This window comes from Gossypium raimondii, chromosome 13 (genome assembly GCF_025698545.1).
Source record: "Gossypium raimondii isolate GPD5lz chromosome 13, ASM2569854v1, whole genome shotgun sequence".
NCBI lineage: Eukaryota > Viridiplantae > Streptophyta > Magnoliopsida > Malvales > Malvaceae > Gossypium > Gossypium raimondii.
In genome coordinates, this window is record NC_068577.1 from 34,207,141 (window position 1) to 34,279,229 (window position 72,089).

A 72,089-nucleotide genomic window follows, 5' to 3' on the forward strand; every position below is an offset into this window, starting at 1 on the left:
GGTGTAATGAGGGTGCTAATCCTTCCTCATACGTAACCGACTCCCAGACCCGTTTTTCTAAAATTCGTAGACCAAAGTCGTTTTTAGGTGATCCAATCACACCTTAATAAAAAGATTGGTGGCGACTCCCAATTTTCATTTTTTAAGTCGACAACCTAAAAATTTTGTTTTTTTTCAAAAAATCGGTTTCGACAACAACTTTATAAATACAAAGTGTATAAAAGTTTATTAGTTTTTTACACAAAATGTGTAATATCTAGAAACATTACACATTTTATCATACAATTATTGTTATGCTAATATTGCTATAAATGATATTATGTCATTTTAATTAAAGAAAACACACGTTTTCAAGATATTACACATGTTAATTAATTATTACCTTCCTTTTTAAAATAAGACTTACAACAATATTTTCAAATCGTTTGTTCAAATATAGATTTAAAAAAAATCAGTTTTAAGAAAAGATATAGAAAAGTATTGGGTCTATTATTCCAGCACGTTTGTGTCTGCTTTGCGAGCACGCTTAGGTCATTTTTTTTTAGTTTTCTTATTTCTTTTTTCTTCTTTCTCCTTTTGGCAACGATTATTGTTCTAGTTGGTGGAGCGGATTAATGTTTATTTGATCTACAACTATGGAGAATGAGTTGGCAAATCTATAATTGGATGATGTTAAAGATGAGGTTTTACTGGTTCAGAGATATCCTGGATCTCAAGTGGTGAAGAATAATTTTATTTTGGTAGGGTGTTTTCTGACGGCTAGTATAGTCAATTTCCCAGCTATGAAGAGTACCATGGCAAATCTCTGGCATCTTATTAGAGGAGTTCAGATCTCGGATTTGGGCAATAAACAATTTAGTTTTAAATTCTTCCACAAGATGGATTTGGATCGGGTTTTAAATAGGGGTGTCGTAGACATTTAACAATCATCTCCTGGTATTTCATTGATTGGGGAATAAGGAAGATCCGACAAAGGTATTACTCTTTGTTAATTTTTGGGTTCAAGTTCATAAGTTTTTTCTCAGAGACTGTTGCGCGACAACTGGGGGACTTTTTGGGGAAGTTTTTGGAATATGATTCTAAAAGTCTTAGTTGAGGTGTGTGTAACTTTCTCCATATTAGGGTTCAATTGGATGTTAAGAGGCCTTTGAAGCGAAAGAAGAAGATCATGTTTGCATTAAGAAACTATACCTATGTTAGTTTTAAATATGATAGATTAACAATGTTTTGCTTTTACTATGGTCGCATCGGGCATTATGATTCTTTCTGTCAAATTAGGATGTCAAAATGAGAGGAGTCCGTTAAGTTGGGATGAAATGGGATTTATCCCTTCTTGTGCAGTTTAGAAGAGCTGTTGCTATGCATAGTGTGTGGTTCATAGAAGATAACGATGGGGGAGGGTTTGGAAGTAATAGTCAACAACCGAATTTGGGGAGTGGCACTCAAGAAAGGGTTTGGCGAGATTTAGGGGTGCGATTGGATCTTATGTTAGGCCTTAATTTGGAAGGGGGTAACAGTTCTCGGGGCAGGTGGGAGGTCTTATACATATGGAGCATAATGCGGAGGAGTTGCTGATTGTGAGTGGCGACGGGAAAAAAAGGCCTTGAAAGGAGGTTGGATCTCATAATTTTTTTGGGCTGGAAGATTCGATAGTGGTTAGGGAGGAAAAACCAGTAGGGAGAGCCCATTTTATATCGACGGCTGCCAAGAGGCAAGCCGACCGGGCACAATGAAAATCTTATGTTGGAATGTATGTGGTTTGGAGAGTCCACGGGCAGTTAGAAGAGTTCGACATCTACTGAAGTTGTATAATCCCCAGTTAATCTTCTTTATGGAGACTAAATTGAATAATAGAATAATGGAGAATGTTTAAAGGCGATGTGGTTTTTTGAATAGATTTGAAGTTTTTGCTGATGGATCGATAGGAGGTTTGAGTTTAGCTTGGAAAGATAATACTACTGTCACCCTAAGAAGTTATTCAATTCACCATATTGATGTTGACAGTCAAGAATCTGAAAGTACCTTACAATGGTGTTTCACTGGGTTTTATAAGGCTCTTTATGCTCGAGGAATAGAGGATACTTGGAGATTATTAAATTCGTAAAGGAATTCATAAGATCCTCCGTGGATGGTTTGTGGGGATTTTAACAAAATCATGTATTCCTTTGAGAATGTAGGAGGAATTCCTTGAGATGAGTGGAGGATGGAAATGTTCCGAGGGGTTTTAGAAGACTATCACTTAATGGATGTGGGATATTCAGGAACATGGTACACGTGGGAGAGGGGAAGTATTCCAGAAACAAATATAAGGGAGATGTTGGACAAGGGAGTGGTAAATAAAGGAATGCTAAATTTGCTCCCAAATTTGGTGGTGCAACATTTACCTTATTCGTACTCAAATCACTGCCCCATCCTTGTTCAGATGGATCGAGAAGCTTGTCATCAGAGATCCAAGCAATTTCGATTTGAGGCATGGTGGGTAATGGAGGAGTCCTCTAAGGGAGAGGTTAGGAAATTATGGGATAGTAGTGAAGGCGACCTTTTTGTCAAGTTAGAGCAGGTTAGGGATGGTTTGCGCAAATGGGCTAAAACGATTAAGGGGGAAAGGGAGGATCTTCATAGGGAGTTGACTAGTAAGTTGGGAGATTTGTTGGAAAAGGAGAAGGATGACGTCACTCTTGAGGAGCTAATTGACACGAAAATTAAATTTTTAATTGAATTTAATAGAAAATTTTAACGGTGTTAACAATTCAATCTAAATTTTTAATTGTTATTTATATTCACATTTGATTTTTAATATATACACATAAATCTTAATTATGGAAATCATAATTTTATTAACATTATTAACTACACAAAATTCTATTTAATTCTTATACCACATTTACTTAATAAATAAAAACTTCATTACAGATTTAATTACAACTATTTTCTTTTAAAATTCCTTTCTTACGACCTTTATAAGAGGTCACCATTACCATCTGGATTACAACTATTTTCTTTCTCATAGTAATCATATGTATTACAATTATTTCAATATTAACAACTTTATAAACACAAAGTGTATAAAAGTTTATTAGTTTTTTATACAAAATGTATAATACCTAGAAATATTACACATTTTATTATACAATTATTGTTATGCTAACATTGTTGTAAATGGTATTATGTCATTTTAATTAAAGAAAACACATATTTTTAGATATTGCCCATGTTAATTAATTATTAGTTTTCTTTTTAAAGTAAGACTTATAACAATATTTTGAAACAAATATTTAAAGTTGAGATTGAATATATGAAACATTGACATCATAAGTGCATTAGTTTAAGTTGTAAATTTTCTATCATTTTGATGAATATCAACAATTAATTCAAGTTTATTTTAAATTTTAAATTTTTTAATTTTTATTTATCATAATAAAATTATCTTAATTCTAAAATTAAAATTTATATTATTTATGTTACTTTCTCAAGTATTACTAAAATGTTAGAATGATAAATATAAAATTTTAAAATTGATACATATAATGTAACCCATGGGATAAAAACTAATAATCTCTTCCAAATGTTAATGGGCACATTACTTATAGGTAATAATGATTTTTTTATACATCTACGTAATAGTGATGTTATGATCATGATCTAACTATTCAATGTTAATGATGAAATATCATGAATTTGGCCAATTTTAGTATGAACAAATCACATGGAAAGTAAGATGAAAATGGGATGAAAATGACTATTCAATGTTATGGTATTTTGGATGATGCATTAGTTGTTATGTTAGCATGCATATGTGGTATTATAATGGTTGATATTTTGGCATGTTGGTACCTAAAGGTTGGGAGTTGGAATGGTATATAAAATGCATGCTATGAAATGTTGTTTTGATATGCTTGAATGTGATCATTGAGGTATAGAAATTGATAGTGAACATTGAGTTAATAAATGGCTAGTTTGGTGTGTTTGGATGTGTTGACATATGGTCAAGTTTTCTAAGGTAGTGATGATAGGTGTTGAATAGTCAAATTGGTATTTTTGAGTATGATATTGGTATGTGAACATTGTGGTAAATGTTGGCGTAAAATTAGATATAAAGGTTAGTTGATTTGTGGTTAAACTTAACAAATGTATAGTCATGTTTGATTGTTGTGATTGAGATGCCTTTTGGGAATATTGGTTGTATGATCAAATACTATGATGATCTAGCTTGAATATACATGTGTTAGGTGCATTTTGAATGCTTGAATATATGTGCAAATGACTTGTAAGGGTGTGCTTGTATTGGGTGAAATAAATGGCTTGAATTTGGCCTATTTCTTGTCCACACAGCCTAAGATAAGGGCATGTGTCTCAACCGTGTGTGACACACAGTCACGCGACATGGCTGTGTGTCCCCTATAGGTTTTTAAAGTTTCATTTCGAGAGTTACATGGCCTGGCACACGGGTATGTGACTTGGCCGTGTGACCCAAGTCAGAGAGTTACACGGGCACAGACATGGGCTGGGACACTGCCATGTGTCCCTACTTTGAATGCCCACACGGCCTGAGACACGGGTGTGTGTCTTAGCCGTGTGAGTCACAAGGCCGTGTAACCCCTATAGTATGAATTTTTCTATCTTTTTCCATAAAGTTCTAAATGTTTTCGATTTAGTCTCGAATCATTTCTAAAGTGTTTTTAAGGCCTCGAGGGCTTGAAAAAGGGATGTTATGCATGCGTTTGAATGGAATATAATGTGTTTTATAAATGGTTGTAATCGGATGTTTTAAGTTAAAAGTTTCCAGTAATGCTCCGTAACGTTATTCCAGTGACAGATACGGGTTAGGGGTGTTACATTAAGCCTAATTAATTAACTAATCCTAGTATATATTAGATTATAGTGGAAAAATTAAAGCCATCATCATCCTTTCTCATTTATGTTGTCCAAGTTGAAGAAAGAAAAGAAAAAACCTATTTCATTTATTCAACTTTCAACCATTCAATTTTCTAAGGTAATTAAGCTAATTAATCTTTGAAAATTTTCTAAATTATGAATCATGGGAGCTTGATCTAGCCCATGTGTTCATTCTTTCAATTAGTTTTTGTTTAGCAAGTTGCCATTAAAGCATAATTGATGAAATTAAGCTTGAAATTTAAGAGATTGTCAGATAGTGAACTTGAATTATATTAAGGATTAAGTTAGAAATTAAATTAAGCTTTTAGATAACTTTGTGATATTAGGGACTAAACTGAATAAATTTAAAATTTCAAGAAATTATTCGTAAATGAAAATTATAAGGCCCCTAATGAAATAATGTGAAATCGTATTTTGATCTGATGTTAGATATAGAAGAATGTGAGCATTTCAGTTATAAAGACTAAAATGAATAAAATGCAAAATATGTTGGTTGTGTATTTTAATGTGATTCGGATGTGAACTAACATTGTTTTATAATTAAATTATCGAATTTAGCTAAAGACGATGTCGGGCCATCTCAAGAGAAGGGAAAGATGAGAGACAAAAAATCAGTTTGTACTTTTATGATTCGAGTTTAATATATATACACATATACATACATGGATGTTAAGAATTGGTTTATACGTGGTAAATGTTCTATTTGTCTCATGAGTCGATTTATATGAAGTAAGATGAAATGTTATGAAACATAACATAGTCGAGCATAAAATGAAATTGTGATATATAATATGTGATATGAAAATGGTATGAAACTTTGATATGTGAATATGTAAATGATGTATAATTGGAACATTGGTTACCCTATTAACTGTTCAAACAAAGTTGGATATAGTCGACAAGTCATAGGATTATATTTGCATATGAGTTTATAGTTCGGTTTTACCTATAAGGTGCAAAGTACATATTTACTTCAAACGTCTGATGAGGTGCGGAACACATTTTACTTCGGCTATACCGATGAAGTGTGGAGCACAATTAATACTTCGGACATTTTAATGAGGTACTATGTGTCGTATTAGTGTGATGGTTGGATGATTCATGTATCCCTCTTGCGTTTGTGTCTGTGTATCCATATTAATATAAAATGTGGAAAATGTCAGCATGTGAAAGATCACGCGAACCAGTTTATATGAGCCTTGAGGGCCAGTATGGAAACGAAATGAATCAATAGATTTGAAAAAGAAATGAGATAATGAAATGAATAATTGGCATATTATGACATGGAAACAAATGTAACTTATTGTTAGAAAGTATGATATGGTATGTTCATATGAAATTGTCAAATGAATTAATGTATAAACTTGGTATATGAGACATGAATTGTTTAAACTAGTTCATTAAGCCATTAGATTAAAAACTAATTAGATTAATTAAATTACTAATTATTAAAAGAAAACATCATCTTCCTTCATCTTTTCCACCATCCACCAAAGAAGAAGAAAATCATTTCTTCCTTTTATTCTATGATTGTCGAACCTAGCTAAAGGAAAATGGATGAGTTTATCATCAAATTTTGGTTAAATTTTAGTTAAAATATAATAAATGTTAAGGACTCGCTACTTAAATTATTAAATTAGTGAGTTTAATATGAATTTCTATTAATGAAAACTTGAAGAAGTTGAAAGTTTAATATTCAATTCATGCATGTTAATAGTGGTTAAGGTTATTGTTATTTATGATGAAATTTTAGTGAAAAGTACGGAACTAGGCTAGAATTAAGCATAGTTAAATAGTTAAATTTTGTGTAATTAAGGACTTATTTGTAAAGAATAAAAATTTTAGGGTTGAAAATGAATAATGGTTGTAGGAGGTCTATGTACTATAATTATTAAGTCGTATTTAAATTCAATCGAGTAAATTGTGAGAAATTAGTGTTTCAAATATTAGGGTATACAAAGACTAAATTGACTAAAATGCATTCATGTTTATAATGTATTGATTTGCATTTGAATTGTGTGATTAATGGGTTTCATATATTCAAATTTATTGTAGGTAGCTAAAGACGACGCTGACATGTCGAAAGTAAAGGGAAAGGCAAAACAACTGACAAATAGCTAATCTGGTTTGTGCTCTTATAATTAGAGTTTGTTAAATAATTAAATATATATGCTTGAAATTTCAAATGATCAGAAATAGTAATATATCGATATGGTTATATTTGAAAGGTACATATATATACGTTTTTGTAATTGTGGTCATTGGTATGTGATTTGTATATGTTTATGCTGACTTAACATTAAATGATGATTAATTATGAAACTTGTCCTATTAACGTAGTCGGATAGAGTCACAAGTATAGTTGACATGTCATAGGGTCCATATTGATAGGTGGGAGATTAAGTGCTATGTGCGTACATATTGTGATAGTTCTCTAATACCCAATGGGTCGAGAACGTATCACCAGCTCAAATACCCTTGGGGTACAAGTGTATTTTGGTGTGGTTGGTGGGATTGATGCTTTTATGTCTGATTAGCACTTCGGTGCATATTTGGTGTGTTGGTGGATTGATTCGTGTATTTGTTCTTGTATCCATTTTGAAAACAATTTTCTTACACAGTGAAAAACTAAAATTTTAAAAATCAACCCAATTAGTGATATTTATAGCAATAAACCTTGAACCAAAATCATACTTGTGTTTTTTGGATAAGCGGATCCTTGCCATTTTCTAACTTTCAACCAAACAATCTTCTATGTTATTCTCATACCACGAACTGCTTCGAGTGTGGGCTCAAACCAATTGAATCAAAACACAAAACTAGAAAAAGTTTTCTTTTATATTTGGGGTGAAAACAAAAATTCTCTCTTTAATAGAAATCGATAGAATTGTTATTTTAGAAAAATATATTTAATAGTTGAGAATAAATTCTCTCTATTTTTCGGTAGAGTAACAATCTCTCCAAGTTCTGTAAATAACTCTATCAGTGCCATCTATTTATAGGGAAAGAAGGTAAAACCCTTATTGAATTGTAGAGGTTCATTTCAAATAAAAAAAACAACTTCTTAGTTCAACTAGGAGAGGGAGAAGGGCTAATAGGGTGTGATTCCCCTCATATGTATTATGATGAGGATTCGAGTATCTCATTGTATTGGGCATAATTAATAGAGTGTGCTTCCCCTTATATGTATTATGATGGGGATTCGGGCCTTTCATTGTATTGAGCACAATTATATGTGTTTTCTGGACTTTTAACTCAACACTTTATAATTTAATCCAACCCAATACATATTTTTATATTTTCCAAAATAAACATTAATTTTCCAATTAAATAAATTTCACATCCCAATTTTACCTCTGATAAAATTATGACGGTTTTACCCTTGGTAAAATTTCCAAGAAAATATATTCAATATTTTACAACTAAACTTGTTCACTGTGACTAAATGGTTTATTTTCATTTTTGGGCTTGAAAATTGCTCAAAAACATAAATTTATTCTTCCAATCATTTTAAGTAATCCATATATATTTATTTACAAATGAATCCTTTCTCGTTTCTCATTTTTTTTAGAAACCCATGTTCATTTCCAAATGATTTCATTTCTCTATTTCGGAGAAAATTATAATAATTTCTAAATGTTTTCCATTTCTCTGTTTCTATTCATTCTGTTCATTCTGATTCAAACACACAATTCATTTATGGTTCCAACGAGCTAACGGAGGGACCGATTTGATATATCTAATTAGGTCTCAAATGATTTATAATTAAGTTTCGATTTTTTGCCTATTAATTATAAACTCATTTAGTCCCGAAGTCATTACGTTATAGTATCGTGACAGAGTTATCCCTAACGACATACCATTATGAAAGCATCTACTTAGTGCTCATCAATGACTTTTTCATAAATGTGTTACCCTCATAGGATATCTTTAATCTATTTGGGATAATATTCGCCCTTCTAATATGATCCTATTTTATCTCATGATAATCATTACATCTTCCTTCATAAAAAGTCAATTACTATCAAATTGTAATCAAGTCATTCATCACAAAGACGAATGACCCGTGACCACATTTATTTTTCATCAATCATGTAATGCCAATGAAAGAATATCATTTACCCATGTCTCAAGCTATAAATTCCCCTGTTGTGAATGACGCTACGTACTGTAGAAGTCGTGCACCTAACGCTCCAGCTTTCGGTTCATTATCTATTCGAGCTCAGACTTTTACTTACATAAAAATGTACGAGTCATGCATAAATAGTTTGTCATTGACTTAAGATTTAGGTATGTCACACTATGAATGTCACAAGTGAATAAATCTATAAATGGATTCAGGATCTATTTTTCATAGGTCTAGTCCGATGTACTGTTAGTCCAGTCAGTCATATCTAAGTCTCTATCTTCTGGGAGTCATCCGCTCTGATACTCAAGACAAAGCATCTCCCCAATTGGACTTGATAGACGAAATATTAGTCTTTCAATTTGTTTCCTCATTTCCAATTAGACTAAGGATATGTTTAGGTTCGTTTACTAATATAAGTTGTCTTTCTGTATTATGATCTAACCATATAATACCACTTAATATTTGTTAAACATTAGACAATCAGTGAGCAACATTTTCTTCCATTTTGCTTTGCATGCAAATACTATGTGAGGACAATATATAAAGTATTAATGTAATTCATGAATAATTATTAACCAATTTGTTCGAAAAAAATTACAAGTATACTTAGACAAAATACTACATTTAGGGCACCAAATCCAACAAATACGATATATGATTTTTATATGTTAAGTTAGATCTGAATACCTAAGGGTCCATCGAAATTATATCGATAAAATAGAATAAACCATTTATGTGAATAAGATAGAAGGAAAAATAATCTATTGGTATATACATATCTTTGATATTATTGTGAAATGGTTAATTAGATAGCTTGAATTATCATGTTACTTATGTTTATTTAGTTTTGTTATTATAATTGAATTGTAATTATGTTAGCACCACTGAGTAACCATTACTTAACATACAAATTTGTTTTTTTTTTTTTTGTGTGTGTGTGTAGATCCCAAATAAAGCTAAAAAATTCGCGGTCAAGCATCCAACTCTCAAGCTCAGCTCGAAAGCTATTACAGTCATATTTTGTATGTATTTATATGTTTTGAGATCATATGGCATGTACCTAGGTTGGTTACCTCGTAGCCTAAGTTAGTTTTGGCTCTTTTGGCAAGTGACCTATAATGTTATCTTGGTTTAATTTTATCTTTTGATTACTAGTTAATTATGCTTGTTTATGTGAGTTTGAATGTGCAAATTGGTTGGTTTAGTAATGATATATTGAAGGTTATAATTTGGTAAGGTTTGAATATGTTTAGATAGGTTAATTGGATGAATATGTTTTGTGATACGTTTTAGGTATTGATGTCCATGATACCAACTAAAAATTTGACTAAGGCAAGTGCACCTATCAATTAATAGTATAGATACGATGAGCAAAGATATCCTTCCCACGAAGACTAAAAGTACTAGTAATTACTGTCTTTCTATTATTTAACGAACAAATTTAAGTGATTGATTAAAATTAAAATTAACTAAATTAATTAACTACGAATGCAACAAAGAACAAATCAGGAAAATAATCGAGTAAGCAACCAAAAAGCGAAAACTCAGGAAAGAATTCACCTAGACTTCATCTATAACTATCAATCTAAATTACGCAATTTCTTCACTTAGTATCTTGATTCGTAGAAATCCCTAAATTATGTTAATATCTCTCTTCAAGAATAAGAGTAATTGACTCTAGATTGATTAATTGGTATTTCTTTCTAATTAAAACCCTAATTATCTCATTAACTCATTTATGGATTTCCCTATTAGGTTTGACTCTAATCCAGTAGATTTATGTCGTCCTATTTCTAGGATTGCATGTAACTCCACTCAATTACACTAGATCTACTTTTAAACAAGGTCTATTCCTCCTCTGATTTAAGCACATCAAACATGGATCAATAATTTAAAAATATCAAACCAATAATTAAACACGCATAATTGAGAAAAATATCTAAGTCTTTAATGCGTAAAATAAAAATCAAACAACAAAATTCATCATAGGGTTCATCTTCTTAAGTATTTAGAAAATTAGTTCATACTTGAAACTAAAAACAGCTCAGAGACATTAAAACCACAAGAAACAAATAAACTCATAATAGTCTCCAAAGAAATCAAAGGGGAATCTTCAATGTTGACGAAAATCTGCTTCAGGATCAGCTTCAATGGTGTTTTTCGAGTTGTTTTCTTGAATATTCTATGACGGCTCCCTCTTATCTTCTTATTTTTGCCATATATAGGTCTTAGAATGCCCGAGAAACCTAAAAATCATGTTTTCCCGTAATTTAAGGTCCAAATTTACGAAATTGACACGGCCTACCACATGGTCGTGTGGCTTACATAGCCGTGTGTCCAAGCCGTGTGGAATGGTCCAGCCCGTGTGGCTCTTGTAACTCGCTTTGATTTTTCGATTTTCACTTGTTTTTTTCTCCTTTTGCTCCCAAGTGCTCTTTTAAGTACAAAAACATGAATTTAAAGGACTAGGAGCATAAAATTCACCACTAACATTGAATAATCACCCAAAAACGCATTAAGAATGAGACTAAAACATGTTACTTTTAGCTCCTATCAGGTATGTTTAGGTTCATTTAATTAAGGCATTGGACACTTAAAAGTGTAAGATTTTGACCATTTGGTCACCAAGTCTCAAGTCTGAAAGAATATGTGATAGGAGGTTGCGTGCGGACCAAGATCGAGTTGCCAAGTCACGAGAAACTCCTACGAAAACTTTAAACGAACAGATCTGAAAATCAAACAAAGAATAAGATTAAAACGAATCAGATCTGAAATTAAAAATCCCCAAATGAGCAAAGAATCAAATTGAGAATAGAAATAAGTATTAATAAGGATTCTTAAAACCCTAAAGGAGATTACGATTCTGCCCAATTGAACACCAAGATAGTTTTCCCCAAATTTCGACAATCTGATTTCACCCAAAAAGAGTATGGAAGAACCCTAGAAATTGGGGATTTTTTTAATGATTCCTTAAGATAGAAAAAGGCTGAAAAATAATAAAAGCAGAAAATAAATTAGATAAAGATTCAAAGACAGTAGAAATAAAGAAAGAATTAATAGCAAGAAATTAAAAGATAAGTCCTAAGAAGCCTTGAAATCCCGAAAGATCTCACAACTCCCTTCAAACGGCTTTAATCTCCCCTCCAAAGACTATTAATGGCAAGAAGAAGGTTGAAGATGGCTCCCACAATCAAAAAGATTGTTAAAACAACTTCTAAAGAAAACTCAAGAGAAAATTCTTGGAGAACTCAAAGAGAATTTTCACTCAAATCAAATCTGAAATTTTCAATGTAATTGTAATGTAATGTAGGGTGGCTGGCCAAGCCATATAAATAGGCCTTTCAAATGTTTTCCTAATCTAATTAGAAAACTAAAACTAAAACTAAAAAAAACTCCTAATTATTTTAATATGGAAATTCGGCCAAGGGTCTTTTATTTGGGACTCTTGGACTGAATATAAAAATTTAAACTAAGTAAAATAAATAAATAAATAAATAAATAAAATAAAACTTTACAACTTGGGCCACTTTGACAATTTGGCCTGATTTTCAACTAAGTATGGGTGGATTTCTTGATTGGGCTTGGAATCTTCTTATTAGGTCTTGCCCTCAAGAATTTGGGCTTGTGATCCATCTCCTACCGAAATTGAATCGTTGATGCTCGTAACAGAGATCCAATGCGCTTTGGCTGCAAGATTTGGTTTCTTGGACCAAGATTCCCAATATTTGAAATCTTGATTTTCCCTTTCTTTTGTGTACGCATCTAAGGCCTTGCTAACAAACTCCTGGATGGTCCGATTTAGTTTGGAACGCATTTGTCGGGCCTTTGATCTCGTATCATTTCCCCCTTCCTCAAAAAGATTCGACCTCGAATCTGAAAAATCAAATGGGGACAAGTCAGCCACATTAAAAGTAGAACTTACATTGTACTCACCAGGTAGATCAATTTTATAGGCATTATCGTTGATCCTCTCGAGTACTTGGAAAGGCCCATCGCCCCTTGGGTCCAACTTGGTCTTTCTTCTTGCAGGAAATCGTTCTTTCCTCATATGGACCCAAACCCAATCTCTGAGTTCTAGGACAACCCGTTTGCGCCCTTTGTTTGCTTTGTTGGTGTTGGCATCATTTGTTTTGGCTATTCGTTGCCTAGCCTACTCATGTAAGGATTTTACCAACTCAGCGTTCTGTTCACCATCTAAATTAACAATGTGTTCAAGTGGTAATGGCGCAAGATCAAGTACTGTTAGTGGGTTAAAACCATAAACAAGTTCAAATGGAGAATAACCAGTTGTAGAATGAATAGATCTATTATATGCAAATTCAACAAACGGTAGGCATTCTTCCCAATTTCTAATGTTCTTTCCCACAACAGATCGTAATAAAGTCCCTAAGATCCGATTAACTACTTGGTTTGGCCATCGGTTTGGGGTGACATGTAGTGGAATAAAGTAATTTAGTACCAAGGTTATCCCACAATACCTTCCAAAAGTGGCTAAGAAATTTGACATCTCATCGAAACAATTGTTTTAGGGATGCCATGAAGTCTTACCACCTCTTTAAAGAATAAGTCGCCACATGTGTAGCATCATCATTTTGTGACAAGAAATAAAATGTGCCATCTTTGAGAACACATCAACAACAACAAATATACTATCTCTTCCTTTCTTATTTCGAGGCAAACCTAGAATAAAGTCCATGGATAAATCTACCCAAGGTGAAGTAGGAATCGGTAAAGGAGTGTAAAGGCCATGAGGCATTGCCTTAGATTTTGCTTGTTTGCATGTAATGCACTTGGAACATACCTTTTCGACATCCTTTTCATATGTGGCCAATGGAAGTGTTCTTGCAAGATATCCAGTGTTTTGGCCACTCCAAAATGTCCCATTAAACCCCACTATGGGCCTCATGAATCAATAAGTCTCTCATGGAACACTTTGGTATGCATAACTTTGTTCATACGAAAAAGAAAGCCATCTACAAGATAAAATTTATCGAAAGCGGTATGTCCACAATTCTTATAGATATGGTAGAAATCAACATCATCATCATATAGTTCCTTAATATGTTCGAACCCTAAGACTTTAGCATTCAATGTAGTTATTAAAGTATATCGTCTAGACAAAGCATCTGCAACTACATTATCTTTACATTTTATATTGTATCACATAAGGGAATGTTTTAATGAATTCTACCCATCGAGCATGTCTTTTACTCAACTTACCTTGTCCCTTTAACCATTTAAGAGATTCGTGATCGTGTGTATGACAAACTCATTAGGCGACAAATAATGTTGCCATACTTGAAGTGCACGAACTAATGCTAATAGTTCTTTGTCATAAGTCGAGTAGTTTAACATGCACCATTCAATTTCTCACTAAAATAAGCAATAGGTTGCTTATCTTGCATTAAAACAGCCAATTCCAATTCTGAAGCATCACACTCAAGTTCAAAAGTTTTAGCAAAATCGTAATTTAAGCAAAGGAGCGAACATAACTTAGCTTTTAGAGTTTGAAAGGCCTTTTCTTGGGTTTCACCCCATTTGAAACCCACGATTTCTTTATAACCTCTGTCAATGGGGCAACAATAGTAGAAATCTTTCACAAATCGTCTATAAAAACTAGCTAAACCATGGAAAGATCTCACCTCGATTCTGGATTTAGAGTCGGCCACTCCTTAATTGCCTTGACTTTGTCCTCGTCGACATGAATACCTTGAGCACTAACTATGAAACCTAAGAATATTAGTTTATCACAACAGAATGTGCATTTATCAAGGTTGGCAAATAATTTTTCGATTCATGAGAATATCCAAAACGGTCCTAACATGGAAAACATGATCATCTAATGACTTGGAGTAAATTAAAATATCATCAAAGTAAACTACTACAAATTTACCCAAGTGAAGCCTTAAAACATGATTCATTAATCTCATAAATGTACTAGGTTCATTAGTAAGGCTGAAAGGCATAACTAGCCATTCATACAATCCAAATTTTGTTTTAAAAGTTGTTTTCCATTCATCCCCTTCCCTCATTCGAATTTGATGATAACCGCTTTTTAAATCAATTTTTCTAAATATTATTGAACCATGTAATTCAGCAAGCATATCATCAAGTCTAGGGATTGGGTGTCGATACTTTACCGTTATCTTGTTGATTGGGCGACAATCAACACACATACGAAACGTACCATCTTTCTTTGGCACTAATAAGACAGGAACAACACAAGGACTTAGGCTCTCACGAATGTACCCTTTGTCTAGTAATTCCTCAACTTGCCTTTGCAATTCCTTTGTCTCCTCAGGATTGCATCTATAGGCTGGTCGATTTGGGATTGAAGCTCCGGTACTAAGTCAATTTGATGTTCTATCCTCGTAAAGGTGGTAAACCTTTAGGGCTTCACTAAAACATCCTCATAATCTGCAAAGAGATTGAAACACACTAGGCAAATTTTCGTTAATGTTAGATAAAGATAAATAATTTTGCCTAAACCTCACAAGGATACAAGGTCATTTATTAAGTAGGGCTCTCTTCACATCTTTTTTGTTGCCAAAAGATTTTTTTCGCTCATTTTACCACTAGAGGATTCACTCACCTTTGGGCTTTTTAAATTTTGACTTTTTCCACTACTATTAGCCTCTTTTCTCTCTGTCTTTTGTACTTTCTCTTTCTCCCTTACCCCCTCACAAAATTTTATCATCCTCAATTGATCTTTATATACATCAGTAGGATTTAAAGGAGCAAAAGTGAATTTCTTACCTTTAAATACAAGGGAGTATCGATTAAGTTTACCCTGGTGTGTAACATCGCGATCAAATTGCCAAGGTCGTCCAAGGAGCAAATGTGCCGTATGCATTGGGACTACATCACACCATACTTCATCCTCATAATTGCCGAGTTTAAAAGTGACCAAGGATTGTTTCGTAACTTTAACTTCGGAACATTCATTAAGCCACTGAAGGTGATATGGCTTAGGGTGTTTGGTGCAAGGCAACTTTAAAAAATCAACCAAATAGCTACTCACCACATTTGAGCAACTACCACTATCAATAATGAGTGAACATAAGTTACCTTTAATAAAACACCGAGAATGGAAAATATTGGCCCTTTGGCTATCATCATCTTTCATCTGAATGTTAAGGGTTCGACGAACTACAAGGCATTGAAAATCAGCAAAGTCCCCTTCTCTAGGTGGTTCAACCAACTCTTCGCCATTATCACTGTCATCAACAAGTTCTGGCATATTTGGATCTGTTTTATCAGAGTCGGAAGTATACTCACCATTATCTTTTAGAAGAAGGAATCTCGTGTTAGGGCATTCCCTACTATAATGACCACGACCTTTGCACTTAAAACATTCAACCTCACAGTCCTCTTCACACTCGAATCACCTAAATTGAAATTTGGTTAGAAGGTGTTTGCGTTTTAGCAGAGCCCTTTTTCCAATCATCGCTTGTTATTCAAAGAAGACTTATTAGTAACAAAAGGTGGTTTTGAACTCTTAAAATCAGAATTGGAATTGTTACCTCGGTAATATTGTGAAGTAGAGAATGACCCAAACCTTTGTTCCTTTAATTGTTGCTCGATCTCAATGGCTTTGTAAACTGCTTCTTCCAAATCAATATAAGTTTGTAGCCTCAATGTATTAGCTATCGGCCTGTTCAAACCATCAATGAATCGAACCATAGTTGTTTCTTCATCCTCCTCTACGTTAGCTCTCTGAATGAGCATCTCCATCTCTTTAAAATATTCATCCACCGTCCTACTACCTTGGATAAGTCTTCTCAGCTTTGTTTTAATTTCTCTATAGTAGTGAAGTGGAATAAACCTTTTACGCATAATTTGTTTCAACTCATCTCATGTCAAAATCTCACCTTCATAATTCCGATGGCGGTTTACCCCAAGTTGAGTCCACCAACTTAATGCATAATCAGAAAATTCCAGTGTTGCTAATGCTACCTTTTCATCATCCGGACATTTATAATACCGAAACATAAGTTCAATCATAGATTCCCATTCACAATAAGCGTCAGGATCATTCTTACCACGAAATTGGGGAATTGTGAATTTCGGTTTTGCCAGAGAAGGTTGCCCACGATCAAGAAAATCATCATCCATTCTAGTGACACGTCGAGGGCCGCGCCTCTGGGTTGGTTATCCCTATCTTCTTTGATTGGATCTCGATATTGAGGTTCTTGATTCAATCATACCTCATTGATGGTAACAGTCAAAGCTCGAAGAGCAGCAGCCTTTTCATCCAACTGTTGTTGGAATTTTTTAAATATGTCACCATTATTATCACCTGTAGACATTTTTTTTAAAACACGCAAAACACTCAACACTCAAAATAAAAGTTATCAAACCTCACCGTTAATCACTCAAAAGGAAAATTTAAATTTTCAATGAGCTAGAATTCAGTCTTGTGAGTCCTTTAGGAGAGTTTATCTCAATCAATTAGATAGTGGCTGAACCGATCTACCAAAGAATCCTAATTTGCACTAGGATGCCAAAAGCGACGAGACACCGGTTGATTCGTGTTGCACCGAGGAAGAAGTTGTGCACGTGTAAATCCTACTAACACAAGAAACAAGAAGGTGTTAGATAACGAACGGAAGAATAAAAGCAAACAAATGAAAACCTACGACTAAGAATCAATAAAATTGCTGAAAAGCAGAAAACCCGAAAAAGCTGAGAGTAACTTGACAACTTCGTTCGAGGTGTTCCCAATCTCTAAAAATCACGAAATTAAATCTGGAATGTCCTTAGATATTGAATTTTTGATCTAGAAATTTTGGCCACCAAATTCAACCCGCTGAATCTTTTTTTAAAATTTTTATTGAATTTCATCTTTTTTTATTTTTTGACTTTTTTGACTGATTTTTTTGCGGGAATAATTTTTTTATATTCAATCACAGTGCCACAAATATTTATGTAAAATTTCAGATCAATCGGACAATTTTTACCCACTCAAATGATTTTTTTTGAACAATTTTTCTGGGTAAAACTACTGTTTTTGCTTTAAAAAATAGAGATCAGTTTAGAAATCAACCAAGAACACCCAAAACGCCCAAAATCTGATACCAAATGATAGGAGGTTGCGCGCAGACCAAGATCGAGTTGCCAAGTCACGAGAAACTCCTACGAAAACTTTAAACGAATAGATCTGAAAATCAAACAAAGAATAAGATTAAAACGAATCAGATCTGAAATTAAAAATCCCCAAATGAGCAAAGAATCAAATTGAGAATAGAAATAAGTATTAATAAGGATTCTTGAAACCCTAAAGGAGATTGCGATTCTGCCCAATTGAACACCAAGATAGTTTTCCCCAAATTTCGACAATATGATTTTACCCAAAAAGAGTATGGAAGAACCCTAGAAATTGGGGATTTTTTTTGGGCTGATTCCTTAAGATAGAAAAAGACTAAAAACACAATAAAAACAGAAAATAAATTAGATAAAGATTCAGCACAGGCAGAAATAAAGAAAGAATTGACAGCAAGAAATTAAAAGATAAGTCCTAAGAAGCCTTGAAATCCCGAAAGATCTCACAACTCCCTTCAAACGGCTTTAATCTCCCCTCCAAAGAATATCAATGGCAAGAAGAAGGTTGAAGATGGCTCCCACAATCAAAAATATTGTTAAAACAACTTCTAAAGAAAACTCAAGAGAAAATTCTTGGAGAACTCAAAGAGAATTTTCACTCAAATCAAATCTGAAATTTTCAATGTAATTGTAATGTAATGTACGGTGGCTGGCCAAGCCATATAATAGGCCTTTCAAATGTTTTCCTAATCTAATTAGAAAACTAAAACTAAAACTAAAAAAAACTCCTAATTATTTTAATATGGAAATTCGGCCAAGGGTCTTTTATTTGGGACTCTTGGACTGAATATAAAAATTTAAACTAAGTAAAATAAATAAATAAATAAATAAATAAAACTTTACAACTTGGGCCACTTTGATAATTTGGTATGATTTTCAACTAAGTATGGGTGGATTTCTTGATTGGGCTTGGAATCTTCTTATTGGGTCTTGCCCTCAAGAATTTGGGCTTGTGATCCATTTCCTACCGAAATTGAATCGTTGATGCTTGTAACGGAGATCCAATGCGCTTTGGCTGCAAGATTTGGTTTCTTGGACCAAGATTCCCAATATTTGAAATCTTGATTTTCCCTTTCTTTTGTGTACGCATCTAAGACATTGCTAACAAACTCCTGGATGGTCCAATTTAGTTTGGAACGCATTTGTCGGGCCTTTGATCTCGTATCAATATGTCTCAAGACTGTTAGAACAAATTTCACTTAAATTTTGCATTCAAGAGCCTGTAGTCTTAAGACATACTTGATAGTCTCGAGACAATTGTATCTTAGTCTCGAGACAGAAGAGCATCGAAGCTAAATAGATTTTGCCCTGCTCCAAGCCTCGAGACAGGTTCTGCTTGTCTCGAGACATTCAAACATCAAAAAAAAAAAGAAAAACAAGGGAGGATGGTCTATAGATCTAGTCTTGAGACATAAAGGACCGTGGTTCGAGACATATCATGTAGTGTCTAGAGACATGTTGACTTCGAAGCTAAAAATCACAAATTAATTTATGACTTGTCTTGAGATATGGATACCTTTGTCTTGAGACATAAATTTGAAATTTGACATTTGAATTTGGGTTTGAGTCCTAACTCTGAAATTAACTTGTCTAACCCCGTAAATTGATGAATTTGAAAACCTCGAGTGAATAAATGCATGCATATGAATTATTTTGATGATTGAATTGAATGTATTTGCATTATAGTAGTTTTAGTTGCTTTGGCAACATAATGTGACTTATGCATTAGGATCCGAAAATCGGGATAGGTACGATGTGTTACAACCCTGATCCGTTGGCATCCACCATTGGATCGTTGAAAGCCCGAAATATGTTGTTCTATTCAACCCCTTCTCTACTTTCACCGCTTAGATTGTTGAACGGGGCTCCAATGTCGAAATAAAGACCGGGACTGTCGCAGGTTTAGGTTTGAGGCTTTTTTATTTTTTATTTGCTCTTTTCGATTTATGGTTTGAAGGCTGTCGGTGTGTAGAGTGAGGCTATGATTGGTTTAGGTCAATATTTAGTTCGAGTAACGGGTAAGGTTTATTGTGATGAAGGAAAGGGTGGTTAAGGGTGGTGGAATTGAGGGTTTGGATGAGGTGGTAAAAAATGGTGGAATGAATTAAGGTAGTAGGGTAGTGTGGCGGAGGCGGTATGCATGAATGGAGGTGAGAATTAGAAGAGAGCTGAGAGGGGGTTGGTTGAGGAGTTGATGACGGTCGGTTGATGACATTTTGGTTTCAGGTGATGGTTGAGTGATTAAAATTAAATTAAATTAAAAATTTGGGAACTAAAATGATACTTTTTTTATGAATAATAATGATATGGATTTTACTTTAATTACATGGAAAATTAAAATTAAAATTTAAAAAAAAAATATCGCATCAGATTTTCATTTAAAATTTTAATATGAGTGACAGAATGATTGACTATGTAATTTAGATGCCTAAATTACATTTTTTAGGACCTAAAATATAATTAAATAATAAATATGCAATTAAAATGTAGAGCAGATAGTGAAAATATAATGAGGTAAAAACATAGTGGAAAAGCATGTTTTGAAAGCCTTACACAACACATTCTAAGATCTAACTTTAAGCTATTAAAATCAATCACAATCGGAAAACAATCATTCTAATAATTATGCTAAGTAGAATAAACCAACATTTTTCTAGATTCATAATTACAGTAGTAAGATCGCGTGATGAAGCTGTTGAAAAGGCTACTTGATCATAGATTGCATTGGGGGCCACAAGATCAAACGGTCTACAAATCCTAAGCTGACACGTAATCCTCTCAACAATCACATGTGGGGCGGTGCAGTGTGGATAGCGACATGGAAACCTTGGCCTTACTTTCCACTCATTTCCCCCTTTTTCTACCTGATGGGTAGGTGTGGACCAAATTAAGGGCATTTGGAAAAGAAAAAAAAAAGTATTTGGTAGTTAGATGAGGCATAATTAAATTCAAATCGTATTTTAAGATAAAAAAAAATTCAAATATTTAAAAAGATGAATTCTTTATTGTTTAATTCAATAAATATTATTCATTTATTTTAGTTGGCAACAAAGGGTGACCAATTTGGACAACAATCACCACTAACAACTTCAAAGCCCCTTGTTTAGTATTATCAAGGTTGTTTCTAAGACCACATTATCATAATTCATCATTTTAAGAAGATAGCAATCAAGTTACACAAACCCATGATTCAGTAGAAATCAATCATACGTATTCAATTAACTAGTTTTAGCTATGAAAACCATCTTTGTTAGTAATAATTCAACCAGAACGTCGACATGACAGCACAGGAAACCCATGAAATCGCCTTTGTCTACAGCCCAATAACAAGGTCATGATCCCCAGGGGAAACACACTTTTTCCCTACTACCCACTATGCAAGTCAAATCTCCCAATTTGACAGTGCCAAAGGGACGATCAAATTCAGGCAATGCAACCAAATTCCTATCCTTCATTTCTCACCATGCATGTAGTAAACCTGAATTAAATTTTCCTTCTAGCTAAGGTCAAGATAAGTAGAAGCCACACTGGTAAATTGTCGGCTCATATGCTCCTTTGACAGGAAGATTTAATCAAGTTGACAGAAAACAATTTCTGTATATACGCAGAATTAAACCATTGTATCAATCATCATCATATCATGGTAGCTGTGCCTGTTTAAGAGCATTCAACCCGAATCAGATATGATCATATGAGAAACTTAGAAAGCATTTGATATACTCATGTCCAACATATTCTCTTATCACATTCACGTTTCAAATAATTGGAAGATGGAGCCAAGTCGGATGCTAAGTTCCCTCAAGTGCTAGGATGGCATTTCTCCTCAGAATACTCTTGCAGCCTACAGATGAATAAAGATATTTATGTTCTCCTAAATTTGGATTAATCACGATGACATAAAGATATCATTCAAGTTGAGACTAACATAATAATCTATTCCAAACAATTCCACAATTTCAACTTGTTACTGGATGATTGTTGTGCTTTCTTAGAATGCAAGTTATCCAATATATATATTTGTTATGATACTACCGCAACGATTGTTATAATTGAAATTTTTAATTTTTAAGGAATTTAATATGATACCAAAGTTTGGAATACAAAAATTTATATGTACTTTTTTTTTTACAATGTAACATTATTTTGTGAATTACTTTCTCACAAACAACGAAAACAATTCTCTAGATAATTTGCGGAAATTACTTTCCCATATAGATCAAAACTAAAAAAAAAAAGATACATAAGGCAAAATTACTATTATTTTGATTTACAATATTAATTTCCTCACATTTAAAAAATAAGGTTGCTTTTAAGTCTCAAATGATGTACTATCTATGCAAAAATCAAATGAAATTTGTTAATACACAGTATCAACAGAGATGGAGGAGGAAAAGGGGCAGTGTCAAAGAAAGCCAGCTCACCCACTCTAGGGTTGAATGTCAAAAAAGTAAGACTTAGGCAGAGGTGGTTAGGGGTGTGCAAAATTCGAGTAAAACCGAAAAAATTCGGTTAACCGACCGAATTCGGTTAATCGGTCGGTTAATCGAATTTTTTCGGTCGGGGGTCGGTTAATTATTTTTTGATTTTTCGGTTAAAGGTTAATTCGGTTCGAAACCGGTCGGTTAACCGAAAAAATTAATAAATAAAATTATAATATATAAATAGGCCCACTATTCACCTAAACCCAATCTAAACCCAAGTATTCAACCCAACCCAATTACCCAACCCAACCCAATCATAAAACTAAATTACAAATAATTTAATAAATAAAAATAAAATTTTAAAACTAAGACTAAAACTAAAGTCTAAAAGTCTAAAAATAATTTAATTATGTAGTGATTCAATTTGGTTAATTTGGTTAATTCGGGTAATTCGGTTAATTCGGGTAATTCGGTTAATTCGGTTAATTTTTAACCAAAAATAAAAAAACATATAATTTTCGGTTAATTCAGTTAACCGACCGAATTAACCGAAAAAATTTCGGTTCGGTTAATTTTTTGAAAAAATTGATTACATTAGCAGTTAAAGATTTTGAAAGGTCGGTTAATTCGGTTAATGTTATTTCGGGTCGATTAACCGAATGAACACCCCTGGTAGAAGGCTTAGTGTATTAGGATTTTTGAGTGAAAAGTAGTCCCCCTATTGTACATGTTGCTCCTTGGGGTATTTATAGGTAAGTGAGGGTTGTTAGTTGTTACCCAATTATGCTACTAAGTGGGTCATGAGCGGCCCAATGAAGGGTCCAATCGAGTCCAATGTGAGGTAGAGATATTACAATAATCCCCCAATCGAGAGGTAAGTTATAAAGTGATCATAAAGTGACCATGCCTCAAAACCATTTGCAAGGTGGAGGGTACAATTTATTGGTCAGATGTCTAGGAAATAAGCAATGCCTTGCAAGACTATTGAAATTCATTTGTACCCTTAATAATGCGTTGGTGGATAGTGTTCCACTTTGTGGTTGGTTTGTATAAATTTCACTTTGTGATTTAGCGGGTAATATGCCCATGGCTCGACAATATAAAAATGTATATACACGAGTGGTGCACTTGTTAAAGTTCATGAACTTAGTAATTGGGGGTAATGCCAGAGATAAACTTTTCACGTTTCAGTCATACATAATATGCCTTTTGAATGCATGCAACTATTGCAATCAAAGAACTTGACTAAGAATACCCGATTGAGTTTTGTGGAGAAAATAAATGACCAATGAAAACAAAGGGGAAAAAGACAAGTCAAGAGACGTGATAGATGCATGTAACTTAATTATAGTCACACAGTGTAGTGCAAGCTTGTCCAATTACTAGCATAACACAATGGTTCCTTCATGGAGAAAGAATAACAAGATAGAGTAGCCTGTGTCCATACCAACCCTCAAGGAACTAACCGCGATAGAATTCAATCCCATCCATAATTGCAATTATGTTCTGAATATGACATTATAACCTGCAGCAACATGGAAGATGAATGAAACAAAATTAACGTCATTATCTCAAAGGAAGCATGGAGCAAAGTATTTAAAGTTATATGATCAAAATCTACCTTATTTATCAGCATTTTCTTGAGATAAGAAACACCAGAACAAAAATTCAACTTACAATCCATAGCGTTCCGCGCTGCAAGTTTTTGAACCCGCATTAGATTGTACAATTTCTCTCTAATCAAATTTGCTACAGATTTGGCTGCAATAAGCTTGTGCCCCCGAGTACCCTTCTTTGGCATATTATCAAACAGTGTGCGAGCTTCATCAATGGCCTATATTCTGCATACATATCAACAAGCACTCATTGTGTTCATGCCTCATTAGTTAATTCAACAGGGGACAAAAACCAACAGTTGCTCATTGGCCAACAACAATTAAGAAATGTATCAATGATTAGAACCACAGAATTGAAGTTAACTCAAGCAATTATAACTCGCTATCAAAAGAACGAATCCCAACACTCGAATATCAAATTAAGAAAGGTGTAATATGGTTAGCTAAAAGAAAAGACTGAATATATCCAAAGCAAACCCAGCTGTAAAGAATATAGCACTATAAGGGGAGAAATAAAAAAGGTTTGGGATCATACTGTTTTATTTGATTACTTTCCTAAGTACATCTGGAAGTATATCAACTAGTTAACACATATTAGCGACAAACTTCATTCACCATATTTGGATCATAACAAGGGGAAGGGGCATGCCCAAGAGGTAGCATCGAAAAGATACCCATTGCTTGGTGACAAGAATTCACTAGCCCAATGTTGACACCATTTTTTGGATGAAAACGGGGTCGACTTGGATTTTGAAAATAAAAACGGGAGTCGCCACCAATCCTTTTTGAGGTGTGATTGGGTTACCTTGAAAAAGGTTGTTTTTAATAAATAATTTAATTTTATTAAAACAACGGTTTTTGTCCACGAAATTTAGAAAACGGGTTCGGGAGTCGGTAAGCACGAGGAAGGATTAGCACCCTCGATACGCCCAAAATTGGTACCTTAGTTGATTACTTAATGTCTTAACGTCGAAAATTGAGAATTTTGGAAAATTTTAAAAATACGATCTTTATTTTAAAACGTTGAAAATTTTCAAGAAAAGGGCATGTTTCACGTTATTCGAGAAAGAGAATCATATCCAGTAAATTAGAACACAATGTCTCGAATTCCCGATTCGCGAATGAAAATGCTTGTTCAAAAGATATTTAACTATTTTGGATAAAAAAAGGGATCACGACCAGTAAGTTAGGACACGATCCTTTTTTAATTCTCGATATCGTTTAAAGCTTGAGTTTGACAAGAATCGTGTAAAAAAAGAATATTCAATTGTTTAGATCAAATGAAGAAATCGCAACCCAATACGTTAGGGCACAATTTATCAAAATATTAAACATTGAATATTGCATTTATTTCGAAAAATCCTCGTTTCGAGAAAACAACGTGTCACATCCAATGCGTTAGGACACAACATATTGAATTCTCGATAACGAGCTTTTTATCATTTTTTAAAAGAGTAATATCGATTATTTAAGTTCAACGAAGAAAGTCGGAACCCAATACGTTAGGGCTCGATTCTTTCGAAGATTCAAAATACCGAATATTACTTATATTTTTAAAATTTTTTTTTTGAAATAAAAAAATGGGTGTAATGGAATGATGATGATATAAGCAAAATAATACAAGCAACAATAAAAAAGGACACATAAAAAAAATTATACATGAAATAATGAGTAAATAAAAGAACTAAAGCATTTCATAAAAAATAATGATAAGCAAATAAATAAATATCAAATAAAACAATCAATAACAACATGAATTATAAAAATGAAATATTTATGTATGTGCATCTATATATTTAAATTATAAATTATAAATTATAAATTATATGAATGTATATACATATAAAAAAACAAATATGCATATCTATGTATATATATATAAATTATAAAGCATAAAAACATAAGTATGTATATATATAGATATAAATTGAAAAATATATACGTACATATATATGAACTGTAAAGTATATATATATAATATAAGTAATTATATCTATATAAAATAAAATAAAAAAGAGGTTATGTACGTATATATATTATAAATATGAATGTATGCGCATATATATAGATGTAAAAATAAAGCTAAAAATATATATATATTACTAATTAATGTATTAAATATAATAGTAACAAATAGATAAAAGGAAAATAATAATAATAATAATAATAATAATAATAATAAAGTTAACAAAAATTGACTAAATAATAAAAGATGCTAAAAAAGGCATTAAATCGAAATGAAATAAAACATATAGGGCCAATTCGAAATAAAGGAAAACGAAAAGGATCCAATTGCGACGCGCGTAAAAAGGGAAGGACCGAAACAGAAAATAAACTCAAAGTTCTAAAACGCAGCGCCTCAATGGACTAAAATGAAACAAAAGTAAAATCTTAGGGCTAAATCAAAATAAAAGAAAACAACAAAATAGGACCAAATTGTAATGCGCTGAAAAATGGGAGGGACTGCGCACGAAAATAACCCCTTTTAAGAAAACACGCGGATCCTCCCCTTTGGGTCGGGTCACATGCATGGTCGAGAACAAAACAGCGTCGTTTGGCACGACCTAAGGGTAAAACGGCGTCGTTTCGATCTGGGTATTTAAACCCAACTTTTCTGAAAAAATTCATTTTAACAGACCCTTTAGAAAAAAATTTCAGAAACCCTACATTTTCCTCTCAAAAGCTCAGCTTTCAGGGTTCCAAACCCCCCGTCACGCCGGCCGTCGGCCTAGCGCGCCACCGTCGCGCCGGCCACCGCGTGATCCAAAAAGGTAAAATTTTTATTTTATTTTTTAATATTTTCGCAAATATAAACTGTTTATAATAAAAAAGTATATGTATAAAAATAAAAACGGGTATAAAAAGAAAAGAGATGCGAAATGAAAAAAGAAAAAAAGAAAAAAACCTTGGAGTAAATCTGTTTTTGTTTTTTTATTTCTCTGCTAATGTTCTTTTTTTTTACAAAAAAAACGGAAGGGAGCCCCTGTTACAAGAATGAAGTTCGCCCCCCTGATTACATATTTGTTTTTTCTGTTATGGGTTTTGGGCTAGGGTTTGTTTGTAGATTTGGATATTGGGCCATGGATTATGTTGGGTCTGCTTGGTGGGTTTGTAGGTTGTTTTGTAATGGGCTTTGGGGTTTGTTTGGGTTAAGGTTTTGTTGGGCCTGGTTTGATTTTGTGAGGCCCGGGCTAAATTTGGGCTGTACACCCAAGAGTTTGGAAACTAATATTTGGATAAAGAGTGATTATAATTTAATATCACTAGTAGCAGCAATTACTTTCAAGTAGAGTAAAAAAGAGAAAAGAAAGCAAATGCCCAAAAGTTAAGTTAAAGCGGCATGAGAATTTAGCTTATGCACTATAAAGATGCTTGTGGTGATTGGACTTTCACGATGTGAATCTAGCATACAAATAATAGCATCTGTACTAGAGATATATAATAATAAACCCGCAATTACCAGCCAATGAGCCAAGAGGCAAAGGGTGCCCAATTTCGGCCAGCAGGCCTAGCACTCCAATGATAAAGGCCACCAGAAGTTGGGTAAGAGGAACAGATTCACCATTGATAACCCAACAAATATGGTGAACCCACCAGCTATAAACCAACTACAAACCAAAGAGATTGGTCCACCAAAAGTCAACCCAGTTTTGTTGTCGAGAGTGGTGATACCAGTGGGCACTGATATGATGCAAAACGAAAACGCAAAATTTGAAAACACCAATAAATCACGCTTGACCTCCTGTTTGTAGCAAAGCTCTTTGAGGCGGGACTGCCCTGAATCCACCATTTTCAGTTGTATGAGATGGAAGACATTTAATTGAACAACTCCACCATGCCCAATTTTGCAGAAAGTAACACAAATTTCTAACACTCATTTTTATACAAAATGGAATACCACGTACTGCCATTTTATCAAAAACGTGTAATCATTTTGTCAAAGAAATATTACCTTTCCAACCAATGTTGGCTTGCAAGGAAGCATTACGGCAATTGTTAATTGGATTGTTGGGTCATCCATATCTTAGGCCCCGTTCTCATTTGCGTTTTAGAAGGACTTCTTCAATAAAAAGTCCTTTTCTCTTAAAAGGAACGAAGAACGGCTTCCATTTTAGAAAAAAAAATAGCCATCGGAGAAGTCCTTTTCTCCAGATGAAGAAGTTAAAATTTTCTCCTTTTCTTCAGCCAAAAGTGCTTTTGGCTGTTAATTTCCATTTTATCCCCCCAAAAACCGTTCTTCCCTCTGGTTCTTTGCCTGAAATATCAAGTTCTTTGCGTTTGTTTCTTTTCCTCTGGTTCTTTGTTCCTCTTCCGCCGGTGAGTTTCTTTTCTTCTTCTCTTTAATTATTCATTCTGCTTTGTTTTTAGTTGTTTTCTGATTGTTTAGGGTTTAGCAAAAATTTTACAGAAATTTTACATTCTTCTATTGTTCACCATCTCTCTATTGAATTTGCTTCGGGTTAGAACCCCAACTCATGGATTCATTAAAAGCGCTTTGTTTAATAGGCACGATAATTCTGACATTTGAGTTGATGAAATCGGTATGAAATTGGATTTCGTTTGGGCACCTTATGTATTTGCATCGCCACTTTTGATTTATTTGCATCGCATTATTGAACAAAATCGATACTTCTACATTTTGATGTTAACTTCTACAATTACCTCATTCATCTTTATGCCTTTGTAATTTGACGAACATATTTTTTCCTTTCCTTCTTTAATTACTAGGCCATTTCGTTTCTCGATCTTTTCGGGTCACAAAACTCAATATGGCAAACATCGGATTACATCTCGGATGCTCTCTTCGTTGCACTTTCTATCATGGTTTAGGGTCAAAAGCTTCTTTGAAGCGGTTTTACGTGAAAATGCCACAATTTTGTTTATTTTACTAAAGAGGATTTGGCTAGTCAAAGTAATTGTGATTCATGTTAATGGAAAGTTGCCTTTTAATTAATTCCATATACAGTGAGATCGAGTAGAAACTAAAAGACTTTGGTTATAGTCTTTCCAAAAGCGGAAGATTTCGTTTCTACTTACTCCTCCAGTGTGTATTCTTTTTTCGTTTAAGTTCACTGAATTTATTATTTGATGAAATGTTTTCTTGGAAATTTTGCTGCAGAGTGTTTTTGTAACGTTGAAGTTTTCTTAATGAATATACATCTTCCAATTTGTGTTTTTCTAATTAGTTTTTATATTAAAATGGTATGCTATGAGATATTCATAGAGCCTCTAATTAGTTCACAAATCCTACAATGGCAGGCTGCGAAGAAGCATTTGAATCAACGTATTCAGAACCTGGATGGTAAAATGGAAACACAGAAAGAAATCTTGAAGAGCATTCAAACAAGTGTAAGTGCACATGTGTTTCCATCTTTGACATCATAGCCAGATTATCTCCTCAATTAGAAGCATTTGAAACAACAGCGTGTAAGTCGTAACCAGTTGCACTCTTTTGTTTATTTAAAGTATTCTAGTGCTGCTTTTGCTAGCATATGCTTCACTCTAATGCTCGTTTAATTGGTTTTTCAGGCATAGTTGAAGTTGTTGTTATGCTGGTCACAACTGCCTTGGTGACACTTGTAATGCTTCTGTGGCAGACCAATTTGCTTATGGCTTTGTGTTTACATAATGCATTACTTTATATCTAATATGCTGGACATTGATATGATAGAATGTTTTTTCAATTTTAAAACTGTATGAGCAAAATGAAATGGACTAGGATACTGCAAAGGAGTAATCACTTTGATAATAAGTATTATTTAATGAAATCTTCTACATATTCCTTAATGTTTTTGTCATTGAGTTTAAGTTGGATTATAGATTCAATTGTATTTATTGTTCCTTGATTGTGTTGTGTTGCATGTATGTACTAAAATCCCCCAGCATTGCATCAATATCAGATTGTTATTCATGTCACATGATGAATGAGTAGTTTTCAAGTTTCTTAATGAAGTCAATCAAAGTGGAGAGCAGCAGTGTTCCTATGAGTTGTATTTCTTTGCACAGGTCATACAGTAGCCACTAAAAATGGGAAGTAAAGGTCGAATTCCACCCCCTCATCTAAGGCGTCCTCTCCCAGTTCTTTATGGGAAGTAAAGACTTACTACAACGGGTGCTTGAGTGCCATATGCGGGTGTGGATTGGTCAAAGCTTTCCAAAAGACTTACTACAACGACTATGGAGGTGGTGCTAATGAGCACCAAAGTGGGTTCAACAAGGGCACTGGTTTAGGTGCTGAGATCATTGGTACCTTTGTTCTTGTCTACACCGTTTTCTCCACCACTGATCCCAAGAGGAATGCTAGGGATTCCCATGTTCCTGTATGTACTCTTTAATCCACTCATCATCTCTTCAATATCTTTTTTTATATGTGTATATATCAAGTTAGGGTTTAAATCTGATTATTAATAATAAAACTGGGAGTGATTAAATTTTGGCATGTGTAAAACAAACCAGGTGTTGGCACCACTCCCTGTAGAATTTGCAGTGTTCATGGTTCACCTTGCCACAATACCAGTCAATGGGACTGGTATCAACCCTGCTAGGAGCTTTGGAGCTGCTGTGATATACAACAAAGTGGAGGTTGATCAAAACACTCATCATGCAAAGCTAGTAAATATCCCAGGAAGCTACACAAAGTCTGTCGAGTAAATTTTTTTTTGGCTATTTTGGTATAGTGTTTTTTTTATACATATATGTAATGCTATTTTAGTATAGTTGACTCGTAGGTGTCATTCTTTGAAGAATTTTTTCCGATTTGTACACTTCTTTTAGGAACTGATCTAGAAAACAAGAAGCTTGACCTTGAAATCCGATTTTATAGTGGTACAATTTGTAGATGAAGATATAGAAAATTGTCTTTCCCCTCTGTCTTGATGATTCAGTTTTTGCTGATATCTGGGAATGAATTTGCTTTTATATGTGTATTGTTCATCATGTTCCAGAACACTTGATATTTCTTGGTACAGATTATGCATTGACCTTTTGATTGTTCTTGCAAAATTCAATGTTTTCAGTGCTTGTGTTAAAAGTTGGTCTTACTGAAGAAAGAAAAGCCAACTCCTATTTTAATATTGATGGATTGTTGAACTCCTTAAATGTTATTGTATGATTTAGATAATATTGATGGATTGTTGAAATCCTCAAATATAAGTATTGTATTAACCAAATTTCATTTTCATATGCTTATCAAATATAAGTATTGTATTAACCAAATCATTTATTGAATATAACCAAATCATTTTCATATGCTTATCAAATATAGCATCTAGTTTAATGAATTCACTTTAAATTGTAAATGCAATTGACAAATTTTAGTATTTATATTTGGTATATAAATATTATCCCTTTTAAAACTTTAATCCAAATATATGTAATATTTTAATTAGTTAGGTTTATGTTTTCTATGTTATGTTAGTATATAATATGAGTTATATATTCAAATACATTTTAAAATAAAATAATACAAATGTGTTAAAAGCATTAATTAAAAATAAAAATAAATTTTATAATAATACAATCGTGTCAATATCTAATTACAAATATTTATTTTTATATTTAAATATTTAAATATAGTTTATATATTCTAATTAAATTTTATAAATAATTAATATTAATTACTTAGAAATATTTAAAATTAATATTATATATTAAAATATTAACAATAAGTTATAATAAATTATTTTTTATATTTTGCTAAAATATCATAATATTAACTAATTTGAACATTATTTAAATACATATTTATTACTTTATAATCTCATGTCTAAAATGGACATTTTATTCTTCAAAAGCACTTTTTGACAGCAATGCCAAACACTCAAATTTCTCAAAAGCAGTTCTCCAAAGCACTTCTCCAAAGCACTTCTCAAAAGCAATAAAGAACTGGCCCTTAGTCGGCACCAGCGTCGGAGGAGATTTAGGACTAGTGCATATTGCCCATAAATAATACACAATAATTGTTTTGTATGTTGATTATGACTTCGCATCATTTTTTATTTTTTATTATTTTCCTCGTGTGTAAATGTTCTGACAGGAATACCAAAATCAGCAAGCTTTAGTGCATTGGTACGACGACCTATCAGCAAATTTTGAGGTTTTAGATCTCGGTGAAGAAGCCTATGAGAATGACAATAAGCAATGCTAGGGAGAAATTAATAAAGGAATGTTTTTATCATTCGTGGACCTTTCCCAAATTCTGGACATATGCTTTAAATCCAAGTCTAGATATTCAAATACCAAATATAAATGCTTCTCACTGTGCACTACATCTTGCAACCTGACGATATTTCCATGTTGCATTTCCTTCAAGAGAGATTTCGCTAGGAACACCCTCGTCTTCCTGCTCTAAGAAAATCTTCTTCGAAGCAAGGATACACGACATTAACAGAGATGGAGAAAGAGAAAAGGGGACAATGTCTAAGAAACCGGTTCATCCACTTTAAAACCTAGAGCACTCAGGCAGTAGTGGTAGAAGGGTTACTGTATTAGAATTTTTTTTTTTCACTAGGTATTTATTGGAGCGATACCGAGTTTTAAAACTGCTCTATAACCAGGACGAATATCAAACCCTCAACCATTTATTATGGTAAATGTATTAGAATTTTTGCGTGACCCTTGGAGTATTTATATATTACTAATCATACTACTTAATGGTAAATACACCAACAGCCACTCAACTTTGATGTAGTTGATAAAATAATAACTTTAATTTCAATTTCGTCACTCACTCAACTTTCAAAAAATAACAAATCGGTCACTATTGTTACAGACATAATAGAAAGCTAGGGTGGCCCATTAACTTGCCATGTTGGCATCCCACGTGGAAACAACGGCCTCTACACCATCTCGGTTAACTTGCAATAGTAGAAGAAGAAGAATAAAGAAAAAAAATCCCCCTTTTCCTTTCAACAACAATCGTTTCTCCTCTTCCACCTTTTCCCTTCTAAACCAGCGCTCCTCTTTCTCCACTGCTGCCCTACTCGACTTCACTGACGAACAAACCGTCATCTCCAAAGATGATTTCAACGATATTGGGGTCATCATTTGGCTTGTTTGGGCAGTGTTTTTACGTGAATCATCGTCATTTTGTTCAACAACGACATGCACGAGATTCGTGACTTTTTCTAGGACGGGATTCCTTACAGAGGTGCTTCCTAGTTGCGAGAGGAGCCTCTTGACTCCGTTTGGGTACATGTCATTTTTGTGCTTGCTTGCAGCGGTTTTAATCGTTAGCATCTTGAACGCTCTTAGGGACGTTGTTTCGGAAGCTAGTTATAATGCCAAAGCTGTGTTGGGTTCTATTCTGAAAGCTTTAGCAGCTTGTGTCACGCTCGGGACTGGTAATTCCTTAGGACCTGAAGGTCCAAGTATCGAGATTGGTTCCTCAATTGCTAAAGAAATCTATTCTCTTTTAGATAAAAATTCTCATACCAAGCTCTCCCTTTTGGTTGCTGTAATGTCATCTGGTTCGTTTTTGAAATTTTAGACAATAATTCGTTTGGAAATGAATCTCTTTAATTAATTTACTTTGTTCTATATGTATCTTTAGGTTTCAATGTCGTCATTGCTGGTTGTTTTTTCGCTGTTGAGTCAGTTTTGTGGCCATCATTGTCAGCGAATTCATCAATGTCACTTACTAACACAACTTCGATGGTAATTCTCAGTGCAGTTATCACTTCCGTGATCTCTGAAGTTGGTCTTCTTCTTCTTCTTCTTCTTCTTCTTCTTTTATTATTAGGTTTTTTTTTCAATTTCTTCTTGAATTGGGTGGGTTTCCACCATGGACATATCCAACGTGGCTAGTTAACTGGCCACGTCATCTCGTTAACTGGCCACTGCATCTGTCCCGTTAGGTTTGTAACGGAAAATGTTAGTGGGTGACTGATTTGTCACTTTTTGATAACGTTAGTGATCGATTTGTCATTTTTCGAAAGTTGAGTGATTGAATTGAAATCAAAGTAACTGTTCTGTCAGCTGCATCAAAGTTGCGTTATTGCTGGTGCATTTACCCTAAACAAAATAATCTTTTTTAAGAAACAAAATGTTAAAATAAGCTCTATTTTGTTATAAAGAGAAAAGCAAAAGAGAATATGTATTTTTATTAATCAATATGAATATTTATAATGCTTTCTCAAAATCTATATTTATAAATGTAAGAAATATAAATGATATATAATTATATTCCAAATGGACAATAGAATTCTAAAGTTCATCAAACTCTTACCTTAATCAACACTCACTTTATAATAATAAAATATTTATGACATTCTCCTTGGATGTCCATTGATAAATATTATGTCTCGTCAAAATGTTATTAAGATAAAATTTTTTAGTGAAGGAAAAGAAATACAAACAACTATAATACCCATAAGATATTGTCTCTGTACAAGCCCAATTTTACCCGTTACAGGCCCAAAACCTAAACCAACCCAAACAAAAACAATTAAACCCAAAAGCCCAATTACAACCCTACCCAGCTAGCCAAACCCAATTAACCAAAACCCAAAGCCCAAATGCACAGGCCCAATTCCCCTAAAAAATATCTACCTAGGGTTTCAAAGACTAAAACCCTAGGCGCCGCCCCTTTGACTTTTGGCCCTCTGCCATCGCCGCCACCGCCGCCGGACGTCCCATCCGCGTCTATCACCGCCAACCCACTTGCGCCGTCACCTGCAAGGAAGAAAAAACAAACAAGAAGCAACAACAACAACAACAGGATTTTTGGCTATAAAAACCGAAAAGACTAATTTGGAAAGGGCTTTTTTTTTTCTTTTTTATCTTTGTATCAAAAAGCATATATCATCAGCAAGAAATAAAAATCAAGCTTGAAGGTGATTTTTACATTCGATTTCAATCTTTTTTTTCTTTTTCCGTTGTTTTTATTTTTTTTATTTCTTATTTCTTTAACGAAATATAAAGAGAAAAGAGGAGAACTTACCGAGACGGGGTTTTTCGCGCTGATTTGGCATTTCGTCGGCCGTCGAAGTGGTGGCGGTGCGGCAAGTCGAGCGGTGGCGCAACTGAAACCCCACATGGTTGGACTTTGTTGGGAGAAAAATGATTTTTTTTCTTCTTTTCTTTTTAGAAACGGCTGAAGTGATTTTTTTTGAAAAAATTTTGGGTTTAAATAACCCTTAAAACGACGTCGTTTTGACTTAGGGTTCAGAGACCAAAAACGACGTCGTTTTGGTCTCTGACCTAGGCGGTGACCCGACCCAGGGGGAGGATCCGCACGTTTTCTCCAAATGGAATATTTGCGCAATTAGTCCCTTTAATTTTGTAGCGCTTTAATGGAAGTTTTTCGCATATTTGCAATTTGGCCACAATTTTATTTTTGGTTCATTTTGGTCCCCATCGAAGCGCAGCATTTTGGGGTTTTGGGGTATTTACCATTTTGGTCCCCCCCTTTCGGCGCGCGACTTAATTTAGTCCCTTTTTGTTTTTTTATTTCGATTCCGCCCCATATTTTAGACTTTACTTCGATTTAGTCCCCTTTTTAGCATTTTCATCATTTTCTTTATTACTTTAATGTATTATCATTTATTATTATTTATAATATTATTATTTATATTATTTTTATTTATCATACTATTATTATATGATAGTTTTGATATACATACATGTATAAGATTATTATTATTTCTTTTTAAAAGACTTATCTAATAAACATAAATATCTTTTATATATCTGTATAACCTTTTCTTTTTTTTTCTCACGAATATATGTATACATATATTTATATGTTTTTATATGGCTTCTTTTATGTCTATACATATATATATATATATATTTATCTTATTTTATTTTTTTATCACACATGTACATTTATATATATATTATATAATATTTATATGTATTTATGGATTTTATTTATATATTACGGTTTATTATTTCGCATGTTATCGATTTGTTCTTTTCTTTATTTTATTTTAGTACTATTGCCCGTATTATTTTTATACTTTTGTATTCATCATGATTTTGCCATGCATAATAATGTAATTTGCTTTCACATTTTACTACGACTTCGTGTTTTATTTCACTCGATATAACAAAATTTGTTTTAAAAATGGCACCGTGTTTAGAATCGAGAAGATCGTACCCTACCCTAACTTCTTGGGTTTGATTTTCACAATAAATCTAAATATCTGAATCTTTTCAAACTCAAGTTTTTAAATGATCTCGGAATTAAAAATTCGCGTCCTAACTTACTGGTCGTGATCTCCTTTTTTATCCGAGATAACTAAAGCATCTTTTAAATAAGCATTTTTCACGTATCGGGAATTCGAGACATTGTGTCCTAACTTACTGGATATGATTCTTTTTCTCGATTAACGTGAAATATTCCTCATTTGCCAAAAATTTTCAACATTTTAATACAAGGATCATATTTTTAAAAATTCTTCAAAGTTTTCAATTTTTGACATTAAGACATTAAGTAATCAATTAGGTACCAATTTTTGGCGTATCGAGGGTGCTAATCCTTCCTCGTGCGTAACCGACTCCCGAACCCGTTTTTTTTGAATTTCGTGGACGAAACTTGTTGTTTTAATAAAATCAAATCGTTTATTAAAAATAACCACTTTTCGAGGTGATCCAATCACACCTCATAAAAAAGGATTGGTGGCGACTCCCGTTTCATTTTTCAAAACCCAAGTCGACCCCGTTTTTCAATAAAAAAATGGTGTCAACAGCTTGGCGACTCCACTGGGGACTTTAAATAAGAGAGTCAAGCCACGAGTTGATTATTTCTTGTCTTTTTATTGAAAGTTGAAAATTCGATTTAAATATACGATTCTCTCATTGCATTTCATTTGTTTTGAGTTATAGGTTTTATCATGTTTTGTATTTTAAATTTTTATATCTCTGCACATTGCATTGCATGACCGTTGGTCACACCCTCTTAGGTGGGAGTGAGAAGCTACGCCTTCGTGAGGTTTTCACCTCCGCATGGGATAGTGAATCGCTTTCGGGATACATCCGTACCTATGTCTTCGTGAGATTTTCATCTCCGCATGGCCATAGGAAAATGTATCCCTCTGAACTGAACTCGATCTATGTGAGCCTATAATAGGTGAAGATTAAGGAATCTGGTGGTTCGGGTACCCTTACTTTAGAACCAAACCACATGTAGTGAGCCATAGGAACTCACCTAAATGGAACTATGCCAAACCTTAGTGCTTACCCCAATGGATGCTTTATTTATTGTCATTTACTCTAGATCTTGTTCCGTGTTTAATACTGATTTGTTTTGTTTGTGTTTGCATGGCATTTTCATTCTAAAAGAGGTGTCGATTCACGTTCAGTATCTAGATAGAAAGCTTACCATGGAAAATGGGTTTTTTGATAAAGTAGAAGATAATGCGGCTATGCGAATATGGGCTGAGACGACACAACGGGAGAAAGACGATAGTCTTACCGAGGGGCACATGTCAGAATTATGGGATTTCACCCGTATCAGTGTAATCCAGAATGATCTTCGATAAATGAAAGAAATTTGGGATCAATAGGATAACGAGACCAAGCATCTGTTATATTGTAACTACAGAGACCTACCTTATCTGCTCAGTATTAAAGTGGACAAGTATTTATTTCGAGCCCTTGCTCAATTTTGGAATCCTGCCTACAGTTGTTTCACTTTTGGAAAAATGGATTTGACGCCTACTGTGGAGGAGTATACGACCCTGCTTCGATGCCCAAAGATTCAAGTCGACAAGGCTTATTCTAGAGCTGTTGGTGCCCTTCCGATGTTAAAGAAATTAATGAACATCACTGGGATGAACGAGCAGTGGGTTGCTGCCCGAATCCAGCAGAAAGGCGACAGTAAATGCGTTCCTTGGAAAAGCTTGCGAGATTTGGTGCTAGTACATCCTGATGTAAAGAAAAGGGTTGATGTCTTCGCTTTAGGTATCTACGGACTTGTGGTCTTCCCCAAAGCATTAGGACACATAGACGAGGCCGTTTCTGATTTATTTGATCGGCTAAGTAAAGGGGTTACTCCCGTTCTGGCAATACTAGCTTAAACTTTCAGATCTTTAAAAGCATGCCGGAGAGCGGGAGAGGGAAGGTTCATTGGATGTGCACAGCTCTTGTTAGCATGGTTTCATAGCCACTTTTGGAAAGTAGAAAAGATCTCTTATAGGGTATTCTCTGATAGCTACTCCCCTCTAGAAGAATTGGTAGCCACGCCAAGACGGGATGACGTTTCAGAAGAAAAATGGATGGCGATACTTCAGAACCTTCAAGACGAAGATGTTGAATGGAGGGCCCCTTGGTTAATTCCTGATGAGATTTTATACCGATGCGAAAATTTTGACTGGGCTCTTTTGCTCAGAATATGGGGAGCTGTCAGATATGCTCCTCTACTCGTATCAAGACAGTTTAGATCACGACAATTCATACCAGCAACGTAGGGACTGGCCCAATGTGAATTTTCCTATAGGGAGGAAAATTACAAGAAAAAAGTTCGAGAGATGTCTAATGCATGGAACCAAACTCATCGAATGAAGATCTTAGTTGTGGGTCTGGCAATGACCCTCGAGTACAGTCAATGGCATGATCAAAGGGTCAACGACAATGTCCCGATGTTAAATCCTGAAACTGCTCGATCTTTAGAGGAACACCTACAAGTATTGCCCTCTGAGATAGAAATTATCAAACTGGAATTTGAAAAGAGGAGTTCAGAGCTAGGGAAGAAAATAGAGCAACTAGAAGAAGAAAAAATGCAATTAGGACTGGATGTGGACATTCAAAAATTAGAGGCCGACAAGTTGAGAAAAGGAAAGAACAAGCCAGAAGAAGATTTAGACAGACTGAAGACAGATTACAAGAAGTTGCGTAGGTCAATGAGAACTGCCGACTTGGGGAAAACGTCAGAGCAATGGCGACAGGAGTTCTAGGAGGAAAGGACTAAAGTTGATCAATGGGAAAAGAAATTTCAAGATACTCAAGCTCGAGAAGTGGCTTTGAAAGAAAGTCTACTAGTTTGCCAAAATGAGAAAGCGGGGTTGAAAGCCCGAGTAGCTGAGTTGGAAAAGTCGCTTCACCAACACTGTAATCGTAATTCTGCGATCGAGTTAAAGGCAAGCTTAGGAAAAATCAAAGAATTGAAGGAAAGGGTAGGAGAGCTCGAAGACGCGCTACAAAACAGTGAACTTCGAATAGAGCTTCTTGAGAGAGGTAATGAACAGTGGCAAGAGCAACTCCATCGATCGCAAAACCAGATTAGAGAAAGAGACTATATTATGGGTGAGGCGGTGGCACAAGTACGCGAAGTAGCCGAGCACCTACAGACCCTAGCAGTCCAAGCAGATGTGTTAAGTTTGAAGTATGAGTCAGAATCGGACAGAGGCCGAGAATTAGCTTAGCTTCTTAGGAAGGTCAAGGCTTTGAGTATAAGGGCAAAGCCGTATATGTAATCTATTTTATGTAAAGAAATTTCTTTTCTAGTAAAGTTTTTCTAATGAAATTAAATTAGAGTCAATACCTCTTTTTGCATTCATTTCATTCATTTGCATCATATTATGCATCAAATATAATAACAGGACCCTAATAAACCAAAGTTATGACAGTTATCCTGGAACATCCTTACGGTACAAGAAAGAAAACAAAAGCAATTGATCAACGGATAGAACGATTGGAACAAATGCAGAAAGAAATGCAAGATAAGATGCAAGAACAATTGGATGTGCTTGAGTCCCAAAGAGCCATAATGAGCCAATTGACACAATTATTGGCTGATAAAGGAAAGGGCCCTGCCATCAGTTCGGGAGTTGATCAGGAGGACCCTATTTATCCTCCAGGTTTTGCCCCAACGAGCACTCAAGCACAACCGGATATGTGTCAACAAGGAGCGCGTGTTCACATTAGACCTCAATGCCAGGTTGACACCTTGGCACCCATAAGTTTTCAGATAGGCTCGGGTTCTAACTCAAGAGATAACTCGGCTAACCCTGTCGTTCCTGATCTGAACGATGTGGCGGAAGCAGAAAAGGCAAGAGTAGATTTACCGAAATAACTTGAAGATAGGTGCAGGTGGTTAGAAGAAAAGTTCAGAGCAATGGAAAATGCTGATTACCGTTGCAAGATCGATGCCAAAGACTTGAGTTTGGTCCTTGACTTAGTTCTTCCGCATAAGTTTAAAATGCCCGAATTCGAGAAGTACAACAGAACTAGCTGTCCCGAAGCCCATATCACCATGTTCTGTCGGAGGATGACGGGATATATTGACAATGATCAATTGTTAATTCACTGTTTCCAGGACAGTCTAATAGGAGCTGCTGCCAAATGGTACAATCAGCTGAGTCATACCCAAATTAGTTCTTGGAAAGATTTGGCACAAGCCTTTATGAGATAGTATAGCCACGTAGCGGACATGACGCCCGATAGGATCACATTACAAAACATGGAGAAGAAACAAAATGAAAGCTTTAGGCAGTACGCCCAGAGGTGGAGGGAGGTGGCAACTCAAGTCCAGCCGCCTCTACTGGAAAAAGAAACCACAATGCTCTTTATTAATACTTTAAAAGCCCCATTCATCAATCATATGTTAGGAAGTGCCACTAAAAGTTTCTCAGACATAGTGATGACTGGTGAAATGATCGAAAATGCGGTAAAAAGTGGTAAAATAGATGCGGGGGAAAATTCTAGAAGACTAACCTCAAGGAAGAAGGAAGGTGAGATAAATAATGTGAATATATACAACAAGGGATATTCAAAGTCAATCACCGTTGATTCGCCAAAGACGATAGCTACCAGTCATAAGGGTCCTTAGAAGCAGGAGACCAATTCAAGGACAGAAAGACTCCAGTTTACACCTATCCCAATAACTTATAAAGAGCTGTACCAAAATCTATTTGATGCATGTGTGGTAGCTCCTTTTCATCTGAAACCCATGCAACCCCCATTCCCTAAGTGGTATGACACGAACGCTCAATGCGAATATCATGCAGGGATAGCGGGGCATTCGATTGAGAATTGTACAGTGTTCAAGAAAGTTGTTGAAAGACTCATTAAAATGGGTATTGTGAAGTTAGATAATCCTCTGGACCAAACGTAGCAGGGAATCCGTTACCCGATCACACGGATAAAGGGGTAAATGCGATAGTTGAGGGTGGAAGTAAGAGAATTAAGACAGACGTGATGGAGGTAAGAACCCCAATGAAATGTGTTTGGGATCAGATGGTACATAGGGGTCTAATCACACGAGATTCAGATGGAAGGCCCAAGAGGGCAGGAGCATACTGTGAGTTCCATACCAAGGAAGGTCATAATATTCAGGAATGTACAGAGTTCAGGACCATGGTACAAAATCTGATGGACAATAAGGAGATAGAGTTTTATGAAGAACTCAAGGAATTTGAAGAAAGAGAGGTCTGTGCCTCAGAGAAAGGACCTATAGAAGGATATCAGAAGGTCAATCAGTCGGTGGTGATTATTTCACGGTCGATGAGTAATGAAGCGGGGATACATGTACCACCGAAAGTCATAATCCAAAAATCTGCACCCTTTTCTTATAAGGATAACAAAAAGGTTCCATGGAATTATGATTGTAACGTGACAATTCTAGAAGAAGAAAACCCAATAAGCGCTTCAAAGGAGAACAATGATGATAGCTTCTACACACATAGTGGAAGGCGTTACGATCCGGCAGCGTTAAAAATAGAGCTTGTGAAAAAAAACCTCGATGGTCGAGCAGAAAAAAGAAAAAGTAGTCCGATCCGAATCACCTGTCAACAAGATAGTAACGGAGAATGAAGCTAGTGAGTTTCTAAAGTTCTTAAAACACAGCGAATACAGTGTCGTAGAGCAGTTGCATAAACAACCAGCTCGTATTTCGGTACTAGCATTACTTCTAAGCTCGGAAGCACATCGTAGCGCGCTGATGAAAGTATTAAATGAAACTTACGTCGCTGATGACATTTCTGTGAACAAGTTAGACCGTTTGGTTGGTAATATAAGCGCTGATAATTTCATTTCCTTTAGCGACGATGAAATACCACCGGGGGGCATGGGATCGACCAAAGCCCTACACATTACAATTCGCTGCAATGGGTATATGTTGCCAGGGGTATTAATTGATAATGGATCAGCCCTAAACGTCTTACCCTTATCCACCTTAAATAGGCTGCCCGTGGATAGCTCGCATATGAAAACATGCCAGAATATGATAAGGGCTTTCGATGGTACTGAGAGAAGAGTAATGGGAAGGATTGAAATTTCTTTTTCGATCGGCCTAAGCACATATGAGGTGGATTTCCTGGTAATGGATATCAAGCCTTCTTACAATTGTCTGTTAGGAAGACCTTGGATTCATTCAGCAGGAGCGGTACCGTCATCGCTTCACCAAAAGTTAAAATTAGTAATAGACGGCCGGCTAGTGACAATCAATACAGAGGAGGACATCATTGGGGTTGTAACTAGTGACACACCGTACATAGAGCCAGAAGAAGAAGCAATTGAATGTTCATTTCGATCTTTGGAATTCATAAATGCAACCTTCATTGCTGAAGGGAACAAGATCCCTACATCCAGAATATCTAAAACAACGAGGATGTGCCTACAAATGATGGCTGGAAAAAGGGCTCTACCTGGGAAAGGACTTGGAAAATACCTCCAAGGGAGGGTAGATGTACCTAGATTAATGGACAAACAAGATCATTTTGGTTTAGTATATAAGCCATATGTGAAGCAAAAGAGGAAAGAATTGGAGAAGAAGCGAGAAAGGAGAAAAGCGCGTTTGGATAGAAAAGAGATTAAATGAGAGCCCTTAATGATCCCTCACATATACAGAACTTTTATATCAGGGGGGACTATTCACTCTGAGCAGATGAAGTCGAGAAAGGGAACTACAGAAGAAATATTGGGGAATCTAAACATCAATGCAATATATGAGGAAGATGTGGCAGAAGGGAATTCATCAGGCATTCGCCCTTATGAGCCGGGAAGTGTTTTAAATAATTAGACTTCCGAGGAGATCCCTGTAACTTTTAAAGTCAATTCAGAGTAATGTTCATAACACACTTGTTGCTCTGAGCCTGGGAGCAACAAGAATCTTTTGTAAAAGGCATATGTCAAAAAACTTTTCAATGAAATATATCATTCAGTCTCATTTTGAACAAATATTCTTTATTCTTTCCATTCCATTCATAAACATATTATGCATATAATTATTCTTAGATTCTTTTCTTTGGATCCCTATTCACCTCGATAACAGGTCCCCAGATATTAATGATATGAGCGACACTGCTACTAACCTAGAGTTCCATTTTGAGCAAGACATGGGAATAGAAGATTATCAGGATTTTGAAGACGATCAAGGTTGTAACTTATCTCCTGATTTGCTAAGGATGGTAGAACAAGAAGAAAAATAGATCCTACCTTATAAAGAGGCAATAGAAGTTGTGAGCTTAGGAGAAGGAAAAGAGGTGAAAATTAGAGCCTGCATTAACGTGGAGACAAAGCGAGACCTCATCGAGTTGCTCCAAGAATTTAAAGATGTCTTTGCATGGTCTTATCAAGACATGCCAGGGTTAAACACTGATATAGTAGTGCATCGACTCCCCATAAAGAAAGAATGTAAGCCAGTTCAACAAAAACTCCGAAGGATGAGACCTGACGTCTTGTTGCAAATAAAAGAAGAAGTTAAGAAGCAGTTTGATGCTGGTTTTCTACAAGTGGCCAAGTATTCAGAATGGGTAGCCAACATAGTCCCCGTTCCTAAGAAAGATGGGAAAGTGCGAATGTGTGTGGACTACAGAGATCTGAACAAAGCCAGTCCCAAAGATAATTTTTCGTTGCCCCATATTGATACCTTAGTGGACAACACGGCCGGTTACTCACTCTTTTCTTTCATGGATGGTTTCTCTTGATACAACCAAATTAAGATGCATCCTGAGGATATGAAGAAAACTACATTCATAACCCTATGGGGAAGCTTTTGTTATAAGGTGATGCCATTTGGGTTGAAAAATGCAGGGGCAACGTATCAGAGGGCCATGGTAACACTGTTCCATGATATGATGCATAAGGAGTTAGAATTCTATGTTGATAACATGATTGCAAAATCTAAAATAGAAGATGAGCATGTGCAGGTCCTTAGGAAATTATTTGTGAGGTTGAGAAAATTTCAACTAAAGTTAAATCCAGCGAAATGCACATTTGGTGTCAGATCAAGAAAATTGCTGGGGTTCGTGGTCAGTGAGAGGAAATGAGATTGATCCTGACAAAGTAAGATCAATACAAGAATTACCTCCACCGCTACTCAAAAAGAGGTTTGAGGTTTTCTAAGAAGACTGAGCTATATCGCTCGGTTCATCTCACAGCTAACCGAGAAATGCGACCCCATATTTCGTCTCCTTAAGAAACACAATCCAGGTGTATGGGATGAGGAGTGTCAGAAAACTTTTGAAAAAGTCAAACATTACTTGTCAAACGCCCTAGTGTTGATGCCACCCTGCCCAAATTGGCCACTCATACTGTATTTGGCAGTATTTGAAAATTCTATGGGATGCGTGCTTGGCCAACATGACGAGTCAGGATGAAAAGAAAGAGCAATCTACTATCTCAGTAAGAAGTTCATCGAATGCGAAACAAGATATTCGTCAATCGAGAAGTTATGTTGTGCCTTGATCTGGACAACTCGGAGACTGAGACAGTACATGTTGTACCATACAACCTGGTTAATCTCTAAATTGGACCCTTTGAAATACTTGATGGAATCAACCGCTTTGAATGGAAGAATGGCCCGATGGAAAATTTTTCTATCTGAATTTAACATAGTCTATATGAACCAGAAGGCGGTCAAAGGGAGTGCAATAGCAGATTTCCTTGCAAGTAGAGCGCTGGAATATTGTGAGCCATTAAGCTTCGATTTCCCAAATGAGGATTTGATGTACGTTGCAACTGCAAAAAAAAATTTCCAAGAAGGTGGTCCTTGGAAGCTAAATTTTGATGGAGCTTCAAATGCTATAGGCAACGGAATTAGGGTAGTACTCGTGTCTCCTAGTGGAGATCATTATCCTTTCACTAGCAAATTGGATTTTGATTGCACAAATAACATGGCTGAGTATGAAGCTTGCATTATGGGCATCCGGGCAGCCATAGAGCGGAAAATTAAGGTGATAGAGGTATACGGGGACTCTGCACTAGTAATTTACCAGCTCAAAAGGGAATGGGAAACAAGAGACCCGAAGTTAGTACGCTATCAGAAATTGGTTATGGAATTGATTGAGGAATTTGATAGTGTCACCTTTAGCTATCTCCCACGAGATGAAAACCAGATGGCAGATGCTTTGGCTACCCTAGCTTCTATGTTCAAAGTGAACAAACTAGAGGATATGAAGCCTATCCAGATCAGCATTTATGAGGCTCCAGCCCATTGTTGCAACATTGATAATGAAGGGGAAGATGATGATCACCCCTGGTATCATAACATATTGCGATATGTGAAGAGTCGTGAGTACCCTGACCATGTGACGGAAAATGATAAGAAGACATTAAGGAGATTAGCCATTGATTATATCCTAGATGGGGATATCTTGTATAAAAAAGGAAAAGATCAAGTATTGTTGAGATGTGTGGATGTTGTCGAGGCTAAGAAAATTTTAGAAGAAGTGCATGAAGGTATCTGTGGAACGCATGCCAATGACTTTACGATGGCCAGACAAATTATGAGATTTGGGTATTATTGGTCCACCATGGAAGGGGATTGCATTAATTATGCTAAAAAGTGCCATAAGTGTCAAATTTATGGTGACAAAATGCACGCACCACCATTTCCCCTTCATGTTATGGTTTCTCCATGGCCTTTCTCCATGTGGGGCATGGATGTCATTGGGCCGATCTCGCCAAAAGCTTCAAATGGGCATCGGTTCATATTCGTAGTTATTGACTACTTTACTAAGTGGGTAGAGGCTACTTCTTACGCCAACGTTACAAAGTCAGCAGTCAGCAAATTCCTAAAAAAGGAGATCATATGTCGGTATGGGATGCTAGAGAGGATTATATCCGACAATGTATTGAACTTGAACAACAGCACAATAGCGGAGGTCTGTAATCAATTCAAGATCAAACACCACAATTCATCCCCGTATCGCCCAAAAATGAATAGCGCGGTAGAAGCGGCCAATAAAAATATCAAGAAGATCGTGGAGAAAATGACTGAAACTTATAAGGATTGGCACGAGAAGCTACCATTTGCCCTTTTTGCCTATCGAACGTCTATCAGAACCTCTACCGGGGCAACACCTTTCTCATTGGTTTATGGAATGGAGGCGGTTTTGCCCATTGAAATAGAGATTCCTTCCCTCCGAGATTTGTCAGAACTGAAATTAGATGAAGCGGAATGGATTCAATCTCGATATGATCAACTAAATTTGATCGAGGAAAAGAGGCTACGAGCTATGCGTCATGGTCAAATGTACCAAAAAAGAATGATGCGAGCTTACAACAAAAGAGTTCGTCCCAGGGAATTCCATGAAGGAGACTTGGTACTGAAGAAAATCCTCCCCATACAAAAAGATTTCAGAGGAAAATGGATGCCAAATTGGGAAGGACCTTATGTGGTAAAGAAAGCCTTTTCTGGAGGAGCGTTGATTTTGACCGAGATGGATGGTAAGAACCTACCTAATCCTGTAAATTCGGATTCGGTCAAGAAATATTTCAATTAAAAAGAGGAGAGGCTAGGGTGAAAACCCGCGAAGGGCGCCTTGAGTTCAAGAGAAAAAAAAAGGAGAGGCCAATGTGAAAACCCGGAAAGGGCACATTGAGACCAAAGGGGATTTGAGTTGAAAACCTAAAAAGGGCGGCTCAGATTTTGGAATCGGATTGGGGTATGAGGTGATCTTGCTATACCTGAATCAATAGAAAAGGGTAAGCGAAATCTGAGGCGTCAACAGAATACTATAGATCTCCTAAACATATGTCAGACTTAAAATAGTCTACAGAAAAGTTGTATAGAGAAGCTCATACTACGATATCTGGGACACCTATTTCCATTTTTGTGTTTTGATGAAATACCCCATCTTGTTTCGTCTACCCTCCTTTTGTATCCTAACAAAGTTTCATCTTATCCATTTCGACAATCTTTTTCAAGCATTTTCATTGAAATAATGGATTGACAATATTCAAACAAAAGAAGTTCTGCATATTACTCTGAAAGCTTCTAAATAGTACAAGGACCTGAAACAGGGCTATTATTTAGAACTAACCAAGCTTAGGGGTTGAAAGCATTTGAGAAAAATAGTCTAAATCGAGACTATTTCTTTAGTTTTATGTCAAAGAGACAGACTAAACGAGAATGCATTAGTGATAAAACCTTGATGAACAACGAGGAATGACAACCCAAACATTAAAATGGATCATTCTCATGACATTCTGCATTCACGCAAATATCATTCATACGCATTTAGTTAGGAGCATTTTATTCATTCTGATCATGTCATCCTAAACGCCAGGCATAAATAGGTCCATAAGATGGATTTTACAGGTCATGTTCCCCAGAGAACAGATCAGCGAGGTCACGAACCCTATTTCCCTGAAGTTGCAGTGGAGTAGGTTGAAGATACAAGTCCTATTTCCCTGAAGTTGCAGTGGAGGAGGTTGAGGATACAAGTCTTATTTCCCTGAAGATGCAGTGGAGTAGACTGAAAACAACAAGTCGTGTCTCTCTAAAGTTGTAGCGGAGCGGACAGTAATAGCGATTCTTATCATGTCGAATCTTATTTCCCTGAAGTTGCAGCGGAATAGGTTGAAGCATGGAGCAGATCGGCTACGAACCCTATATCCCTGAAGTTGCAGTGGAGTAGGTTGAATATACAAGTCTTATTTCCCTGAAGATGCAGTGGAGTAGACTGAAAACAACAAGTCGTGTCTCCCTAAAGTTGTAGCGGAGCGGACAGTAAATAGCGATTCTTATCATGTCTAATCTTATTTCCCTGAAGTTGTAGCGGAATAGGTTGAAGCAAGGAGCGGATTAAAGTCACTAACCTTATCCCCCTGAAGTTGCAGTGGAACAGGTTCAATATGCAAGTCTTATTTCCTTGAAGTTATAGTGGGGCAAATTGAAGCTACGAACGTCAAGTCTTATATCCCTGAAGTTGCAGAGGAGTAAACTAAAACCAAAAACTTCATCCCCCTGAAGTTGCTGCGAAGAAGATTGAAGCTACAAGTCAGATTTCTTTGAAGTACAGTGGAGTAGATCGAAGCAACAAGACATAGTGGACTGGAGTGAAGCTACTTGAAGAGAAGCATCAAAAGAAGTCAAGACGCGGTGAGACTAGGCAAAATTGGTCTTTCTTAGTCTTTGCTCTGTTCTCGTTACACGACAACGAGCAAAGCGGGGCAGCTGTACAAGCCCAATTTTACCCGTTACAGGCCCAAAACCTAAACCAACCCAAACAAAAACAATTAAACCCAAAAGCCCAATTAGAACCCTACCCAGCTAGCCAAACCCAATTAACCAAAACCCAAAGCCCAAATGCACAGGCCAAATTCCCCTAAAAAATATCTGCTCTGAAACCCTAGGCGCCGCCCCTTTGACTTTTGGCCTTCTGCCATCGCCGCCACCGCCGCCGGACGTCCCATCCGCGTCTATCACCGCCCACCCACTTGCGCCGTCACCTGCAAGGAAGAAAAAACAAACAAGAAGCAACAACAACAGGATTTTTGGCTATAAAAACCGAAAAGACTAATTTGGAAAGGGCTTTTTTTTTCTTTTTTATCTTTGTATCAAAAAGCATATATCATCAGCAAGAAATAAAAATCAAGCTTGAAGGTGATTTTTACATTCGATTTCAATCTTTTTTTTCTTTTTCCGTTGTTTTTATTTTTTATTTTTTATTTCTTTAACGAAATATAAAGAGAAAAGAGGAGAACTTACCGAGACGGGGTTTTCCGCGTCGATTTGGCGTTTCGTCGGCCGTAAGAGTGGTGGCGGTGCGGCAAGCCGAGCGGTGGCGCAACTGAAACCCCACATGGCTGGACTTTGTTGAGAGAAAAATGATTTTTTTTCTTCTTTTCTTTTTAGAAACGGTTGAAGTGATTTTTTTTGAAAAAATTTTGGGTTTAAATAACCCTTAAAATGACGTCGTTTTGACTTAGGGTTTAGAGACCAAAAACGACGTCGTTTTGGTCTCTGACCCGGGCGGTGACCCGACCCAGGGGGGAGGATCCGCGCGTTTTCTCCAAATGGAATATTTGCGCAATTAGTCTCTTTAATTTTGTAGCGCTTTCATGGAAGTTTTTCGCATATTTGCAATTTGGCCACAATTTTATTTTTGGTTCATTTTGGTCCCCATCGAAGCGCAGTGTTTTAGGGCTTTGGGGTATTTACCATTTTGGTCCCCCCTTTCGGCGCGCGACTTAATTTAGTCCCTTTTTGTTTTTTTATTTCGATTCTGCCCCATATTTTAGACTTTACTTCGATTTAGTCCCCTTTTTAGCATTTTCATCATTTTCTTTATTACTTTAATGTATTATCATTTATTATTATTATTTATAATATTATTATTTATATTATTTTTATTTATCATACTATTATTATATGATAGTTTTGATATACATACATGTATAATATTATTATTATTTCTTTTTTAAAAGACTTATCTAATAAACATAAATATCTTTTTATATATCTGTATAACCTTTTTCTTTTTTTTCTCACGAATATATGTATACATATATTTATATGTTTTTATATGGCTTCTTTTATGTCTATACATATATATATATATATATATTTATCTTATTTTATTTTTTATCACACATGTACATTTATATATATATATTATATAATATTTATATGTATTTGCGCATTTTATTTATATGTTACGGTTTATTATTTCGCATGTTATCGATTTGTTCTTTTTCTTTATTTTATTTTAGTATTATTGCCCGTATTATTTTTATACTTTTGTATTCATCATGATTTTGCCATGCATAATAATGTAATTTGCTTTCACATTTTTACTACGACTTCGTGTTTTTATTTCACTCGATATAACAAAATTTGTTTTAAAAAATGGCACTTCGTGTTTAGAATCGAGAAGATCGTACCCTACCCTAACTTACTGGGTTTCGATTTTCACAATAAATCTAAATATACGAATCTTTTCAAACTCAAGTCTTTTAAATGATCTCGAGAACTAAAAAATTCGCGTCCTAACTTACTGGTCGTGATCTCCTTTTTTATCCGAGATAACTAAAGCATCTTTTAAATAAGCATTTTTCACGTATCGGGAATTCGAGACATTGTGTCCTAACTTACTGGATATGATTTTTTTTCTCGATTAACATGAAATATGCCTCATTTTCCCAAAAATTTCAACATTTTAATACAAGGATCGTATTTTTAAAAATTCTTCAAAGTTTTCAATTTTTGACATTAAGACATTAAGTAATCAATTAGGTACCAATTTTTGGCGTATCGAGGGTGCTAATCCTTCCTCGTGCGTAACCGACTCCCGAACCCATTTTTTTGAATTTCGTGGACCAAACTTGTTGTTTTAATAAAATCAAATCGTTTATTAAAAATAACCACTTTTCGAGGTGATCCAATCACACCTCATAAAAAAGGGTTGGTGGCGACTCCCGTTTCATTTTTCAAAACCCAAGTCGACCCCGTTTTTCAATCAAAAAATGGTGTCAACAGTCTCATTAAAACTCTTACTAAGAAAATTCAGTAGAACAAAACCTTGGTTAATAGAAAAGAGTATGTCGCGTATTTACTCCCCCTTATGACAAAATCAAACAATATCTCATATTATATGTATTTCAATATTAAATACTACCTTCTCAATTGATCACTTTATCGGATTAGCTAAACGATTATATCATCATTCTTCTGAATGTATTAATGAGGAAGAATTTTGGGAACATATATTTTGATCTCTTTAGAAATTCCAACAATAATCATAATAAACTTTGATCATGATCCTTCTATAAAATGCATATATTCAAATCATTTCAATTCCTCAAACATATCAAACGATTTCTTGAGAATTTCTATATGTTTCTATCATTCTAAATGGTTTTAATACAAACTTTACTATATAGTGATTCATAAAAATAATGTAACAACAAACATTATCGTATGTCAAACCTATCATAAATTGCTAGATTAATAGATATCAACTTAACCCACAAATTGATACCTAAATTATGACATTTTTTCCCATTATGGTACTTAAAACCTTTTTACATCACAAGTAGCACCTAAACTATTCTTTTTTCTCAAATTGGTACATTTGTAAGTCAAACCATTTAAATTTTTTTAAGTTTAACCTACAAATTAGTATCTAAACAGTTCTTTTTTCCCCAAGTTGATACCTAAATTTTTTTGTCACAAGTGATATCTATTAATCTTCTATTACTCATTTTACATCAAATTGTTATATCTATAAAAAATATTCAACCAATAATAAATTGCTATGCCATATAAACATTTAAAAATAATTTTCAATTCTTTTATTTTCTTTTACATTATATCTCTCTATTTATTTTTTTCTATTTGTTTTTCTTTTATAATGTTGGGCAATGCCAATAATGCTCGAAATTGGTTCTCCAAAGTCGAGACGTTGGTGATTAATTCTGTTTTCAAACTTCACCGCCTACTTGCTCAACCTAAGAGGGTTGAAAAAGTTTTTACATAAATTAAAACCAATGTTTTTAGAATTCGTTCAGACTGCCAATTGATTCGGAGATAGGGGCTAAACTAGTTGACTTGTGAACCAATACAAATCAATTAAACAGAGTTAAAATCAGTTGGACCGATTTTTCTATTTTTTAAATTCTTTTTTTAATGATTAATAATTTTTAAATATATAATAAAGAAAATAAGACTTTGTCTTTTCTTGTTACATGAAAATTTTTAATTGGTTATTTTTTTTAAAATAGACTTAAGGATTTAACTAACATTTGAACTAATAGAGGTACTAATTTGAGAAAAAATAGTTTAAGTTCCAGTCGTGACCAAAAAAATCTTTAGGTGCCGAAATGAGAAAAATGGCAGGGCTTAGGTATGAATTTATGGGTTGATCTTTTTTTTTTTTTTCATAATCAATGTCAAAACTTAATGAAAAACTTAACCACTGACTTTACAGCTTTAGATGTAGATTTGAATATGAATTAATTGTGACTTTTCATTTTGATGTGTATTTAAACTCCTCATTTTCTTTCATTGTTTCATGTTGAAACTTTTTATTTCAGTTTTATATATACACATATTTTGTATTGATATAATTTATTAAGATATTTTATTATCTGGATATTTTTTGGAATTTTAGTGATTAGCGATGTCATGACCATTTAGAAAGATAGGAAGAGTGGAAGTAAGGTAAGATAACATGGGTTTTATGCATCATTTGTGATAATCAAATAGTTGTATACAACCAAAATAATGAGAGAAAATATGTACCGAATATAATACAAATCTTCCCTTCTGTTCTTATATATACAATGAAGTGCAATTTGAAGGGGGGAAAAGGCAAAGATTTCCCAAAGTCCACACCCATTTGAGCAAACACAAATAAAGAAAACGGATCATCATATATGATTTTTACCACCACTAAACACTGGAAATTTTTGCCTCTAATTTCATACCTGTGAGTGAACCTCTCCTCACTGCAACTAATCCATAGATACACAACAAAAGCGATAACACACAAAGAAGAAACAATGAGGAAGCTTAGTTCCTTCTCATCATTTTAGTTTATATCACTTGCTAAGTCCGGTTTTCCGTTTTCCCTTTTGCAAATTCAGATTCACTCCACTGGGAGATTTGCGCATTGATGATGGCGAAGGTATTAGTGACGGAATTGAACTCCTGAGTGGAAGCCAAGAAAAATGAACACTCAAGGCTTAATGTAAGAAAATGGCAGTGAGTTTCCAGCATGAAAGCTTACCTGATTTCGGTGCTCTTTGCTGTCGTCTTGGGTTGCGGTTTCTTCTGTTTAGATGCAAACATGTTCGGACTACTCGTGATTTTAGGAATGCTGGATGAAACCGAATCTGATTCCGAACAATCACTGGTTACAGATTCACGATCGGAGTCATCATCAAAGTCTTGGTTGCCCTTTTTGTTTGTAGTCATTTTGTTCAAGCTATGTTCAGGGTATATCTTTGTAGGATCAGGAATATAACTCTGATAGAACTTGTCAGACAGTTTTTGGCCATTGCTTACTTCCTTACCCGGCCTTGTTGACATGTTGTCATGCTTGTTCACCATGACTTTATCCACCCAATCACCGGATGCCTCCGAATCTCTGTCATCTTCGTTCGTAAAACTTGAAGAAAGTGGACTGCCAAGAGGTTGCCAATGCGATGGATTCACTAACGTCTCTCGAGACTCCAAACTGTCTCTTCTAGACGTCGATGAAGACTCATACTGAATCAGCAGAGGCAGGTTTAGATATCATGTTGGAGATAAACAAACAGAAAATGGCCTACGAATGGCACTCAAACTATACCTCAGTGTTAACGGTGCTGCAAGACAGATCACTTAAGCTCTTCCATTTAAGAAGAGAAGGGGATGATCCAAGCTTTGATCTATTTCTTTCTGGACTACCAGGCAGGTTCTCAGGATCTCCTTCCTTTCTAGCTAAGGCTGCTTTAAGACTAGCTATCTGAAAACAGTTGAGAAAAGGTGGTAAACAAGGTGAAACAATGTTTGCTAAACTAATAATGAGTAAATATGCACATGTTAGGTTTGGTTTGGTTGCAATAGGCCGAAAGAAACCTGTTCTTTAAGCTCTTTCACTTCTCCGCTATCTTTGTTCACTTTAGCAGCACCAAGCTCGACGGTGGCAACCCTTTCTGCAAATTTAAGGGTACTGATTGTTTCTCCAAGAGCTTCATACTCGGGAGCAATGTGAACAAACATCAGTGTCTTGGCTTGTCCTCCTGACAGATTTAGACCAATGGCATGATTCAGCAATTACAAATACGGTACAGTTTTTCAGTTGAAGGGTTTTGGATAATCATCTTCTTACCCAGTGAATCTTGGAGCAATTGAGTAAGTTTACTGTTTCTGTAAGGAACATGTGAACTTCTTGATGCAAGAGAAGAGATCACATCTCCTAAAGCCGAAAGAGATTTGTTGATGTGTTGCGCTTCTTTTAATCTATTCCCGACCACCTCAGATTTATCCACCCTTTCACTTCCTGCAAGGTCAACCAGATGCATAGAGCCCCGAAGAATGTTCCCCGAAGTGAGGTCCCTTCCTTGTACATGAACTGTCAAGCAGCTGCAGTTTTGAAGGCGGCATTAGAAACTTAGCTGCATGCATTTTAGAGCATAACTTCATGCTTTAGACCGTCAATAGTACCTGTGAGATCGACTACTTCGGTCATTTAATGCCGTGGAGCAAACTGAACGGTTTTTATGCCCAATGTTCATCAAATTTATGACATCGGACGTTAATGATACAGGCACAAGGTTGGCATCAGGTACATTAATCCCATTGTGCGAGCTGTTTCGGATTTCTAATGTAGGTAGGAGTTAAAGAAAATTATTAAAAGAAAAAAGTGTATGAATCACAATAAGCAAGATTTATTTGTTTGATATAAAGGATATCTCTTATTTACACACCATCAGCTGAAAGGAGATCCCTGACTTGCTCATTGTAAATTTCAAGCATTTGTACTGAAATATCATAGGAAATGGTTTCTTTCCTCTGGTTTGAGATATGAAATAGATCACTCAATGCCCTGTAGTTTACACCTAAACCTTCTTCGGTAAGCTCCTTCGGGCCTGTCTGGATTCATCAATGGGATGAATTAGCATAAACTCTTAGCCCGAGTAACATAGATTATCAGTGCAGTGAAAAGATGATGCATCTCTTACCATTGTGTGAGTCTTCCCTGATCCAGTTTGGCCATAAGCAAATATACAAACATTATAACCATCGAGAACAGATCGAACCAAAGGTTGCATGTCGGAGAAAACCTCAGCTGCAGGCAACGAGAGTTCATGTCAGGAAAGTCTTGCAGGCTGCAAAAGATTGACATTCGACATGGATAAAAAATCATAGCTAAAACACAACTCCATTTTGAATCTCTTACCTTGGGTTACAGATGGGCCGAATACTTTGTTAAAAGTGAATGCTTTCCTTGCTTCTTTTCCATTTTTCGAATGTGTAAGAATTGTTATAGTTCTTTCATCCATGTGATCTACTGAACTTAAAGTGTTGGATTGCCCGGGCTTGAACGGCCTTACCCTGCAGTACACTCTTATATTCCCTGGAACAAATGCAATTGAGATATTCATTTGAATCTGATATATTCATTCAATCAAACGTTGCCACTGTTTAAGACTGCTACCTTTCAAGTCCTGCACTTGGTTGTATAACTTTCGGTTTTCTTCCAGAACTCTTTGATATCCCGAAGCCGCATTAGCAAGACTACATAAGCGTTTACCTATTAAAAGAAGCTAGAATGAGAAATTATTACATCTTAATTTGAAGAACAGGCGAAGTTAAGTTTATACCTAGATTGAAAACATCTTCTTGGTATGTCATCTGCAGAACTTGCATACAGGTTTTTGTTGAACAAAGACAATGCTTCAGTTCCTACAGGTACAGATAAATCAACTACAGCGTCCTTGTTGAAGATCATGGAAATTTTTGTAACTTGAACCAATGCTAATTGCAAATTACCTGAATATCTCGTCGTTTTCGTTCAACCAATGCATGCAGTTTCAAAACATGTTGCATCGGTTCTTCATTAGCATCGGACTTGTAATCGTAAAGTTCCTTTCTTTCTGACTCGATTGATGATGATTCATCTCCAACCATTTCCTCAGCTGAGGAGGCCTTTACTTCAACCCCTTCAGCCTTCACCATTACATTATTTAAATTATTCCAACACATATACAAGATAATCACATGAAGCAAATCATTCGGCCTACCTTGTCATCACATGAAGCTGTTTGCGAAAGAGAATGACCAGTCGCTGATTCCTCCATAGCTTTTGCAGTAATTTTAATCTGTCAAATTACCAAAAGCATGTTTATTTGAGATCACACTAACAATCTTTCAAGTGTTGTGAAGAATTAAAAGCTTCTTACCAGCTCCTTGTGGGTTGCCAAGCGACTCTCCAACTCTTCCGATAGTTTATTGATCATAGATTCCACAATCTGTTATTAACCAAAAGAGTTTTTCAACACATGGATTCGATCCCGAAAAAGGGTTTACAGCACAAGGATCTTACCATTGGAATCTCTTCCTGTTTCTTATCCGAAAGAGCTGCACGAACTAGAATCCCAAAAGAACTTACAGAGCCCTGAAGATAAGAGTGAAAAGGAGTTATTGGATTAGATGTTAGATGAAATAAATGAAGTAGCATGAAAATGAAAAGCGAAAAGCTCACTAACTGCTTCAATGGAGTCTGATTGGTCACTACAAAAGCTATCCAAAGATTTCTCACTAAAACTGGAATTCATGGATTCACTTCTTTTTCTTGAGAAGGACTTGGCTATCCCGAAACCTGCGGGTTTTGAATTTGCAGAGTATTTCCATGTACCAATTCCACCACTTTGTTTCCATTCACTGTACGACTTTAATGCTAGAACACAGTTCACTACCCTTGAAGATTTCCCACCCTGCAAAAGGAAATTCAATCAAGAAACCCTCATTTTGAGTGAGTGTGATTGGAGGATCATATCTCCATATCGGTGTTCAATATGCATTTAACACGGATGTCGAGCACGAGTTCTAACCTGTTCCAAATCAGAGGTCTCAAAAGTTGGAAGCCCCATTTCTTGAATAGCTACACGGAAGTTTCTCACATTTTCAAAGTACTGATATGCTGAGAAAGCAGCCCCATCAGAAAGAATAACAGAATCACAAGCTCCTTCAACTACCTATAATTTAAAAAAAAAGGAATTTGGGTAGGCAAGTTAACCGAGAAAATGTAAAATTTTCAGGGAAAATTGTTGCTGGAACTATATACCTTCGGCACTGATCCAGGTTGAACCTTGTTAAGAACATTGCAAAGGATTATGCCACTTCGCAATCCGTGCATAAATTCTTCCTCAGAAGGTTCAGCTGGTAAATCTTTTCCCCCAACCACTCCAACTGTTCTTCTCAGCCACCCAGCAGCTTCATATCTTCTTAAAGCTTCACAAATATAACAATGGCCATGATTTTAGAACAAAAGCTCATGGAAATCAACCAAGAACAGGTAGTTTCAACGAATCTGTCCTTTGGTACGTAAAAGGGACTTCCCATTTTCTGATTGAATCTCTTAACATAATATTCATAAAATATGAAACTTAAATTTAATCAAAAACAAGGAAGAAACATAAAAGACAGATAATCATGAAAGAAAACTCAAGAACGTTTATGCCACAATAATTGATAAAAGAATACACAAATAAAAGAAAACCATTGATAATTCAATCAAAAACAGAGCAGAAGAGAAGGAAAAAAACAATTAGATTATTACAAGATTCATCGGATTTTCTCGAATCCAAATAAATGTTGCATGATCGAGCTCCTTGCTGTTGAAGAACATCTTCGAAAATAGATTTTACAGAGACTTGTAAATTCGTCTCTGTTGCCATTTTTTTCTAACAAAAACGAGCCGTTGAATAAAAAAATCTAAAGATTTTTACAGAACCAATTCAAAATATGAATTTCTTTACAGTAAACATGAACACCCAAATCTTGAAAAACCAAAAAAAAGAAGGAATAAATAATTTGAATCTTTTGTGTGATGAAAAACTCTGTCAAGACTGTCAAGAAACAGAGGATAATAAAAACAGAGAACCAAAAAATCTGGTTTTTTTTTTTTGGTTTTGTTCTTTCTTCCTATTTTCTAAATTTTGTTCATAATGGTATTGAATCTATCTAAGAAGAAAAACAGATAGAGAAAAATTGGGTGGGTTTAAAAGATTTTCTCTCATTTTTCTCTATCTGTCTTTCTCTGTTTTCCTCACAGTTTGTTTCCCCTCAAATATTAAAGGGAAAAGGTATGCACGCCCAACCTGGTTCCGTGCCTCTCGGTTATGAGAGAGCTTCATTGTTTTTGTTTCTTTTCAAGTGAGAAAATGATGGACTAATTTTAAACTTTTCTTTTGATATTATTTTTTATGTTTTTATTTTTAGTTTAATGAAAATTATGAATGGTTAATAACGGCAATCATACCATTTCTCCAACCTTTTTGATTAAATTTTTTTTTTTATGTGTTTTGATAGTTTTGGCGTGTTTCAATTCATTTTACCCAATATTCATATCTAGGATTTGTATGAGATTTTATTATTTTAATCCATTTTTTTATTTTTATAATTCTAATAAAAATAAAATTTAATCATTATATTAAATTAAATATTTCTAAATTTTATGTTTTGGATAAATATATGTCTATATTTGCATGTGGGACTTTGCATGTATATTAATAAATATTTTTGTTAAAAATATAATTTAAGCTATAAATATATAATTTGTTTTAAAATATTAACAACATTTTAAACAATACATAAAATGCATCAATAAAATTAATACAAATTTCACTGGTAATCTTAAATTGAAGGCTTAATATGACATATTCAGAGGCAAAGTCAGGAATTTTGTTTAAGGGACGAAATAAAATTGTAAAATTTTGAAGGGCCAAAGCTAAATATATTGTGTTAAAAATACTTAAATTAAATTATTTATACTTTAGAGGGGCCAAATTTTGAATTTTTTCATTTAACTACAGGTTTAAAGTGCTTAAATTTAATATTTTACTTATTAGAGAGCCTTATATAGCAATTTCACCAATTGGCAATGGACCAAGGCCCTTGCTTGTCTCCTCATCGGCTGCGCCTTTTGTAGAGTGTGCCTCGCATTTTAGACGAAACAGAGTTTACATTGTGATGAGGAAGAGTCGTCTTCTTGACGACGCAACTAAGGCGTACCAATGAAAAGTAACGTCACATCTCGACGGCGTGATGATAGATTTCCCGACGAGCTAATAGCGACGTGACGAAGTGTTCCCCACTTAATCGGGTTCCTTCTCCTTGTTAAACTCTATTATATTTTCCCAGTCTAACTCTAATTATTCTAGGGATGTTTTAGTAATATTTGTACATGAAATTCAACCCATAAATAGGCCTCTTAGCAACCCTAGATAGTTTAGGATAACATCAACAAAATTAAGAGAGAATTTGTGAGAATTCGAGGAATCTTTGTATTTTGGGTTCAAGGTTTATTTGTTTCTCCATCTTATACTCCCCTTTTAGGTTTTTTTTTTCGCTTTAGTGAAGTTTTTTTTGCCCATGGTTTTTTATCCTCTTCGGAGGGGATTTTCCAAGTAAATATTTGTATTCAATTTTCTTGATTTTCATTTGTGTTCATTTCATAATTCGGGTTTGACCTAACAAACTGGTATCAAAGCTTGATTCAGTTTCTGCATTCAACCCGTTCAGAGATGGCAATAAGGTAGGATATCGAGAAGTTCAATGGGATTATAAATTTCAGCTTGTGCCAAGTTCGGATGACGACAATTCTAGTTCAAAATGGTTTGAAAAATGTCGTTACAAAGAAAAAAAGCCCATGTATGCAAATCAGACAGAGTGTGAAGAAATGCAAATCAGACAGAGTGTGAAGAACTTGATGAGAAGACACTATTAAAAATTTAATTATGCCTCACTAACAATGTATTACAAAAGGTACTTTCGGAAAAGACAACAGCAGCCCTATGGAGGAAATTGGAAGCCTTGTATATTACAAAGTCCCTCGTAAATTGTTTGATATTAAAACAACTATTATATAAATTCTGCATGGCAGAAGGTGAGTCTATTAGGGCTCACATTAGTGAATTTGTAACTCTCCTAAATGACTTGAAGAATGTCGAGGCCAACATAGACGACGAAGATCAGGCTATGTTACTACTTTGATCTTTGCTCCTTTCATACAAAACTTTCAGGGAAACCCTGATTTACGATAGAGAGAGACTCTCATTTGAGGACGTGAAGGGAAATCTTTTGAGTAAGGATAAACTCGACAACGAGTTAGGCTCAAAGAAAAAGTTAGATGGGTAAGCCTCGATTTCGATTGCTAAAGGAAGGCAACAATCTAAGGATTCAGGTCAGAGAAGATCAAGGGCAAGATATAAGTAAAGGAACCGTGAAAAGGAATATGGCTATTGTAAAAAGAAGGGTCACATCAAAGTAAAATGCTATAAACTTCAGAATAAAACTAAGAGGGCCATCGAAAAAGACGAGAGAGGGAAGCAGAAAGCTTATGTAGCAGATGCTAGTGTAGCCGAGGACAAAGGTGATGATTTATTGCTAGTATCAATGACTTAAAAGGTCTAAGTTCACATCCGAATGGATCTTAGATTCAAGGTGTTTCTATCATATGTGTCTAACCAGTTGTGATCGTGTACATTGAAATAACTAATTTCTGAAACAATTTTTAAATTCTGGTTTTACTGCAAGCATACAGGTCAGTTGTAATATTTATAGTGTTACAATGAAACACCGAAGTATTCCAAGGATAGAACCCAAAGAAAGAGGCGATTGAGTAATAACTAGCATACATAATAGAGGCTAAGTGGCTACTAATACGAGTTTATATTACATAAAAGATACCTTTGTAAGAAAATTAAATATTCTACTTTATGAACTAAATTGTAAGAAATGTAAACTAGAGGGACTATCTAGCAAATGACTAATGAGGGTTGGTTGACTTCGATGTGGTTTACTAAATCTCGGACTAGGGACATAAATCGCGTAAATTACCAAGTGGCTCTATTTTATCTTTCTATCTAAATTTTACTAACTTAAGTGGATTAGGTCCGGTTTATCTTCCAATCTCGCCAATTAATCTGGGACTAACGAACAGGTGCGCGATAAGATTACCTTTTGGTCTCACTTTATCTTAATATTCCCTTAGGGGTGTTACTACCTAAGTTCTTAGTTCTATTCAAATTTATTACAATTTAGTCACTTGTCCAAATATTTTAGCTAATCCACATCTCCATCAACCAACCTCCATAAGGATTTAGGTACACATGCTCAAAGTCAAGAAAATAAACATAAAAATGGAAAACAAAGCAGTCATAAAAGTAAAACTTGAAAAAAATGTGACAGTTTAGATTTTTATGCAAGAAAAATTAGATTGCATGAAACCAAAAGCATTTAACAAAGAAATCTAAAGCAAGAAACATAAAGGGAACAAACTTTAACAGATTTGAAGTGAAATAAAATGAAATATAGGGGTGAGTATTCAATCGGGTCGAGTCGAATCGAGTAAAAAAATTTTGAGTCAAGTCGAGTCGAGTTAGCAAATCCTATTACTTATACTCAATGTTGCGTTTACATGAACCGATTATTTAACTAGTAAACGAAGTATAAAATTATTTAACTACATAAACAATATAATGATTTTGGCTTTTAACTTAATGAGTAAACATTTATCAAAACAAAGTAGTTATCCTTTTAACTTAATGGTTTTGACTTTTAACTTTAGAAAAGGTAAGTCATTTATCAAAATGACGTAGTTTTGCATTTTCTTATTGATTTTTGGAAAACTCGAATTGTGTAATTCATATTTGAGTTAAATCGAAAAACTTAATTTTTATTCGAGTTGATCCAAATAACTTGATTAACTCAAATAACTCGAACTATTTAATTCGAATTTGAAAATTTTATCAAATTTTTGAATCAAATCGGATTTTGTTCACCCCTAATGAAATATATTAAACTAAAGCTTAAAGAGTCTTAAAACAAGATACAAAGATTGGAAATGTAAATAAACCTTAGCAACAATGTTAACTAAATTAACTAACATAAAAAAAATCAAAAACAAGAAGTAAATAAAGAAAAATAAACTCTAATCTAAGGTAGAAGAAGAGAAAAATAAAAACCCTAGAAAAATGCAGAGAAAACTAAAGAAAATATAGAGAAAACTAAACCTAAAACTAAGCTAAAATGTGTCTCTATCCTCCTCAACAATTTTTGGTTATTTTAAAGGGGTTCTGATGACTTTTCAATGCCAAAATTTCCCCTACACGGGCCTTGTGTAATTGGTGGGTCAGCTAGACAAAGGTTGCCTTTTTTGTCCAAGATTATCCCTCTAACGAAGGTGATATCGAGATACCTAGAAGAGGAAATAGCGATATATCGAACAATATTGAACTTGGGGGTCTTCTTTGAGAGGTGGATATTGCGATACCCAAGGAGGATGTCATGAAACCAATGAAGGGTCTCATTGGTCTTCTATACTGCTGGAGGTATCGCGATTTCAAGGGTTGGATATTGTGATACCCTTGCCCTAGATGTCGTTCTCGCTCTACATCACTCAAACACACATTAGACCTCTCAATGGCACTATCAGCCAATATGGGTAAAAAAAACTAGATAAAAATGAGATATTTTCACTTATTACTTGAAAAACATAAAAATACAAAAATAATGAAAAAGTAAGCTAAAAACTCTATTTTGCTTGAGAAAAAACTCCTTAAATGTGTTGAAAAAGCCTAATTTGCCACATCAGTTTGTGGCGGATCAATGTCCCAATAAGGTCTGGTTCTCCACATACAATTCGATTAAAGGAGGAGTTGTACTTATGGGAAATAACTCACCCTACAAAATAACTGGCATTGGTATCATTCAGATTAGGATGCATGACAAGATAATTAGAACATTGTCAGATGTCAGACATGTGCTTAATTTAAAGAAAAATCTCGTCTCTTTAGGAATTCTAGACTCGAATGGTTGCAAGATCGTCATTGAGTCAAATGGCCTAAAGGTATCTCATGGAGCCCTTATTCTGATAAGAGGGTAGAAAGTCGGCAGCCTTTACATTTTACAATGTGCAACAGTGTCCGATTCGGTAACAATTACAGAAGCAAAGGTGGGATCATCGCCATGTCTCGACAAGGGAACTTTTGATGTCACGATGACGTAACAAAATCCGCTCGTTTTAGATTCTGAATCAACCCTGGTGTGGCACATGCGACTCGATCATATGAGTGAAAAATGTATGATCGTTTTGAGCAAAAGAGGTCTTCTCACATGCACCAAAGTTGGAAAGTTAGATTTCTGTGAGCATTGCATTTATGGGAAACAGACCCAAGTTAACTTTGATTAGGCAATACACATGATTAAAGAGACCCTAGACTACATTCATTATGATTTATGGGGTTTTTCACTAGTCATCTCTAAAGGAGGTAGCAAATATCTTCTAACTTTTATTGATGACTACTTCAGAAAAATTTAGGTATACTTCTTGAAGCATAAAAGCAAAGTCTTCGGGATCTTTAAGCAGTGGAAGACCCTAATAAAAAAACTGGAAAGTTCGTAAAATGACTCAGAACGAATAATGGGCTCGAGTTATGTTCAATCGATTTTAATGATTTTTGCAAATGGGAAGAAATTGAAAGACATCGCATAGTTGTGGGTACATCGTAGCAAAATGGTGTCATCAAATGAATGAATATAACATTACTTGAGAAAGCCCGATGTATGTTTTCCAATGCAGGTTTAGAAAAAGAGTTTTGGGTTGAAGTAGTTAATCTCGCAAACTGGTTGTAGAATTCTCTACGTACTCCTTATCAAGGATTGGGTTTTCTCCCTAAATAGTGGATGGCTCAATAGGGGTAGGCTGCGTGCAGCCCTACGCAGCCTACCCCTATGACGTCTACCTTGAGTGTTCATAATGATCTCATGGAAGTTTTAAAATCTAAAGTATATCTACAGTTTTCAAATAAAAGTTTAAGCATTAGTTATTTCCTGAGTTTTTGCAATTCAAAGATTATATTTTATCTAAGGTTTCAAAAGTAAAAGAAACTAAAGTAGAATCGGTATCGGAGTCTCAGATTTAAATTCTTGCAAAAAATCAATTTTTCAAAAAACTTGTGGCATGATTTTTTACCAAAATACCCCTTTTAGATGCATGCATGCAGACTCATTCAAAAATCCACAATCCGATTTTTTAAACCTAACTTTAATACCACTAAATGTAACCCCCCAAACCCGACCTAGATGTTAAGACCGAATTTGGAAGATTACATTAGCCACTGAAATGGCCCATTAAGAATACCGGTGTTATGGTTGTTAAGAACTCATCCAACCTTATTCATCGGGTTGTGGATAAACAACCACTGATTCGCAGATAAATTGCCACTTTGTTTGTAAAAATTGTGGGTAAACTGTTGGAAAAAACAGGTTTGAAAATTTGAAAAAAGTAGTGGAAAAATAAATTTAGTGAAAACATAGTTTTAAAAATTTTTCCAAAATAAGGTCTTGGTTGTGATAACTACAATAATAAACACCTAATCAAAATTGCACCTTTTTTATTCGGCTAAGATGAGCGCTTCCACCGAGTAGTCTTCTCTGCTATCCTCAAGCTAACGCCTGCCGAGTGTGGGCTTGCTTTGAATCAAAAAAATTTTTACAAAAATTATCAGTAGGGTAATTTCGTAATTTCTCTAAACTTTTGGGTTAAGTTGTAAATCAGAAAATATCTCTAGAAATTTTCTAAAATAATCTCTTCAGAGAATTTTCTCTTTACAACTTTCTCTTGAATTTAAGTATGTGTAAATAATGACTCAAGGCTTTCTTTATAAAGGGAGAGTTTAGAGGTTCAACTATAATTAAACTTAATCACTTTAATATTAAATTAATATAATATTTATCAAGATAAATGTTAGATTAAATTTAATGTTAAATTTTATTAAAATAATAAAATATTTATCTTGTAAATAAACATTAAATTAAATTTCTATTAAGATAATCACTTTAATATTAAGTTAATAAAATACTATTAATATAAGTATTGAATTAAATTTAATATTAAAATATTAAAATAATATTATTTTTAGATAGTTAATCTGAAATCAAATTTTCTACTAGAGTCTCAATAGAAGTGTAACTCTTCCACTACTCAACAACTGAAGACCAACCACTGCCGGCCACTGGAACGCCGCCGTCACAGTCGCTGGCACTGTTGTGTCCCGTGATGCAGGTGCAACACCTTTACGGCACCCCGAGCCAATTTGGTTATTGCTGGTTCGGTTCGGTTCTGTGATGAACTGACCGATCCAGTTCGATCTAGCCACCGATTGGACCATTGGCCTAGTTTCACATATTGGGCCCGATTCAACTAATTTTTGGGTCATGGTCTCGGTTTTGGGCTTCCTGGCCCAATTTACGATCTCAGTCCAATTTTCAAGTTCAATTACCCATTAGGCTAATTGTTTGACTTGAAAATTAATTTTTTAAAACATCATATTTATTTTAATTAATTTTATTAATTTAATTTTACTTGATCAAATTAGTTTTTTCAAAAATCACTTAGATTTTCCAAATTAATTTTTAAAGAAAATTCTTTAATCATATTATCTAGTTGAACAATTCTCACGACCACTAAATTTAATTCCATATCAAATAAATCGACTCAACTAAATTATTTCCAAAGTCATAGAATTTTCTTCTGATTCAAATACAGTCTGATCGAGCTTTTGTTGAGCTACCGGAGGGACCAATCAAATATATACAATTAGGCTCTAGTAATTGCAATTATGTCCAGAAGCATCGTTCCGATAATTCACAATTACTTGATCATGGAGTCAATCTACAAGAAGTACCATAATTAAAAAGTTCTTATTGTATAATCTTTATGAAAACAATTCATCCAACTATTTTTTCCTATGACCCCGTCATGTGTGTGTTACCCTCATATGATATCATTGATTCATTTGAGTTAAATTCGTTCACTCAATACAATCTCATTTTATCTCATAGTCACCAATGTATCTTATTAATGATTAATATGATCACTATTAACAAATGATTGTGATAAATTGCTTGTTTGAGAACAAGTAACTCGTGATCACATTCCATATTTATCAATCCACACAATGCCAATGAAAGGATATCATGAAATCTTTTAATTGAACTATGAATTCCATTGTTACTAGTAAAGCCATGTCATACTTAAGTTAATCATATACCCAACATATCGGCTATGAGCTCGATTATCTTTAGAGCATAAGCCTCCATTTATATCAAAGCACATGAGTTGCATAAGCATGGCCAGTAACTAACTCAAGATTTAGGTAAATCACACCATGAACATCACAAGTGAATTAATTCACAAAAAAGATTCATAATCAATTCATCTTGGTTCTATGTATCATTCTACCAATGAATACATCTATGTTTCTACCCGTGGAGTCAACTGCTCTGATAGCCAAGACTAGCCATCTCCGCAATTGGAATTGTAGACGACATAATAATCATTCTCAATATTTGAATCAAATGCTCACTTCGATTCTTTTACGAGATTACGAACTTATTTAGATTATCTACTGAAGTAAGTTACCTTTCTCGCAATGTAAACATTCTTACAATGCCAGTTATCTTTAGTTTGAACTAGACAATCAAAGAGCTAATATTTTCTTGTCATAATTTCGCTATGCATGGAAAATATAAAAGATAGAAATATAAAAGACATAATAGTGAAATGTGAAATTAACTTTATTTATTCATAGTTCAAATAAATAGAAAACAATTACATGTTTACTACAATATGAGCACATTTCCCAACATAAACCACTAGTATTTTAAGATAAATTACAATTTGGTTCGTGAACGAACCACATATTTGCAAATAAACTGCCACTAGGTTGTGGATGCACAACATATTTGTCGATAAAAGCTGCCACTGGGTTGTGGACAAGCCACCACTGTTTGCAAATTATTAAGCTGCCACTCTTCCTGCATACATATCATCCCACCTCATGTAATGCAATATGACATGTTTTTGTAATAGAACAATTCAACACTACCAGTAAACATGTTTAACATGTATTCAATTCAACATTGGCAATCAACATGCTTAACATGTATTCACTTTAACATTAGTAATAGATATGCTTAACGTGCACTTCGAAAGGTGGTGACAATATTAACACTAACAACATGTTTGGTTGGTTGTAATAGCCAACCGAATCACACATGAGTCCATTTAGTCTTGTTATTCAAGAATTTGGTTCATTGTATTGGTATTCCATGGAATCCCTCATTGGGTGCCATTCGACAAAACCACAGAATGACTATTCTGATCTTTCCTCTCAGAATAGCCATTCGACACTTCAATGAATATGAAAATATTTTCTTATTCCAAAAAATTCCATCACTATTTCATTAATTTTCAACCTACATTTCACCATTATTCAACATACATCCACATAACAAATAAATCTGAAACAAAAAGTAAAATATGAGAGATTTTTGGTTCTCTTAATCTAAAACAAAATAATAAAAAGAGCAATTCAACATGGTGCACAAAAATAAATAAAAAAAGAAAAAAAAGAAAAAACAAAGAGAAAGAAGAGAGACTTTTGGTTCCATGGTACCCAACACCAAATAAGAAATAAATCTGAAACAAAGAGAGAGGGGCTTGAAGCTTATTTATTTTTTCATCAATGATTTTGTGGGTTTGCTTTTAGTTACTTGTTTTGGGGCTTCTAGTTTAGGGAAGGAGGTAAAATGCGTATTAGGAGTCGATTTAGAGAAAACTAATAAAAAAATCGAAAAAAGGATGCTAGAATCATCCAAAGTTGAAAATTTGAGAAAGAAAAGTCACCAGATGATGGCAACACATGGTGGTTGGTGTGGCGATGCATGGGGGTGAAGGTGGTTTTCTAGAAAAAAAAAAGATGAACGTTCATCTTTTTCAAAATAAGAGGGAGAGAGCATTTGAGGGAGAGAAAGAAAAATTCAAAAATAGAAATAAAAATAACTTATATATTAATTAAAATTTACTATATTTATTAAATATTTTACTATTTTATTAGAGTAATAATACATATTACATATATTGAATAGTAATTATATTAAAACATGATTAAATTATTAATTTTTATTTTTATTAAATTATATTTAATAAAAATTATTAAAATTTAATAGCAATAATCATTTACTTAAAAAATTATGTTAAGGGTACTCTAGTCATTTCAATTTTTTATGCTATTACAACATCTATTCCATTCAATCAAACATAAGAATATTATTATAGTTCTATTCCATTTCATTCAACCAAACAATTGAATTACTGATGACAACTCTATTCTATTACAACTCTATTACATTACAGCCCTACTCCATTACATTGAACCAAACGTGGTGTAGCAGTTCATCAGTACTACAATGACAGTATCATGTAATATTCACTTTTCATACGATATAACAATAACACTTTTAGTCATTAAATCACAAATTCCAAAATAACACAATACTAGGGACTTAATTGAGCAAAAAAAGAAATTCTAAAAATAATTCAGGGAATATACATGGACTAAACTGAACATATTAAAGATTTTTGGGCAAAACTATAAAATATGAGACACACAATAGTGTGGCCAGGTCGTGTGAGAAGCTACAAGCAGTGTGGAAGGGTTATACGGTCATGTGGCCTGGTCGTGTAACAGACTGTGGCCGTGTGATAAACGTTAAAATTACCTTACAGAAGAGGCAAAGTCGTGTGACAGGTTGTGTGGAAGAGTTGTGGTTGTGTGGTTCACAAACTAACCTAGGGTTTTAGAGGCATATGGACGTGTGGTGGCCATGTGGTCTGCATGTCCCTGTGGAAGACTGTGTGGCCCTAATCCTACACACGGTTTGCCCTGATTCACTTGGGAAATAACACACACACTACACCAAAACAGGCTTTTAGCGGCGTTTTTAGCGGCGTTTGGACAAAAAACGCCGCTAAAAATGGAGCATTAGCGGCGCTTTACGTAAAGCGCCGCTAAAAATGAGCATTACCGGCGTTTTTTGGAAAAACGCCGCTAAAAACCTAAGCACAACGGCATCGTTTTATACCTTTCGGGACTTTAGCGGCGTTTTTAAAAAAAGCGCCGCTAATGCTCAGATCTTTAGCGGCGTTTTTGGAAAAGCACCGCTAATGCTCAGATCTTTAGCGGCGTTTTTGGGAAAGCGCCGCTAATGCTCGGGGCTTTAGCGGCGTTTTTGAAAAAGCGCTGCAAAAACATTTTATCTGTCTATTTACTATTTAATTTGTTTATTTATATTACTTAAAATTTAATTTATTTTTAATTGAATATTTGTTAAAAATGTATAAATTTGAAATAATGACACGTAGAAGTAATTTGAAATAAAATACATAGAAAATATTTGTTAAAAATGGAGAAATTATAATACTATTATTTAAAATAATTTTAAAATTTTTGGGTACATGATTGATTAATTTTAATTTATATATTAAATAATTTCAAATATAATTATAGAAGATACGATAGTATTAATTTTAAAATATTTAATTTAATTATCATTATAGTTTAAGGTTTAATATATATGGTTTAGGGTATATATATGGTTAATTTAGGATTTAGGGCCGCTTTAAGAGTTGCAATTTTAAGGTTTATAAATTATGGATTAGAGATTCTGATTTAAGGGTTGTGATTTATGGTTTATGGGTTAGGGGTTAGAGGTTAAGAGTTAGGGATTTAGGGTTTATGGATTCAGTGTTAGGTTAGGGGTTAGGGTTTAGATTAATTAGTATGTTTTAATTTATATATTAAATAATGTTAAGGGGTTAGGGGTTAGAGATTCGGGGTCGGGTTAGGGTTTATGATTTAGATTAATTAGTGTTTTTTAATTTATATATTAAATAAGGTGTAGGGGTTAGTGGTCAGGGGTTTGGGGTTTGTGGTTTGGGGTTAAGAGTTAGTGATTCAGGGTTTAGAGATTCAGAGTCGGGTTAAGGTTTAAGGTTTAAGGTTTAGATTAATTAGTAATTTTTAATTTATATATTAAATAAGTTCTCATATAATTGTAAAAGTGATAATAATAAATTGTAAAGATTACTAATTTAAAATTGATCATGCAATATACAATAATTGAAAATAAAAAATTGTAAAATATGCGAGGTTTGGCGGCGTTTATAGCCAAAACGCCGCTAATATGATTTAGAATTTTTCAAAACGGTGTCATTTCATTACAAGAATGTAATTTATTAGTGGCGTTTCTTCTGTAAACGCCGAAAAAGGTAACATTAGCTGTGTTTATGACTAAAAAATATTTAATCTAAACCATTTGATATATTTAAATATTAGATTTAAAAATTAATAAATAAAAAATGTAACAAATTGATATGAATAGGTAACTAATAATTTTAACAGACAAAATAAAAGATTTTAGCATAGCAAAATAGTGTCGTTTTATTCCAAATGAAATAAGTTTTTATGCGTTTTGATAAAAACGCATAAAAGGTAAATAATATGGCGTTTTATAAAAACGCATACAAAAATAATTTTACTTTAAAAAATAGCGCCATTTTATATAGCAAAAAGCAGTCGTTTTATTCAAAATGAAATAATTTTTATGCGTTTTAAAAAACGCATAAAAGGTAAGCAATAGCGTGTTTTTATTAAAACGCATACAAAAATTTACTTTTAAAAAAATAGGCCATTTTTTAAAATCCCCTCCCCCCAAAATCCCCAACTTTCCCGCCTAAAATCCCTAATTTCCCCCTTGAAACCCCCAACTTTACAAACATACCGTCCTTTAAAATTTTTGACTTCATGCCTATTGCTATCTTTTTCTTCCTCAACCCCAATTCTTAAACGCCCAAAAATCTCTCTTCCTCCATGTTTCATACGGTTAGTTTTTTTTTCTTTGTTCATATTCTTTATTATTAAAATCCAACATTGTTTTGTCTGTTTGTCTTAACCTTTCTCTCCCTCTCTATATATATATTTTTAATTGTTTAGAGTCCTCCGCCTGAGAATTTTGTATTTATTGAAGGATCCCTTCTAGGTTTCTCAGCTGGTGATTCTTCAATCTTCTATTTTGTTTTCAGGTACCCTCTCTTTATGTTCCATTTCTTTTCTTTATTGGATCTTTTTAAAAAAATTAAAGAAGATATTTTGGGCTTTAGGGTTACTTTTGAATAATTATGGGTTGTTTTTTAGTTTATAACTTGTTGTTTGATTAAAAGCAGAAATATGTGCAGTATGGAAGTTCATGAAGATATGTATACGGCAGTTGAATCAGTGGAGATATGTCTAGTGAGCCCTTCAATGGACGGGACAGGGAAGAGATTGTGGGAAAAGGTGAAGTATCAGCTGGTAGAGTACCACTCATTGCCTAATCTTATTTGCAATCTATTCATTTACATTTGGGACTTTGGTACTTTTAGGTTCTATCTAAAAAAGCGTGTTCTTAATGTTTCAAGAGGTCCTGCTGTCCGGCATTGCGTGCACAAACTGACAAACGGGAATATTCATTTACATTTGAGAGGCAAGTTTCTTTTTTTCCATTCCAATTTACATATCCGTTTGTAGCAATTAGCATCTATTGCCATTTCTTTATTGGAAGAATTAATTAATATGTTTTAGGAGAATCTTGATTTTGTAACAGCATTAACACTATCTGGCTAACTGATTAATTTTCCTATTCATGATATTTCTAGCTTATAGTTAGGTGCCTATATTATGTAGCATTTGAGATTGAATTGTGATATTCAAAGGAAAATAGATAGACTTTGTAATTCTGATATAATAAAATCGATAAAGAAACATAAGGTCGCATGGAAAAGATAGAAAATCTGTAACTATTTTATTTTCTTTTGCAACATCACAAAAGAATGTTTCCTCAGAAGTTAAATAATAGTTATAGACAAACATCCATCTAAACCCTTTAAGAGCAACTAGTTATAGGGCTGATGATAACAAAAAGGTCTCAGATAAAAATAATACTACACTTGAGATGGCATATAGATTGAATGTTGGTGGCCAACAACTTTCGCAAAAGGATGACGGTGGCTTGTCCAAAAATGTCCAGAATTTGGTCTGATGACTTTGATTACATGACAAGTAATAGCTATTTCACTCTCAACACCTCTATATCAATAAACTATATAGTAAGTCCGAGATACACTGCACCGACAATGGTTTACAACTCTTTTCGGTCAATGG

At 34.5% G+C, this 72,089-nt stretch overlaps 1 protein-coding gene and 2 long non-coding RNA genes across 4 annotated transcripts; 1 reads left to right on the plus strand and 2 right to left on the minus strand.

The window, feature by feature from the left end:
* Positions 1 to 23,875: 23,875 nt before the first annotated feature.
* Positions 23,876 to 24,883, minus strand: LOC105781179 (uncharacterized). Of its 2 annotated transcripts, XR_001129544.2 has the most exons (3): positions 24,700 to 24,883; positions 24,170 to 24,389; positions 23,876 to 24,073 (listed from the first exon to the last, which is right to left on the minus strand). It is a non-coding gene; the product is annotated as an uncharacterized LOC105781179 (long non-coding RNA). The 2 variants fall into 2 exon arrangements; XR_001129543.2 differs by lacking the exon at positions 24,700 to 24,883 and having other exon boundaries at positions 24,170 to 24,687.
* A 3,362-nt stretch (positions 24,884 to 28,245) lies between these two features.
* LOC128035995 (uncharacterized) lies at positions 28,246 to 31,166 on the plus strand. Its single transcript, XR_008192719.1, has 4 exons — positions 28,246 to 28,481; positions 29,424 to 29,591; positions 29,694 to 30,484; positions 30,621 to 31,166. It is a non-coding gene; the product is annotated as an uncharacterized LOC128035995 (long non-coding RNA).
* Positions 31,167 to 52,521: 21,355 nt separating this feature from the next.
* On the minus strand, positions 52,522 to 57,986 carry LOC105783605 (kinesin-like protein KIN-14G). The gene is made up of 19 exons (XM_052626176.1): positions 57,602 to 57,986; positions 57,107 to 57,273; positions 56,874 to 57,017; positions 56,529 to 56,756; positions 56,366 to 56,437; positions 56,223 to 56,291; positions 56,064 to 56,141; positions 55,813 to 55,989; positions 55,644 to 55,725; positions 55,478 to 55,573; positions 55,220 to 55,396; positions 55,002 to 55,108; positions 54,746 to 54,912; positions 54,484 to 54,657; positions 54,149 to 54,402; positions 53,896 to 54,059; positions 53,627 to 53,782; positions 53,063 to 53,544; positions 52,522 to 52,983 (listed from the first exon to the last, which is right to left on the minus strand). The coding sequence occupies exons 1-19, from the start codon at positions 57,717 to 57,719 to the stop codon at positions 52,875 to 52,877; spliced, it is 3,021 nt and encodes a 1,006-aa protein (XP_052482136.1). The 5' UTR covers positions 57,720 to 57,986; the 3' UTR covers positions 52,522 to 52,874.
* Between the last annotated feature and the right edge of the window lie 14,103 nt (positions 57,987 to 72,089).

Coding starts and splice junctions, on each gene's coding strand:
- LOC105783605 (XM_052626176.1), bottom strand. CDS start 57,719: ATGGCAACAGAGACGAATTTACAAGTCTCTGTAAAATCTATTTTCGAA. Junction 55,109..55,219: donor CGGCCCATCTGTAACCCAAG/GTAAGAGATTCA, acceptor CGTTGCCTGCAG/CTGAGGTTTTCTCCGACATG. Junction 53,783..53,895: donor TGAAAGAGCTTAAAGAACAG/GTTTCTTTCGGC, acceptor AACTGTTTTCAG/ATAGCTAGTCTTAAAGCAGC.